Source organism: Macrotis lagotis, chromosome 7, assembly GCF_037893015.1.
Source record: "Macrotis lagotis isolate mMagLag1 chromosome 7, bilby.v1.9.chrom.fasta, whole genome shotgun sequence".
NCBI classification, from domain to species: Eukaryota; Metazoa; Chordata; class Mammalia; order Peramelemorphia; family Peramelidae; genus Macrotis; species Macrotis lagotis.
Window position 1 is genome coordinate 51,965,078 of NC_133664.1, and position 72,089 is coordinate 52,037,166.

The 72,089-nt window shown below is 35.1% G+C and overlaps 1 protein-coding gene and 1 long non-coding RNA gene across 5 annotated transcripts; one reads left to right on the forward strand and one right to left on the reverse strand.

Moving 5' to 3' along the window:
* Positions 1–12,884: 12,884 nt before the first annotated feature.
* On the reverse strand, positions 12,885–15,729 carry LOC141492522 (uncharacterized). Its single transcript, XR_012469951.1, has 2 exons — positions 15,129–15,729; positions 12,885–14,387 (listed from the first exon to the last, which is right to left on the reverse strand). It is a non-coding gene; the product is annotated as an uncharacterized LOC141492522 (long non-coding RNA).
* On the forward strand, positions 14,038–50,756 carry TEX47 (testis expressed 47). 4 transcript variants are annotated; one of them, XR_012469950.1, is made up of 3 exons: positions 14,038–14,249; positions 49,738–49,853; positions 50,327–50,756. XR_012469950.1 is itself a non-coding variant. In XM_074192859.1 (2 exons), exon 2 carries the CDS (start codon positions 24,384–24,386, stop codon positions 25,242–25,244), a length of 861 nt encoding a protein of 286 aa, XP_074048960.1. In that variant the 5' UTR covers positions 14,056–14,249; positions 24,339–24,383; the 3' UTR covers positions 25,245–25,407. The 4 variants fall into 4 exon arrangements, 3 of the variants coding, with proteins under 3 accessions (XP_074048960.1, XP_074048961.1, XP_074048962.1); XM_074192859.1 differs by lacking the exons at positions 49,738–49,853; positions 50,327–50,756 and adding an exon at positions 24,339–25,407 and having other exon boundaries at positions 14,056–14,249; XM_074192860.1 differs by lacking the exons at positions 14,038–14,249; positions 49,738–49,853; positions 50,327–50,756 and adding exons at positions 23,025–23,312; positions 24,339–25,407.
* Positions 50,757–72,089: the final 21,333 nt, after the last annotated feature.

Consider the following 72,089-nt stretch of genomic DNA (forward strand, 5'->3'; position numbering starts at 1 on the left):
TTATTAAGTGTCTGAAGTCACATTTGAACTCAGGTACTCCTGACTCCAGGGTCGGCGCTCTATCCACTGTGCCACCTAGCTGCCCCTAGGGCTACTTCTAAAGAAGCAATAACGGGTTAGAGATTTCTCAATGAGGAAAGCTTTGGTGAGACATGCACTTGGAGTTGAAATTTAACTAATGCTATATTGGTTAGGTATGAATGAAATAGACAAATCTTAACTTTATTTCAATCCAATAAGGGTTTTCATGTATAGGTAATTTGGATTTTCTTGATAAAATAATTGGAATGAATCAAAAATTAACCTTATAGTTCCTTTAATTGTCCATAATTCCCTCATACTAAGAAATGCCAAGGTCATTAATTTGATTTTAATAAAAAAGACAGTTTGGGCTTGGGAAAATTCAGCGGTTCCAAGTGTTCAGGTGAAGAAAGAGTGAGGATCTATTTCTTCACAGGTCTCTGGGCATCCTAATGATTTTCTCATCAATGATCAGAAAGGAAAATAAGGAGAATTTACTTCTATTAACTGAACAGTGATCAATTTCTCTAAAGTTCCAGTATCATGAGTTGCTTTTTTGTTATCAAAGAAGCTTTATTTTGATATAACTGATATACTTGATAAAAACTCTTTATTTTGATATAAAAAGACAGAAATGCACATACATGTATTCATCTACATAAATTTTCTTTATGCTGCAATTTCTCAAGGCAATAAGACAATATCAAAACTCAACACAGTATAAAGCCTTGGTGTTCAACTCAAATAGAAGCAAGGTCACTAAATCATATGTCAAGATCCTTGTGAGTCACTGATTGATTTAGTTTTAAAATGTAATATTATTAATATTCTACTGCATGTTATTTAGCTTACTAAGTAATTCTCAATTATATTTGAATTCTATTTGATCTACACTCAGGAATATTGGAGTTTCACATATTTGACAACTCTAAAATATACCAATTTGAAAGTCAAGAAAACCAAGTTTGGTTTTCATTACTGAAACACCCTGTCCATGTGACCATATGTACTTAAACTACTTAAATCCTTCAAGACTTCATCTCCTTATCTGTGGGGAAAAGGTTGGAATAATGAAACTCATGATGCCCATTTCAGGGAGGATAACTGTAGAGAAATGATTTTATAAATCTTAAAGTGCTATATAAATGTGAGTTCTATTAAAGATCCAGGAACCAACTTATTAAACTTATTCATTTAGAGATGTTTTTCAATGCCATAAAACAATGAGATCGTATTAATTAATTGAACTGAATTGACATATCATCTACTGTTAATATTGGGGGCTAATTCTAGAAGAAATATGGAAAATTTGAATGATATAGGGAGTTATGACTCAAAGCATAGCTAAAAGTGTCTGTGATCCTTTAGAGCACAGGTTCTTAACCTAGGGACCATGAATTTGGTTTTAAAAAATAATCTAAGACCTATATTTCAGTATAATTGGTTTCCTCTGGAATCCTATTTATTTTATTTTATGCATTAAAAAACATTATTCTTAGAAGAGGTCTGTGGGTCTCAGCCTGCTTAAAAAAATAAAAATAAAAATAAAAACTTCCATGATGCAAGAAAAGGTTATGAATCCCTGTCTTAAAAGAAAGTTGTTAATAATGATTTTTTAAAATATACCTGCCTCCCCAATTTTAAAGTTTTCTTATCTTACCCCATTCCCTATACCCCTTCCTATTTACTGCTTTATTCTCCTTTTTTACCAACATACTTCATGAATGAGTTTGGAATTTAGAAGCAAACTAAAAATTGCCTCCATTTCTTTATCTGACCTTCTTTCTTAATTCTTCTAAGTTCAACCCATGCCTCTACTGAAATTGTAATTTTAAAAATCATCAAAAATGTCACCTGCATTCAAAAATCTAAAGATCTTTTCCCCCATTCTCATTCCTTTGAATATCCTTAATGTAATTTTGAATATTCTTAGGCAAATAAGCATGACCATATATCATCTATATGTTCTTTTGGAAAAGGGAATATTAGTAATAAAACATGTTCAATGTTTTCCATTTTGTTATTTTGCTATTACCACAAACTCTTTATGTCAAAAACTTATGGCACTGTTTTGTTTTACAAAGTAAGTCTCCCTCAATCGTTTCCTATCAATTGGTCAAAGGCACTATTCTCAAAGTTGCCCAAATTCAAAGACTGATGTAACCTTTCCTTCATTTCAGTTGGTGATCTACAAAATAAGCACCATTGTCCCTTTCAGCATTATGACTTGAACCCAAAAAGCTATTTTAAACAGCTGGAGAGTAGATGATTTGTATCTTGTCCTCTCTACAATCCCAAGCTTATACTGTCTACAACTATACCATGTCTTTTCCCCACTCCTTCACTCTATCCATTGATATCGAAGATATAGCCCTATTACAATCTAGGCACCTGAATCATGTGCAGAAGTAAAATTTCTCACTCTGCCACCAGAATTCCTATTCCCTAACCCTCTTGCCCAGGTCACCAAGTGACTTCTAGAATACCAGGTGCCCTGAGAACATAGTTAGATAAGACACAGTTCTACATCTACCATTTTTCCTTTCTTGAAAGGCATTGACATCATCAGATATGGGTTAGTTGTGACATCCATCATAACTATTCTAACTTTTCCCCACAACTAATTTCATTTTAACTTCCCCATTTATGTCAAAGCATCATCAATCATTCCAATATCTCAGGTTCTCAACCTTTATCCTTGACTCCTCACTCTAGTGAAATTGGCTTCTTCAAAGTTGCCAGTGATGATTGAATTGTCAAATCTGATAGCCTTTTCTCAATGCTCACTCTTCTTCACCTAGTTCCAACAATTGCCTTCTCTTCCATGGATGCTTTATCTCTCAAATTATTTCACAAATTAATCCCTCCTCTGTTTTTACTCACCTCCAAACCCAGAACTTTATTCCTGAATTACCAAACAAACTCCATTCTCTAGTTTTTCTCCATTCTAATCTTTTCTATTCTCTTCCATCAGGATAAGTTTTCCTGGAATATCATTTTTCTTATATCACTCCATCACTCAAGGGTTCTTCATTGCCAGAAATCCCAACCCTTTCAATTGACTTTCTGGGTTCTCCATTCTCTTCTACCCTCTTCTAACTCCTCTAACTTTATTTCCTAACCCTTCACCATAAGTTTCAACTATGATCATCTCCTCCCTGTCCTTTTATAAAAACATATTCATTCTCTATCTTCTGTCTTTCTTCATTGATATTCCCCTTCCTATGATGCCAATGTCCTACACTATCTATGCAAATCTTATGTTCCCTTTATGACACTGTCAAGTAAATAGGCAAATAAATAAATAAAATCCACATTTGTATTCAGGGAACCTGAATATCAACTAAAGCTCTGCTATACATTACTTGTGTGACCTTGGGCAAATCACATAATATATCCAGACCTGAACTTCCTAATTCCCTAAATTAGAGCATTGAACTAAATAATCTCCAAGATTCCTTCTATTCTGAGATCTCCACTAAAATGTAATTACTCTAGTGCACATCAACTTTTCTTCTTTAAAAGTCCATTATTTTGGGGCAGCTAGGTGGCATAATGGATAAAGCTCTGGCCTTGGAGTCAGGAGTACCTGGGTTCAAATCCGGTCTCAGACACTTAATAATTACCTAGCTGTGTGGCCTTGGGCAAGCCACTTAACCCCATTTGCCTTACAAAAAAAAACTTAAAAAAAAAAAGTCCATTCTTTTTCTGGGGCAGCTAGGTGGCACAGTGGATAGAGTACTGGCTTTGGAGTCAGGAGGACCTGAATCCAAATATGACCTCAAACACTTAATAATTACCTACCTGTGTGGCCTAGGGCAAGTGACTTAACCCCATTGCCTTGCAAAAAACAAAAAGAAAAAGAAAAAGAAAATTCCATTATTTTTTTTATCTGAACCACTTAATAAAGAACTTAATTAGATACTTATTTGTAGGACAGTTAGGTGGTGCAATGGATAGAGCTCTGGGTTATGGAGTCAGGAAGACCTGAGTTTAAACCTGGTCTCAGACATATCCTAGCTGTGTGATCCTAAGAAAGTCATTTAACTCTGTTTGCCTCAGTTTCCTCATCTGCAAAAGGAGCTGGAGAAGGAAATGGCAAATCATTCCAGCATTTTTGTCAAGAAAACTCAGATGTAGTCACAAAGAATTAGGAATGATGAACTAAAAAATTATTTTGACCCAGATTTGTTTTATCTAAACATGAATATTTTCTTAGTTAAAATATATATTTATATACAAATGTTTGTATTATATGTGTATGCATATATACATGTTTATTTGCATATATAAATAAGTGCATACACACACAACTAGAACTTAGGATCCTCAAAATGCTGTATCTAATAATTCTATATTTCCCAGAGTACTTAATATACTATATCACCATAGTAGGCTTGAAGGTCAAACTGAATTCTGTAGAAATCCAACAGCATTCCCCAGTGAGGCCATCAATGGCCTGCCATGGTGTAAAGAGGGCTCCATGGACAACAGAGGAACAAGGGCAAAAGGAGTCTTCATCAATGAACCACAGTTCAAAACTACCATCAACCAATCAAGAGAAAAGAGAGAGCTCTCTACCTTAGCCAAGAATCTAACTAAAAGAAATAAACAACAGAAAAGACAGTAGGGCAATGGCATGCAGGAAAATCTCTCAGAGGAAAAAAAAAGATATGCCAAATTTTAAATTTAACCTGAATTATTACCATTTTCTTCCTCACTTAAATCTAGACAATCAACAAAACAATAAGTAATTCCTGGTCTGGAAATTTCCCACCTCTGAGGAAGATCAGTAACCTACCTATATACTAAAGTTTAAAGAGACTTAACTGGGGCACTTTCAGATGAGGAAGTCATTTGCCCATGGCCTCATGGCCAGTATATTTCAGAAGCAGACAGTGAACCTGATTCTAGAGCCAGTGATATATGTCTGTGTGTGTGTGTATATTCAATATGCCACCCTTCCTCTCTAGAATTATGTTCATTATGAACATAATCATCACCAAATATTAAATGAATGGGCAGTTAGATGGTACAATCGATGGGAGTGCCAGACTTGAAGCCTGCCCTCAGTAGTTATGTGACCCTGAACAAGTCACTTAATTCTGTTTGTCTCAGTTTCCTTGTCTGTAAAATGAGCTGAAGCGGGAAATGTCAAATCCTTCCAGTATCTTTGCCAAGAAAACCCCAAATGGGGTTATAAAGTTTTGGATACTACTGAAATGACTGAACAGTCAATAGTAACAATTTTAAGTTTATGAAACAAGTTAAAGAAATTAGGAACCCCTCCCAGGAAGTTTTTTTTAAATAAATATTTATTATCTGAAATATATTTATTATTATTATTCAAACTTCTCAGTTGATTTACTTTTCTCTTTCTAATGGAAAAAAGGGTTCAAGAAGAAAAACAAATGCATTTAAACACTCTGATTATTTAGAATCTCAATAACTGAAGTTTTTACTATGTAAATTTTCATGATCTGGCTTCCTTTGGAACCACTGGACTATTTAATACATTATTTAGAAACTCCCAAGCTTTCCAGGCACTGCTACTGCTGACAACAGGTGACGAATACAAGTTTCCTTCAGGGTTTGTCAAGGTGAGCTGAACATGTTTTCTTGAAGAAAAGACAAGGATCCACTGACAGGAGTGGTTACTCCTTAACCTGCAAAAACAAGTGTAGCCCCAGAAGACATTAGGAGAGGGGAGGGGTAGTTTGAAGTGAGGAAAGCATGAAGACATTCCTAAATAGTTATAATATGATGGATGGTTAGTAAATGGAGGTGAAACTCAAATTCAGGTCTAATGAGGCAAAAGCCTATTGGGATCAAAAATGACTTCTCCGAGGAGACAGAATTTGAAGGCATCTTCAAAGGTTGTATAGGTATCCAATAGAAAGAGATGGATTGAGACTGGAGGCAGGAAGTATCAAAGGTTGGAATAGCAAAAGGATTACCCAGAGGAAGCAAGGGAAGAGGCAGGACATAAAAATGTGACTACAACATAGAGGATTTGATATAACCCTATTATCCCTAAACAATCCACTGATGTATCCAAAATTTTTTCATCAAACCTTAAGCACTCCCTTAATGAACTAGACACAGAGGTACAAACAAGCTTCAATCATGGAATGGTTCCTTACTTGGAGCTTCCGTTTTAATGTGGGGGATGAGATAAAACAAAATTAAGCATAATAAACAACCTCCACTTCTCTCATTTCTTTCAAGACTCAATTCAATGCTAACTTTTGTTTGAAGCCTTACCTAACCTCCTTAACTATCTCTTCTTCTAAGTCCACTTCCCTCTTTGTATCAGTGTTGTGACTTTTTATAATCTGAGTGCATGTTGGGATAGTTAGGTAGCACACTGGTTAGAGCACTGGGTTGAGAATCAGAAAATCCTCTTCCTGAGTTCAAATCTGATCTTAGATACTCAGGAGCTAGGTGACCCTGGGCAAGTCACTTAACTGTTTACCTCAGTTCTTCCTCTATAAAATGATCCCGAGAAGGAAATTACAAATCCCTGTCAAAATAACAACTTACAAAACAAACAAAAAATGTGATCACAAAGAATCGATGTGACTGAAATGACTGAACAACCTCAACATGGATTTATGTTATCTCCCTTGTCTAGACTATAATCTCCAAGAGGATAGGGATTGTTTCACTTGAGATACTCTCCCCAGAACTTGGTATTGTAGGAATTTAATTCTGAAGGAACAAGTGAGATTCAAAATGAGGCACTTTTGTCCAAAGGGACTTAAAGAGCTATTGAGTTGGGCTTATAGGATAAGCAGGAATTCCATAGACAAAAATGGGAAGGAAGAAAGTATTTGCAGGGGAGGAAATTTATAAAAGATATTTAAAAAATGAGAAAGAACCAAGAACATTCCACTTGGACTATACAAAACATTCATGGAAAGAAATGTAGTATGGGTCAAGGTTGGAAAGAAATGGTGGAAAAATTTTGTGGGGGACCTTGAATGCCGGGCTAACAAGTTTAAACTTTATCATTTAGACAGTAGAAAACCATTGGAAGATTCTCTATGCTCTGATCTTCAGCAAGGACTCTAGCTCTTGAAGGGACTTTCTCCCTTTTATTGACAAGTTAAATCCTTATGGAATACAGAGATTTACCCAGTTTCCCCTTCAAAACAACAGGTGACTAATACAAGTGTCCTTTAGGGTTTGTCAATATGAGCAGAACATATTTTCTTGAAGAAAAGACAAAGATCCACTTGCATTCAATTCATCTACTCCTCTGAATAATAAAGTCTCTTTAAGAACTAAAGTTCTCAGGGTAGTCAAGATCTCATCCCCATTCTTCCTGTTCATTCTCTGGTGTGTTAACTTAAAGATCAAAGAACATTAGGGTTGTCTGCCCCTACCTTTATAAACTCAATAATCCATAATCTTATGATTCCAATGAGAAAATAATGAAGAAAGTACCAAACTTCTAATGATCATGATTTGTCATGTAAATATTCTTTTTCTCCCTTTCCCAGAACAGAGAAATGTTGGCATATAGTTTGTTTCCCTTTCTTCAAACTCTCCTACTGTGATTTTCTATACCCAAGAACTGAAGTTCATGATCTTTTCTATATGTCATGGACAATTTTGGCAGGTTGGTAAAGCCTAAAATGTCCTCATATTAATCATTTTGATATATAAAATAAAAATTTTAGAAACCAATTATATTGAAATATAGTGATTAAATTATTTTTTAAAATAGATTGAGAACATCTAAGGAAAATCTCATTTTAGAATCCAAGAATCAAAGATTTAGAGCTGGAAGGCACATTAGAAATCAAAGACTGGGGTGGCTAGGGTGGAGCAGTGGATAAAGCACCAGCCCTGGAGTCAGGAGTACCTGATTTCAAATTTGACCTCAGACGCTTAATAACTGCCTAGCTGTGTGATCTTGGGCAAGTCACAACTCCATTGCCTAAAATTTTCAAAAAATTAATTTAAAAAAAGAAATCAGCAACTACAATCACCTCATTTTACAGAAGAGGGAACTGAGGTTGAAAGCAGTTATATGACTTGATGTTCAAATGAGATATTATGTGAAATGCTGTACAAATCATAAAATATGTGTAAATGCTACAGTTCTTTGTATCCCCAGTGCCCAGAATATCAAAATGCTTGTTGATTTATCATCATCATCATCATCATCATTATTATTATTATTATTATTATTATTATTATTAACAAGGATCATATAGTTAATAAGTATCTGGAAAAGGATTTGAACACATGCCTTCTTTATTCCTGGTCAAATTCCCTGTCTAAATACCCGATGCTTTTTATTTCTATTGAGATAGGGCAAAATATGCATTTACCTCACATGTAAATTTCTTTTACAATTTGAGAATTTATTTTAAAGCATGAAGATTATCCTTAAGATAATTTGTATGTAAAAAAGCAGGTTAAATATTTATACTCAATATTATGAAATGTATAGACATTCTCATACAGTACATTTATAATCTGAATGTGAACAAATTAGAATAGCATTTTCAAGGACAATAATTCTGACATTATTTCTACTGTTTTTTGATGGTCCTTTAAAAGTCATCAGAGATTCTCTTACCAGTCATCATCATCATCATCATCATCATCACTTCTTGCTTGGATCATAGTAAATGACTCTTTTCTCACATTCAAAACTCCTGGTTTTCTTCTGCTCAAACACCCACAGGGACTCTTTTTTAAAAACCAATAATGAAGTCAAATGATATAACCAAAAATGGCCAATAATAAAGTCAAAATATATATGATAGCATAATCCTAGATTTAGTATTGGATGAGACCTTTAGTTTATCTGATCTGACTCCAATTCACTGATAAGGATAGGATGCCCAGAGTGACTGTAAGTTTTCCATGTCACCCAGATAATAAGATAGTGAAGATAAGAACCTAAGTTTCTAATTTGAACAGTCACCTTTACACTATTCCATTTTACCTCTAATCTTGTGCATGTTTTTCCTTCCAAATGCCTTCATTTCTACTGTTTACCTCTATTTATGTTGTTTACTATACCTGGAATGCCCTCTCCTCTTTCTTGAACCTATTCAAATTCTCTTCATCTTTCAAAGCCTGAATAAAGTCCTTCCATGAAAGATTCCCTAAGATCCATGACTTCCAGATAGTACTCTATACTGGCTACCATTTGTATCAATAAGTTGAATAAAAGCATTCAAGGAAATAGTATGGCTAAACCTAAATACTAGAAAACTTTGGGGAAAGGTATGATGAGGCTGAGAACTTGATACAATCTGTGAAGAACCCTATACAGAAGATGGTTTAAATGTGATCTTGGTCTCGATGAGGAGACATTGAAAAGGACACAAGTTTTGCCAAGTAGAAGGAAGAACACCCTAAAAATTTAGAGCTATTCAAATGAGAAATGGGCAACTTTAATAGCTAGTAGTTCATTGGAGAAGGAAGTGGCAAACCATATCTTTATCAAGAAAATCCCATAGGCACTATGATCCATGGGGTAACAGAGTCAGATACAACTAACCAACTAAACAACAGTAACATCAAAGTTCTCTTTGATTTATTGATAAATCAATAAAGATTTGAGCTTCTTTTTTTTCACTAGAAAATCTAATCTTGTGTCACTTATTGTAGAGAGAGGACATTTTTCCTAGAATAGATTAAACTAGATGATCCCTGAGATCCCTTACAATTCTGAAACGCTAAGAAATATCTGATTATCTTCCTTTATCTTTTCTGAAGCAGGCCTGCAGTTATAGTCTGACACATATAAATTAGCAAATAATAAATGTATAAGAAATAGAGATTTGGAAGGGACTTCACAAGTTACTAGTTCAACACCTTCATTTTGCATATGAGGAAACTGAGGAACTTCATTTAGATAACTTGCTAGATAGAGGTCATGTATATGATAAATCATAGATTCATAGATTTAGAGCCAGGGTGGGGAACATCCGGTCATTGGGGTAAATACAAAATCATTTGGTCTGGCACTGCCACTGCAGTTGTGGATGAGACTCTAGATTCAATAAATGTAGGAGCTTTTTAAAGGTGAATTAATGAAATCTTTGACCAAATGTACATATTACATAGTCCACAAAAGATGTCATAAATATCCAAGTGGGCCCTGGAAGAAAAAAAATATTCTCCACCCTCTACTCTAGAGCTAAAGAGGGTTCAGAAGCTATCGAGTCCAATACTCTTACAAATTAAGGAACTGAAGCTAGGGTGACTTTAAGGTCACAGAGGTAGTATCAGGAGAGGATTTGAATCCAGATCCCATGACTTCAAATTCAACACTGTTTCCATTATAGAATGCTTTTGCTGGTGTTGTTTTGTTGTTGCTTCAGTTGTGACTGACTCTTCATGACACCATTTCTTGTCAAAGATAATTGAGTGGTTTGCCATTTCCTTCTCCAACTATATCATACAACTTCTCCTATAATTACGGGAAAATATTTAAAGTTTCTAAGATGTTTTATATACTTATCTCCTTTGCTCCTCCAAGCAACCCCTTATTACTGTGTAATAGAGGTTATTCTTATCTTTCTTATGCTAACATAAGCTTCTTGAGGACAGAAAATTCATTTTTTCCAATTAACCTCCCTCAACCTCAGGAGAATGAAAAAACTATGTTTATTAACTGAATGATCATATTACATAGTATGATAGATATAATCTGGACTATTTACATGTACTAATTGGAAATTTTAGAATAGTACATAATCTCATTTACCCAGAATTTTTAGTTTTAGTATTTTACTTTTACAAAGTATTCCCACAATGACCTTGTGAAAAAGGTAGGATAAATATTTCCCTTACTTCACAGACTAGAAACTGAGGCCTAGAGTGGTAAAATAGGTAAACTATGGTCACGTGGAAGATAGATTTTTGAACCCAAGATTCAAAATTCAAGTCTTAACAAGGATTTTTTTTAATATTGTGAAGATATCATGCTAAGTTGATTTGTTACGTGTATATAGAAAACACTCTCTATATCCCAAGAAAAAAGCCATCCGAAATTAAATTAATGTGTGTGAATGTCACCTGACACAGCACTTGCCAAGCGTGTTAAGAAGTCATATCTCGTTATAGCAATGCCGTCTGTCCAAGAGGCAGAAAATAGACTTGGTAACAAAGTGAAAATAAACATAATTAGGAGCTCAGTGGTTATTTTGTATTTTTCAAAACTCCTTTTATACTTCCACTAAGGCATTTGAAGTTTGCAAGGGCTTTTCATAGAACACAATGAAGAATTCTAAAACTAGGCTTCAAACCAGCTACCCAAGGGAATCCATTCTTGGCAACAAAAGCAGTTGAGAAAACAAATAAACAGAAAAATCCAATGTATCCATATTCAGCTGGAAAAAAAAACGAGATTCCTAGCTCAGGCCCCCATCACTTCTTGCCAATAACCTTTCAAAGTGGACTTCTTGCTTCCAGGTTACCCCCCTCTCCAATCCACCCCTGCAGCACTCAGTATACAGCTACCAAATCATTATGTATTTCAAGCAAATATTTAAAAAATCTTCAGTGGCTCCCTATTGCTTCTAGTATAAAAAACATTGTGTTTTTCCTCTAAAACACTTCATAGTCGGGCTGTTACTTCTATTTACTCCTTTGGTCCTATGAGAACCAAGCAAGATGGTCAACCTCATATGAGAGTCATAATAGTGAGTATCCCCCCACAACAAGATTATCTCAAGAACCCTAAGACAATTTAAATACAAACTTTCTCTAGATACCACAACTTGCCTTTGCCAAAGTAATTGGAATGCAAGAGTTAGCCTAGAAAATGAGTACATATGTAGATACTGATGAAAAGCATGAGGCAATATAATGTGGGTATAGACACACAATATAAGTATTAAGTAAAATTTGATCATAGAACCATATACCATCCTGCCTGTAGCACAGCCCATGTTGTTCTTTCCATAAGTTTAGCAAGTTCACTTTTTCTGACAGTCTGTGCAAATCAAATAATTTCCTTATTATTTATCCTTTAGTGAATTTTGTCAAATTATAAAGAACCTTAAATACTCCTACTTTAATATGCCACTGTTTAAAATAATTTACATTTTATTTAATCTTTCAAATGTATAAAAATGATACTGATTCAACAATTGGGGGGGGGGTAAACCAATGTAAATTTTTTTCTATTTGTTTTTGACTTCTGTTCTAACCAAAATCATGAAGTAATGATTTCTTAGATTCAACTGGAATATAAAACATTCTAGACTTTTATTTTAAATCTGCATGTTCCCCCTTATATTTTAGGATTTATTTCATATAATTGGATTATGTTTTCTAATCCAAACTGTAATGCTCTTTGTTCATTACAGGAGGGCCTCAATTAACACTTGAAGTTATAGTAAGCTTGTTTTCATTGCAACATTATTTTGTTTGTATATCAAGTCTTTAGTTACCAACCCAAATCTAGTCTCACAACAAAGCGATAGAATTCTTTCTTCTACCCATACCTAAGAACTCCCAGAGATTCTCCCTTTTGCTGATATATTTTCTAAACTTTCCCACACTTGCCTCCATACCAGATAGGAACATGGCTTAGGAATCATCTCTATCCCACCCCACACCCAAGTCTTTATTTATTCTTCAACTGTAAAACCTGAATATCAAATATAATAATCTTCTCATCTCCTTTCTTCCTTCCATCTATTCCATTTGGGTGGATTCTTTTCCTGGCTAAGCTTTCTTCAATGTTCATTTTAAAAGGCAGGGGAAAAGATTTTCACTCATTGTGGCATGAAAACACTGAATTATCATTTACTCCTGGCTTTAACTTTGCTTACCCTAATATGCATCTTATTCATGGTCAGTTTATAAAACCAAAAGCACTACACTGAGCTTAGTAATTTTTTTTTAATTTTACTTTGGCAAAAAGCTGTTGAACTCTTTGATTAAATAATCCACCTTTTATCCATGGAGGGTTAATTTTCAGTTTTTCTGAATAGACAATTTTAAACTGATGATCAATTTCCCTTGACTTTTCTTGTTTTGGCATAGTATTTTCCAGATATCTTCCCTCTCATTTCTGGTCATAAACAGGCATATAAAGCTTGAATTAACCCTTTTATGATGTATAACTTTTGTCTTCATGTCTTCTACTAAAGCTTTTTCTTTTTTTCACTGAAGTTCTGGAGAATGCCAGTTACTTCTGGGGATGTTATATTTGGGGTTTTTCTCTAATGCTGCCCCTATGGGAACTACTGGTTTGAACTTTGACCTCTGAATTCAATCATCCAGGGAAATCTATTTTGTGTGATTTCTTGAAATACTGTATTTGTCACATCAACTTCTTCACATTTTGAGGGAACAGTAGTCTTCAAATAGTTCAGTTCTTGAAAGTTCTTGCTTTCATCTGTAGGGATTGTAAGCTTTTCAGATATGCTTCTTCTGTTGACTTCATTTTCTTTTGTTATTTGATCTAGTACATTCTGGTCTTCTATTTGAGAAAATCTCTTCCTTAGAGAAGTTATTGATTTATTTAGAAGCACCATTGATTGTTCCAAACCATTAAGTCTCACATTCATACTTTTCTGTTCTCCTTTCAAAGTTTTCACATCCAATTTCATTTGAGCCAGTTCTTCCTTCATTTCAACTATTGGGCTGATTATCAGCCACTCTGAAGCTGTTTGCTGTGGACTCGGATCTGATTCAAAGCATGCTTCAATAGATGATGCTGAATTCACTTTTGCTTTTGGATATTTTTCACTTTCCTTAGCCATATCATATTTATAGCATGCATCAAATCCCTTCATATTTTTTGACTCACTCATTTCTTCAGTCGCTTTTTTCATTTTTGTAAGAGGCAATTTTTATCAATTAGGATGTCTATCCTTTTCCTTCTTGTTTCATTTTTGCTCTTTGACCTCATGTGTTGCCTTGGTTGCAATTCTGAGCTGACAAAAGGAAGCTGGACTGTACATGACCACTCGCTCAGCTATTTTGTCAGACAACTTCCTTACTCTTGGTTTTGTTTCTATGGATACATCATCCTTGGGCTTGGAATTTAGGGGGCATAATAATAAGCCCCACCCCAACTATGCTTTAGTCATAACAACTGGTCTTGAGGAAAGAGGGCAACAAGAAATCCTGGATGTGGTTTGAGATAAGGACTTTCTGTCAGGATGACTGGATCTCAATGTTGGAGGTGATGTGGGAAAACTGAGCCGCTGATGGAGTTGCAAACCGATCCAGGCTTTCTGGTTAGTAATGTGGAATTATGCCAAAGGGCAATAAAAATATGCTAACCCATTAGAAATGGAGGGTTTGTCTATCAATTAAGGAATGGCTAAACAAATTGTGGCACATGTATGTGAAATCATGACTTGTATGAGTTGATGCTGAATGAAATGAAAAGAAGCAGAACAACATTTTACACATTAACAGCAACCTGGAATGATGATCAACCATGATCATCTATATCCCAAGAATGAACTGTGGGGTTTAATTGAAGACCAAAGCATAAGCTTCAAATTTTACAAGTTATCTTATATATTGTAACTTTTTCTAATCTTTTCTTCCATTTTGATCTGATTCTACTCTCACAAGATGTTCATTATAGAGCTGATATCAGATCGCTTCCTGTCGAGAGGAGGGAGGGAAGGGAGGAAGGTAGAAAAGTTGGAAAACTCAAAACCTTGCAAAAGATGATTGTTTAAAAACTACCATTGTATGTAGTTGGAAAAACAAAATATTTAATTTTTTTCTAAAAAATGACTAGAGCTCCTTGACTTGAAACTTGGTTGTCCCTTCAAAAAGGACAGTAAACCTGCAATGATCTTCAGATTTGACATATAATTCATTATTCAGAAGCAACAATTTTTCCTTTAAAGGTCAAGGATCTCAACTAAAAAACTATTTGAAATAATTAACCACTTTAACAAAGTTTCAGGATATAAAATAAATCCATAAAAATCAAGAGCATTTCTACATATTAGCAACAAAGCCCAATAGCAAGAGACAGAAAAAGAAATTTCATTTAAAGAACCTGTAAATCACTCCAGGACCTAATATAACATCCTCTGTTTGTCATGTAAAGCAAACTCTTCTCATTATACTATAATCTACCTCTAATGGTTTACCTGCTAATCCATTTACATACAACCTGAGTCTGTGCCATTTCTTCCCATCTCCCACACCTGAACTGGTCTGTCACTCTCAATTATGAACTTTGGCTTTGTTGCCTTCAAGACAGCTTAAAGCCTACAACTGTGGGTCAATTCTCAGACACTTGTGCTAAGTTTTACCTAATAATTAACACCAAGACAATACAGGTTCTCCACCAGGCAACAATACACCACCCATATATAAAACCATTGGTTACAGAAAATGCATAAATACCGAATGCTGAGATGAAGTTCACTTACCTTAACAATACATTTGCCAGAGATGTACAAATGATTGATGAGATTGACACATACATTGCCAGAGTTAGGTTAGCATTTTGGGAGACTCCAAAGGAAAGTGTGGGAGTGAAGAGATCGACTGAAGGACTATAGAGCCATTGTACTGATGTATATACCTTTGATACTTGGATGATATATTGCTGACATTGAAGGAAACTAAATATCTTCCATTTAAATTGTGTTAGGAAAAATATTGAAGATTATCTCATAAGATAAGGTCCTAGAAACTGAGGCCCATTCTTGAGCTAACTTTTCAAGCCTTCAAATTCTATTGCAAAGAGTACAACTCTGATGGGTTGACCATACTTTTTAATCCAAAAGTCTATTTGCCTGAAAGACTATTTTACAGAGAACTCACACAAGGAAAATACTCACATACAGGTCAAAAGGAGGATACAAAGACACTTTCAAAGTCTTTTTGAAGACTTTTGGAACTGATTGCTTGACATGGGAGATTCTGACAAAGGACCATACAAGATGGTGTGGTCAAAGAAAGTGCGATATTTTAACAGTGAAGCAGAATTGAAGCAGCTCAAAAGAAATGTGAGTAATCTACTTTTTGACATTACAAATCTACATTTGACATTGACAAAGACATTAGCATTGAGATAAGAACTCACTCTTTGACAAAAATGGTTGGGAAAACTGCAAAAAAGCCTAGCCATCTCACATCCTATACCAAAATAAGGTCAGAATGAGTATAGGATTTAGATGTAAAGTGGGACACCATAGACCAATTAACAGATCAAGAAATACTCATATCTATGGAAAGGAAACTTATGACCAAGTAAGAAATAGCATACATTATAAAATGAAAAATGCATGATTTTGATTACATTAAGAAGGTTTTGCATTAATAAAGCCAATGCTGCCAAAATTAGAAGGAAAACAGAAAACTGGAAAACAATTTTCAGCTAGATGTTCTGATAAAAGTCTCATTTCTAAAATATACAACAAATTTCATCAAATATATAAGGTTCAAGTCATTCTTTAATTGATAAATGGTCAAAGGATATGAACAATTTTCAAATGAAGACATTAAAGCTATATATAATCATATGAAAAATGTTCCAAATCATTACTGATTAGAGAAATGCAAATTAATTGCAAATTGGCTAAGATGAGAAAAAGAGGGGTGACTAGGTGGCGCAGTGGATAGAGCACCAGCCCTGGAGTCAGGAGTACCTGAGTTCAAATCCGGCCTCAGACACTTAATAATTACCTAGCTGTGTGGCCTTGGTCAAGCCACTTAACCCCATTGCCTTGCAAAAACCTAAAAAAAAAAAAAAAAACCAAAGATGAGAAAAAAAGAAACCGATCAATGTTGGAGAGGTTGTGGGACAATTGCCCATTGTGGGCTATTAAATTTAAATTAGATGACTTCTATGGTCTCTTCTGACTCAAAATTCTTGATTCTCTGATCTAGAAACAGGAAGCATTGGGAATTATTTCCCATGTGCCAGCAACTTCAGGATTCCTAATCTAGTCCTTGAGTATTCAGTGCAAACCAAAGACTGTTAAACTCTTGCCTTAATTCAAGTTAATGTTGAAGAATGGGGTCCAAAAAAGTTCTAGGGACGCCAACTGGTTTATGGACAATTATGAGAGAATTCATGTAGAAAGGAACCCATTTCAGCTAGCCTTTATTATGTGTAAACTTGTGGAGCCAAGTGAAAAAGAGACATTGGGACATTAACTGGAGGAGTTGTGAACTGATCCAACCATTCTGGAGAGAAATATGGAACTATGTCCAAGAGAAATCAAACTGATCATACCCTTTGACCCAGCAATACCAATACTAGGCCTATATCTAGAAAAAATTCATAAAAAATGGGAAAGTTTTCCACATGTTCCAAAATAATCATAGCAGCTCTTTTTGAAATGACAAAGAATTAGAAATTGAGGAGATGCCCATCAGTTGTGGAGTGGATGAAACAAGTTATTGTATGAATAATATTATTCTATAAGAAACCATGAATGATCAGACTCTAGCGAAGCATGTAATGAATTACAGGATCTGATGCTGAATGAAGGGAGCAGAATCAATAAAACATTGTACGTATTAACAACAACACTGTGAGTTGATCAGCTTTGATGGATGCAGCTTCTTTCAGCTTCTCAGAGAGTTAGAATGATCCTAGGAGACCAGCTATGGACAATGCTATTCCCATTCAGAGGAAGAAAAACAAAAGTAAACAAGAAAAATCCTACAGAATGTGAATGAACACTACATTCACTTTTTAAAAATTTTTCATGTATTTTTTCCAATCTCATGATTTTCTTTCTTTTCCCTGAAACACAAATGTGCATGTACAATATTTTCCTAACTGTTTGCCACTGTGGGGAAGGGAATGGGAAGGGAGGATGGAAGGAAATTATGTAATTTAAAAATATAGATATGCATATGGATGAATGCTGAAAAACTTTCATAGCATATAATTGGAAAACAAAATAAAATATCAATTAAAAAAAAAAGAAATGCGAGATGCACAAATTTAGAACATGTACATATGGACTACTTTTTCACAGGGACTATTCCAAGTTCATATTGGTCTGATCAGCCAACATCAGACACATTGTACCTTGACTCCAGCATAATGTCATTTTTAATCCTCTTTGAGAATAAATGATAAAAACTAGCCAAAAAGAGATCATTTGAATCTCACAATTCTAAATCAGTGGTTTTATCTTTATACAAATATATTTCATTCAACTTAAACTTTTTCTAGTGATAGTAAAATACCACCAAATGCCAAAGCAAAGTTATCTCTTAGAAGAGAGGTTAGACTATGGTAACCCCAGAAGGCAGAATTATGGCTGATGAGGAGTTACCTATATCAATGAAATCAAGGGAGATTGGGGAAAGAAAGGAAGAGTATAAATATAAGTTCTACTTATGATGAGGTGACCACACATCTTTATGGTGGGTTTTGTTCAGAATTGCCAACAGTATTATTTTGGAAGGTCGTGGTATTGCTAACATGGCAGACTAACAAGAAGCTTACAAAATTTGTACTTAAAAACAGTTGAGGAATAGGACAGGGCCAAGATAAGCATTTTTGAAGTTTCTAGTACTTGCTAGGACTGTATTAAGCACTTTAATAAACATTTTTGCATTTTACTCTAACAATAAATATGAGAAATAGCTTCTAATATCTTCACTTTGTCACTGAAGAAACAGGAAATCAATGGTTAAGTGATTTGCCCAAGGAGACCAGATTTCTTTGGAGGTCTTCAGATTCTGGGCTCTATCAATGGAACCACCACCTATCTCCTCTTAGCTTTAGGTGATTCAGTTAGGAATACTTTAGAAGAGCCACACACAAATGAGGAATCATATCCTCATAGGAAGTCATTGATGGGTAAAGAGTCCAAACTATAAAGAATAACAGGAGAGTCTACCCACTGGACTTACCATTGTCTAAGTGGGAAGAGATGGAAGTTCCATTAGCTGGTCAAAGAGGATGGCCAGACAGGTCCTTCTCAATCCTCATTTTGTAGGTCTCTTCACCATTAAAAAGACTACAGTTCACCCTAATGATGGGGTTAATTGAAGTACTTAACTTGGATTTTCACCTAGCTTTGTGTGGAAAGAGGTCCCAGACAAAGAAGGACTAACATAAGCATGTTTTTGTAAACTGACCTTAGTACGACTGTCCTCTCAGACAGAACATAACCTTGCACCAGTATCTATAAGGTCCCCTTGCTCTCAAACTTCATCCTTGAAAAACTTTGCAAATGGAAAATTCCCTAGTCTCTGAGGTACCTGGTGAAAGGACCAATTCTGTCATTATAAGCAATCTCTTCCCCCCACAGTCAGTCAACTATCTTTCATTTTCACTGAATACTCAAGGACTAGATTAGGAATCCTGAAGTTGCTGGCACATGGGAAATAATTCCAAATGCTTCCCATTTCAAGATCATAGGATCAAGAATTTTGAGTCAGAAAAGACCATAGAAGCCATCTAATTTAAATTTAATAGCTGAGGAAACTGAAGTCCTGATAGGTTAATGATTTATCCCAAGGTGCTGAAACCAAATCCTCCAGGAAATTTTCTAAAACCCTTGCCCTTCATTCCCTTGAAATTCCAATGCCTCCTGCTACCAGGAGCATCTCAGGATTAAGATCTCAGAAATAAAACCAAACCAAGAGGCCAGTGCATGCTCTACATACAATATTATCTTCCAAGTCTGTGTCATCTTCTACTTTGGGCTAAGGAAATGGGTATGGTGCAGAACATAAGCTCTGATAATGGTTGAGGGTCTGATCAAAGTGTATTTATAGTCTGAGATGTCAGACACAGCATCCCTTTTATTTTAATGTTTAAAAGAAAAGTTCACTATCCCAACTTGTTATCATAAGATAAAAAAGGGAAATTTTTGCTTTCATAATAAATGAAATGATATTTAGAAAATACTTAGCACAGAGCTGGCAGGTAGCAGTCACCATTTAAGTGATTATTTCCTGCCTTTCCTACCCTTTCTTCAGTCAAGTTCCAAATTTGAAATATTTCCCATTCTAAATAAAAAAAAAAATCCTTCCCTTTGTCTTCATCCACTACTGCTTTCCTCCCCCCCCCAACCTATTCTCTGCATACACCCCCCTTTCCTTGGTCCTTTTAGGATCTTGTTCTAGATTTCAAAAACTTCCATTTCATTCCTTCCTCTTTTACTTCTCAATATCCTTATATGCACAAAAACCTGGATCTCTCTAGAAGATACCATCCCTATTCAAACCTGTTTCATAATAATTCTCCCTTCTTTCATGCCTTCTACATGTTGGAGAACAAAAATAATCGGTGGAGTCTTTGAAGCTTATCAGCATTTCTAGACTTTCCAAATGTTACCACTATCATGAAACTTGGTGGGTTTTATCTTTTTATTTTTCAAATTTCATTACAATTTATCTTTTAAAAATTTTATTTATCTTTTCCTAAATCTATCTGAAACCTATACTTTAAAATTCATTATAATTATATCACTGTATTTAGATTTGAATAAGGCACCTACCAGTCCTGAGAGAGAACATTCTTATATTCTTTATCTTTTTTTACACTTTATTTTTAATTTATTTTTGCAATTATAAGTAAAGATAATTTTCAGCACTCATTTTTGTAGTTTTTTCCCTCCCATCTTTAGCTCCCCTACCACAGGATAGCAAGCAATCTCATATAGATTATTCATGTATTATTGTGTTACACATATTTCCATAAAGAATCAGAACAAAAAGAAAAAAAAACATGAGAAGGAAAACAAAATAAAAACATTTAAAAATTAACAAATTAACAAATGTTTGTTAATTTATCTAGATAACCAAGATAGCATGAATGGAGAAACCAAACTAAGGAAATCCATGGGGACTCAGCATGAATCTAACTTGTTCCTGGAGCTTTTCACTACCAAAGATAAATGAAGCCTCTCCTCTGACATTCAAACTATAGATTCCACCAAGAAAAAGAGAAGATGGGGTGGCTAGATTGCACAGTGGATAGAGCACCGGTCCTGGAGTCAGGAGGACCTGAATTCAAATCTGTCCTCAGACACTTAATAATGACCTAGCTGTGTGACCTTGGGCAAGTCACTTAACCTCACTGCCTTGAAAAAACCTGAGAGAGAGAGAAAGAGACAGAGAGAGAGAGAGAGAGAGAGAGAGAGAGATTGAGAGAGAAGATTCAAAGAAGTTCTCAGCGGTACACCTTGTAGCTAGATAGCAAGCCAGCAGGGAGGACCACAACCCCAAACAAAGTCTGAACCCTGAGAGCACCTGGGTAAAAGACAGGAAATCCATGTATGAAGGGGAAAGGTTCAGCACTAATTGGGAATTTGGTCTGAGTTTATCAAGCAGGAATATATAAGAAAACATAATCTGACAATTTTATGCCTATAAAAAATTTAAAACAAACTTATGTATAGGCATGAATAAGATGAAGTAAGAGTCTTAAAAAGCAAAAGCTATTATAATCTGGATCTCAGGTAAGGCAACAATAAAAATTGATAAAGTCAAAAGAAATAAATGTAAAAATTGCATTCCACTCAAAGACAGCATAAACAATGAAAATACTAAGTTATCTACACCAACTAGTGTAACAGTTAATTTCATAAAAGTGGATGAATTAAAAAAAACTACACATCTACTAACCCCAAAATAAATAGCAGACTTTAATAGTCCTATATCAGAGATGGGTAAATCCAAAAGAGAGAGAGAAAAGGAAAAAGATAATTTAGAATTGAACACATTGTAGAAAAAAACTGCCTACCTATGGATGGGAATCTTAAAAAATATACATTTTTCAGCATCTTATTGGTTTTTTTTATAAAAACTGATTAAATTATAAAGCATAAAAGCATCAAAAAATATAAAATGGCAATTATGATATTCTTTGTAGACAAAAAATAAACAAATGAAATAGGAGGAAAAGTCATAGATCAAAATGATAACTCAATTATTATTTCCTGAATAATGAGTAAGTTGAGGAAATAATCATAGACACAATAAAAAATTATCCTAGAGAAAATGATAACATTTAAAAAGCAGACCAAACTTTGGGGGACCTGGCTGAAGCAGATTTTAGGGGGGAAAGTCTCTAAAAAACATATTAAGATTTTAAAAAAGAGGGAATTGAAAACAATTTTCAAGAATAGAAATAAAGTAGCAACTCTACAGCATCAGATATTTTTAAAAATCTTGAATATTAGGAAATAAAAAGACTATTGAAGGAAGAAACAAAATGAATTATTTTTTAAGACTTTCAAAATTGATAAATCATTAGCTAGTCTGGTAAGGGAAATGAAACTGTAAAAAATGAAAAAATGAAAAATGAATAAAGTAAATTCACAAAAGAGAGAGGATATAAAGAGGAGAATCATCAACAATTACAATAAATTATATACCAAGATAATTAAAAGGAATTTAATCAGGATGTCTTTTAAAATTACAACTTCCAAACAGCACAATAGACCTTAGAGTATCTACTTTTAGAAGAAAAAAAATCAAACCTTAAATGAATTTCCAAAGGAAAACTAAAGTATGCTTGGATTTAGAAGTGACTCATATAAAACATTGAAAGAATAGTTTTATTTCCCATGTTATAAAAACTTTGCCAAAACACAAGAAATACTCTACACAAACTTTTTTCTGAAACAAATATGCATTTGATGCTCAAAGAAGATAAAGAGAACAATAAGCCAGTTTCAGCACTGAATAGTGCTGTAAAATATTTAAATTCTCATGAGAAAGCTAAAGAAATAAATCAAAACAAAATACCCAATAAAAAGTAATAGCCATAGAGGTTCAGAGATAGCTCACCATTAAGGGATTAGCAAAAGATCAATCAGATAAATGACAAATACAACAAGAAAATCATTTTTTTCTCCAATAGGAGCTGGGGTTTGGGGCAAAATATGTCACAATTATATTAAACCAAACAAAAACCTTTTTTTTCAGTTTAAGCATGTGAGGATCCTGTTTGATTAAGATCTAAAGCATATATCTAAAACCAAGAGCTATCATTTTCAACAATATAGAGACAAAATCTTCCCCAGCACAAACAGGGAATATGACAAACAGTATCATTATGTCTGACTCATCACCTGCTTAACCAAAAGCCACCATCTAGGAAAATCAATTCACATTTCTCTATACCAATTGAACATGAAACCATGTGTGTGTATATTAGTATGTACTGTGTACTCAACATACTACCCAACCATTCATAGAAAGATCAGCCCTGTAAATTCAGCATTGGCCCTTTAAAACTAGATAGAATTTCTGATCAATGGAATGGCTCACAGATATATGGAATGGAATATAATATTAACTCTTAACACTCTGGGATGCTGGCAGTTGGAGATTAGTGGAAGGTAAATTGAATCTAAGATTATCTAAAGGAAATGAATTGAAGAAGCCTGCCAAAAGGGTTATGAGAACAAAGTCAGAAATGAGAGTATAAACCATGGAAAGGAAGAAAGAATTAGTTCAGGAAAATAAATTAAGATTGTAACAAACACCAATAGCTATTTAGAAGAAAAATGGATAAAAAAGAATTAATTTCAGGAATTAGAGGGATGGTGACCAGTAACAAAAGTTAAGGTCTGAGTTATTCTATCATTCCATAATAAGAATTCAGCAACATAATGATTTCATGTCCTGGACCAAAGGTTAAAAATCAGAGGGGCCACTATCAACAGCAAAGATAAGTTGACTGAAAGGCAACTGGACTTGCAAAGGTGGACATTCTCTTCCTTTAGGATATAATCTATAGCTCACATAATTCCTTGTTTTATACCAAAATCCCAAAAGAGATGTTTTGCAAGTTAATCAGAAGAGATGATTAGATATGAAAAATGTAAAAGGTAAAGTTAATAATAATTGCTCTTGATTGTTGTCCTGTCTACTCCCCTTGGATTTTTTTCAATAATTATTCCCTTCAACTTAATACTAGGTTGTGACAGTTTATCAAACTATTACTCTTTGCAATTCATGATGTCCCTACATAATATGCACCAGGCATTATACTAAGCACTAAGTATACCAAAAAGGCAAAGAAAAAAGTTCCTATTCTCAAAGAGATCACAGACTAATGGGGGAAACACCTGGAGAAAAACTATGTACAAAAAAATATATAGATATAGATATAGATATAGATATAGATATAGATATAGATATAGATATAGATATAGATATATATGCAGGATAAACTGAAAGTAAGCACAGAGGGGAGGCATTAAGATTGAAGAAAACTGGGCAGGGCTTTTTGCAGAAGTCCCATCTTCTATTTTAGTTTCCTATCATTTATTGAGTAATCAATTGTCATTATAGCTAAAATTCTTACTGTGAGACAATCTTGATAAAACATCAGGAATTCTATGGTTGCTTTTTTTTGTCAGACAAGGACAAACCTGAACTCCACACCGAGAAATTAATCTCACAAAATGAACTATCAAAAGAGAAAATCACGGGTACTTGCTGAGAACCAATGGGACCATGGTGGTTCCTTTGGAATTCACTTTGAGTCCCATCGTGGGTCCCATGTGTCTCATGATACAGCCCTCCACTATGGAAAGCATGTAGTACGGCATGACCAGAAAATAATAATGCCACAAGATCCCCGAAAAAATTACCTACATTTTCTGGAAGAGAAAAGAAGGTTACAGATAAAGAAATACCTCCTTCACAGAATGTTTCTTGTGGGAAAAATATCAGCTAATGCAGATAAGAAAAAAATTACTGATTATTATGAACAACTATTTCAAAATATACTCAAGTTTCACCTGGGAGAAAATGTTAGTGGGCTCCTCCTTATGTATCCTACGACCATTCTCCACATCATTGAGAGCTCCACTGGGACCCTTTACCGAATTCTTCAAGACTATGTTTCTCATGAAAAAGACAATCCTGGTTTTATGATCCAAGATCTTAAAATTTTAGTTATGTCTCATAATATTGCAATGAGACTCTTCATGCAATGGTACCCTTCTGTGGTCACTCCTCCAGTGACATACCTGGAAGATGTCACACAATCGCAATCAAAAGATGAGGTGGTCACTGAATGTCTCACATTGGTGCTCAAATTGGGAATGTACCTTTTCAGAAATGTGAAAGTGGGTACAAAAGGACCAGGGGATAATTTGCACAGCCTTGTACCTGAACTGCTCCTCCCTGAAGAAACCATAAAGTATCTGTGTAGAGCTGAAGGCTTCTTGACCCCCGCAGAATTTTTAACAATGTACAATAGACCTATTCATGTGAGGTTGGATGAAGAAGTTGTGTGGCCTGCTCCCACTCCTCTTTAGGAAGAAGATGAATTTATTTTAGATTGAGTTTTCTTCAAGCATAGTTACATTGATAGATTTTAGCACTGTAACTAAGGCATTTTTAATGACTTGAAATGCAACAATAGCTTATAATGTCACTTGTTTGCTGATGTGGCTAAATAAATTCATATAATGTATCAAATTATATTTATTTCCTTTTTAATACCTGCATAATTCCCAGAAAAAAATGTGCAAAATATGTTAATTTGGTAATTTTTTCACTTATTCAGAAACTCAGGCTCAGACAACAAAGATGAGTTAGATTGTTGTTCACTTTTTACTTACTTTATAATCACATTTGGTGTTTCATTGGCAAACATACTGGAGTAGTTTGCCATTTCATTTTCCATTCATTTTTTACAGATGAGAAAATTAAAACAAACAGGGTTAAGTGACTTGCCCAGGGTGACACAGTAAATTACCTGAGACTAGATTTGAACTCATAAAGATGAATCTTCATCACTCCATGACTAGCACTAGTTCCACTCTACTCCCTAACTGCTCAAGAAATTGATGTCTTACTTAATATTGATTGAGACTGATGAGAAACAACTCCAATATCCATAATAGGTGGAATTGTAAACTTTTGGAATTCCTTGGTAGGGCAGTCTGGTGATAAAGAGTAGAATTACAAAGGAAATGTGCACAATTATTCAATGATTCATTTACTAAGAATATGTTCTGAAAGTATTGTCAAAATAGGTTTTATAGTTTCAATGTACATATTTTTTTTTTAAATGGCAGCAACCTAAATGTCCATTAAAGGCAGTAGAGTCAATCATGATATGGGAATAAAATGGGATATTCTAAATAAGGGTTCTTAATCTGACATCCACAGAGCCAGAAAAGGTAAATGTCAGTAAGCCTGGATGAGAAAATAATATATCTTTATTTCAAAATAATAAATTTCCTTTGTGATCTAATGACATTTAAAGTATTATTTTGAGAAAGGAATCTTAGGCTTCACCAGACTGTGATGGGGATCCATAGCAAAAAAGGATAAGAACCCCTCTTCCAAATCACTTAAAACTAACAAAGACTATTAATACAAATAAAAAGCTTAATGAAATAATACAATTTTAATAGAAAAGCCAGTAGAGAGGAATATACACTAACTTGAGGGAAGATACTCTCTTTTTACTTCCATTTTGTATTCTATATATTTCACATATGTGATTGTCACATAGTAGCAAATTTTTAAAAATTATTGATTGATTGAAGAGTGAATGATAAATGAATGAGCAAAGAAGGACTCATGATGACTTAGAATAGGTATAAAAAAACTACAGGGAGGTTTAATGAAATTGATTGAACTTTCAGGAACAACTAAAGTTTTAATGTTAAATGTTGATACAATATATAAAAATTAAAATTATTACTGTATAAAAACTGTAGATCCAGGATTTCTTAGCTTTCAAAAGCTAAATATTCTTTTGGTAATGACAAACTACCTTAGAATCATGGAATACCACAGCTTGTGAAGAATGAAAGACATAGGAAAACAATTTACACAATACTTTTTTCAAAAAAGAAACACTAAAACTCTTATCAATACATTAACCACTAATTCAAAAGACTGATAGTGAATTTTGTACTCCCACCAACCATTATACAGAGGAGTTCAATACAGATGTGGTATAAGCCATATACTTTCTAGTGTTCATTTGTGTTGTGTTTCTATTGTTCAAATGTGTTCATTTGTCTTGCCTAGTTACAATTATTTGTAATGAAGGAGGATTATTTTTGTTGTCATTGTTGAGGGAGAGGAATATCAGATGTGATATTAATATAGAAAAAACATAAAAAAACATTTTTAAACTTATAAGACATTCAGAGTTAAGGGGAGACTTCAGCACAGTCCACTACATTTCCCACAAAGAATTGCACAACATTTTAAAAATAGGAAAGATGTGTGTGTGTGTGTGTGTGTGTGTGTGTGTGTGTGTGTGTGTATCTGGAAAAGGAGATGGACTAAAATATAGCCATAATGATGATGATGATGATGTTCGTCCTTCATTCTTGAAGAAAACCATGACATCGGGGAAATGATGCCTTGATAAGGATATGAATTGGATTTGGTTGGGGCGGGGGGCGCTGTACTAAGTCACCAGCCTCACTTTCTCCTTTGGAGCCACCAAGGTCCAGTGACCAGATATGAACCAGGACACCTATAGATGGTCCTGGATGGGAGGCAATCAGGGTTAAGTGACTTGCTCAAGGTCACACAGCTAGTAAATGCCTGAGGTTGGATTAGAACTCCCATCTTCCTGACTGCACGATCAGTGTTCTATCCTCTGTACCACCTAGCTGCCCCATAAAAAACAGTCATGCAAGAAGAATAAGAAAAAGTAGAATAGCTTTCGTACTCTTTTGTTATCTACCTATTATCAAGAGCTCTAGAGAAAGGCACCTAGCACATTTTGCATCATCAACCTAAACACAAATGATTATCAGTAAATCCCCATTACCAAATTATCCATTCCTTCATGACTTTGTTTGGATAAAATACTGCAAATTTAGTACAGGAATGGTATTTTCCACTTTTATTTTATCTCTGACAGCCAATCAAGAGCATTACTTCCATCACCCACCTCCTTTCTTCCATTCACAAGATAGTGGAACAAAGTAGGAGGAAATATCTTAACCCAACTGACTCAGTACAATACAAATTCATGTTATCGAAACGTAACTGTGCTCTCAATACAGCAAGACAATGATTTTATTCTTCCCTAACTAATTTCCTATCTCTTCAATATCTTCTGTCTGTCTCCCTTTCTTTCCCTCTCTGTCTGTCTGTCTCTTTCTCTCTCATCAAATCAGCTGAGGACTTTGCCTGATAACTGTAAAAAAGGAGTGCAAATCATATGAACTAAGTCGAGCAAGGCTGAAATTCAAATCAGGAAAATCCCAGTTTAATTTGGCATTAAATGAATGAATGTTTGTCCTTCATTCTTCAAGAAGACCATGACAGCAGAGGTAATGTCATGACAAGCACTTGAATTGGATTGTTCCTCTAGAGTCATCTGGATCCAGAGGTCAGATATGAATCAGAATGACTGGAGATGGCCCTGGATGTGAGGTAATCAGGGTTAAGTGACTTGCCCAGGGTCACACAGCTAGTAAATGGCTGAGACTGGATTCAAACTCCCATCTTCCTGACTCAAGACCAGTGCTCAATCCATTGTTCCATCTAGCTGCCCTAAACTGGCATGAGATATTTAGCAGCTATATGACCCTGGGCAAGTTTGTGATAATTTCTTCCACTGTAAAAATCAGAATGATAAATAAAAAATTAAAATAATTTTAAAAAACATATCTTTTAGGGCTATTATTGTAGGGCTAGAATGTGAGAGCATTTATAAAGCCTTTAACACTGTGTCTGATTAACAATTGTTATTATAGTAATTATATTATATATTATATAATTATAATAACAATTGTTATTATTCCTCTCAAAATACCTTGATATCATCTTCCACTTTCTTTTCCTTTCCCCTAATCTCTAACAAAGATGAAGGTCTGTTCCTTCCCAAAGTCAAGTGCTCGTCATGTGGACTTGATCCCATTCCCTCTCATTTTTCTCTAATTGCATCCTTAAGCATCCCTTCTCTTTTAAATCTTCATCCTTTACCAATTAGTTTCTACCCTACTGCAATTAAACATGACCCAGTTTTCCCCATCCTTAAAATAATAGGAATATGCTTCACAAGACAGAACATGAATAATGATATCAAAAGAAGTGAAGGGTAGGAGAGAATATAGAACTCATTTTTTAAAAAACTAATGTTAAAATTATTTTTACATGTAATAGTATAAATTTAAAAAAAACCCTTTAATAGACTCTTCCCTTCCTTAAGGTCTTCTATTTTCTTTTTCTCAGCTAAAGTGCTTGAAACGTGTTTATACTCACTGTCTAGACTTCTTTTCTTCTTACTCTCAACCCTTTGAAATCTAGTTTCTGGGTTCATTGCTCAACTGAAACTATTTTCTCCAAAATTTCCAGTAGTCTCTTAAATTATAAATTTGACTCAGTCATAATCCTTTTCAACCTTTCTGCTGCATCCAACACTACTGGCCATCCTCTCCACTTAGGTATTCTTTTCTCTCTGGGTTTTTATAGCACTGTCTCATGATGCATCTTCTACCTAAAAAACTGCTCCTCAGTTGCCCTTGTTGGCTCATCACCCACATTATAGCTCTCATTGTGGGCACTTCCTACAGCAATGCCCTATACTTTTTTTTCTCATCTCTCCCTACGCTCTTATTTACTGTCACCTCTATCTTATTTACAATCTACACTTACTATGTAGACTACTCCCCAGTCTATATATCCAATCCCAAATATCTCTGCTGTTCACCAGCAGATCACCAATTGCTTATTAGACAATTCAAACCAGATGTTATAGAGATATCTTAACTCAACATTCAAAAACTTGGCTCATTGTCTTTTTCCTCAAAATTCTATCTTCTTAGATTTATAGAGAAAATACCACCATCCTAAGGCAAATAATCTTGGCATCCTCTCTAGGTCCCTCATCTCACATAGCCAATCACAATTGTCAAACCTTGATATTCTTACCTTTATGACCCCTTTCTTCAGTCTTCTCTCCAACCACACAAATATCACATCAGTTCCAGCTCTCACCATTTCTCACCTACTGGTGCATCCTACACACTACTACCAAAGTAGTGACTCTCCTACTCAACCCACTGGAATAACTTCCTATTGTTTCTAGAAAAGAATATAAAGATTGTATTTTGCTTTCAAAAATTACACAACCTGACCCCAACCATTCCTGCTACCCTCACTGGATCTACCTTTCCCTTTCTGACCTCTATGATCAAGTCAAACAGATCGTTGCTTCCTATCTCAGAAGAAATCCCATTTCTCATCTCTATGTCTTTATCCTGACCATCCACAATTGCCACTTTACTCTCTCCTTCCCCCTATCTCATAGTCTGTCTCTCTTCCTTAAGGTGAAACTCAGGTACCACCCTCCCCATTGAATTGATCCACTTGTGCCTTTCTTTCCAATATACTTGATATTTAACTACATTGCATTTATCTATCCAATTTTGTGGGTGTGCATATAATGTATGTTTTGTATGTAATGTTTGTCTCCCCTATTAGAATGTAAGCTCATTGTCAGTATGTATCACATCATTCTTTGTATTGGTATCTCCATCACCTAGCAAACTATTTGGCACATTAGAGGTTTTTAAAAATTACTGAGTTATTACACATACAAGATACTTGATGTTTAGTAGTCATGATGATAACATGAAAAACATAATAAGCACTACTAGTTAAGATGAGATAAACCAGTAAGACTGCGATTGGACAATTTCTCTGAAAGTGAGATTCTCTTGTCAAAAACTTATTTGAAGTAGAGGTGAGACGCTCTAGGGAACCATTATATTCACCAGTCTTTCTAAGCCATTTGTTCTCTATTTCTAATGAAATGAAGAGATTATTTGGATTTAATTATCATGCACAAAGTACATTGTAATCCATCCTAAATAAATGGACAGTTATCAATACCATAATTATATGACTTCTTGTATAAAGAAAACTGCATAGTTGGGGCAAGACTGGAATGACATGGTTATTTGGTCTCATCTCTAAGAAAAACATTAAGTAGGAAAGAGAAAACAGGAAGTCAGGAGTAAAGCAAAAGAAAAAGCAGACATGAATGCAAAAGTAAAAGTCTTTTGAAGGACTATCATTAAAGATTATGGATCAAGAAGTGAAATAGATAAAACAATCAGTACAACTTTGAGTGAAGATAGAGTTATGTTTAGAAATTTATTTGCTTTGGTTAGCTTATTAATGAAATCTTTCTCCTTCCCAGACATAAAGAGCATAATCAAGGAAAAAATTCTGAGTTTTATAGGCTTAGAAATGACTATCTTTTCTCTATCCTGGTCAAAATATTTCAGTACATTACTTCTATTCTCCAGGAAATGAGGAAAGAAGAGGAAGTTTATCATTTTTAACTTGCTGTTTTATTAATTGTTAAATTAGAAAGAGAAAATTTTAGTGAGTTTTGTTGCCTTCTTTACATCCCCAAAATTGATTTACATGAGTATACTTTGCATTCATCAATCAAAGAGGGGAAAAAAGATTACTTTCATGTACTCATTTCATTTCTATCACAATTCAGCACCAATTTCCATGGAGATTTGAATGTGAAAAATCCATACTAAGATTCCTGCATACAGATCACAACTAGAGAATCTTTGCAAATAAGTTTCAAAAACCACTTTCCTGAGACTGTATAATCAAGAATCATTTGGGAATGTTTATCTGGAAACGTGATGAGGTAAATGGTCTATTGCAAAGCCAAGGAGCACAATAGCTCATTGAAAGCTTCCAGAAGATAGGTGTCAGCTGGTTACTTGGCATCTTACACAAGTTATTTCTAACTGGCCATAGTCAAATGATATGGAAATTAGTCATTGTCTAGCAGCTTCTATTAACTACCTTTTGAAGCAATTTATCAAATATTGGTTCTGCCCGACTACCTTTCAAACTTGAACTTTCCTTTAACAAAGGTCAACATTTATTTGCAAATTTTATCATATTTCTCACATCTGTTTATATAATTTTAATGAAAGCAGCACTTTGTCAACTTCAATAATTATCTCTAAAAGCCCCTGAATTACTTATTGAATAAAATTGGTCTTTAACAGAAATATATTATTTTTCCTTTGACATTCATTTCTTTAGACAGGTATCATTGAGGTAGCAGATTGAGCATTACTCTTGGTGTCAGGATACCTATATTCAAGTCTCTACCCTGATACTCACATTAAGGTAAATAATCATGGAGAACAAAAATTTACTCTCTCTGATCTGATTTTTTCCATCCTTAAAATTGGGCTAATAATAGTTCACTCCATATAAATGAAAATGATTTCATAAACACAGGTACATCAGTTAAAATTATTATTTCTTTGTCCTTTGGTTGCTTAATTTACTTCCAAAATTGAGGGAAAATTGATCAATTTGCATCTAAATTTCTTCACCTGTTCTTAGTTATGTGTTATTCTGTGCTGAAATGAGTTCTCCTTTTAATAAAACCCTCTTTTTTTTCTTATGTGATACTGCAGGCTGATGTCTTGCAAGCACGTGGGGACCATGCAGAAATTTCTTTCCATTTCTTTTCTCTGTGAACATATGAACAGGATAGAGACAGGGTCTTTTGAGTCATAGAGGTTCCTTCCACAAGTCACATGACCTAAAATCAAAATGCACAGTACAGACAACATGTGAATTAAGAGGGAGGCAATCAATGAGAGAGGAGAAAGACACAAAGGATTAAAAAATTATATACCGTAGAAGATTATATACTGAGAAGTCATCTCAACCTTGTGGCCCCCCAGAATCCTGGGATCAAAACAAGATTAAAATATTTTTTAAATAAAAATATAATAAAACATAGTTATATAGTTTTCTCCATAGTTATGTGGTATTCACAAGAATTCTTATGTACAGTTTAGTGGTCCTGTTTCTAGTTGAGTTTGGCACTACTCATCTAAGTCAAAAACTCTTATTCAAAAGGATGGGGACTATGTGAACAGGTGGAGAAGAAGAAAGGAGGATCTTCCAGTTGAAGAAACATTATGAATAAAGATAGGGAAGGAGGTCAAATTGGGTGCAACATAGTTATGGGACAGTGAGGAAATCCACTTGGTACAAATAATTAGGTTGTGTACTAGGAAGTAGTGTTCAATGAGTTTGGCTAATTAGGAAGGGAGAAGGCTATAATTAAAGAAACCTTTAATAATAGATATTTGCTATGTCAAGAGTACTATAGTTGGTACTAGAATCCAAAGATAAAAGAAAGTATGAAACATTCAAAGGAGGAGATGGATAATGTCTCATTTTTCTTATCATTGTCTCCATCTTATTCATTGGAGCTCAGAAAGAATACTGGGTCAAATCACCATGCTGATATTATATATTTAGTATTCTGAAAACCATTGTTCAGGTAGATATACTCATTTTGCAATTAAAAAATTCCAGGATTCAAGCTCATTTTGTTGAAATATATATTCAAAGGATCTTTGAGACAAATCCAGTAATAGATTAAACAGTTGGGATCAGTATGAAAGTTATTACTTATATAATGTTTGAAATAGAAGAGGGAGGAAAAGAAAAAAAAGAGGGAAATGATGAGAGGAGGTCTGGATTTGGGTCTTCACCTGGATAGGGATCTCCTTGTGAAGAAATTCCACTGTCACAGAGAAAAATTTCCTCAGAAACTCAGAGATTTGGGAATTTCTGTGGGTCATTAATAATTTTAGTAATTTATTCAGTCACATTGCTAGTATTTGTGAGAGGTAAAGTTTGAACCCAGTTTCTCTTGACTCTTAAGGCTTGACTTCATCAACTTCATTCAAGTCTAATTCTTACACTATTATGTAATTCATAGAACATATAAGGCCCAAAATGAGTTGTAGGTATCAAGCTGATCAGAAAAATGATGTCATCAAGGAAAGGGAAGTGGCTTGGTCACGAAGCCAGAACAAGGGATTACAGTCTAACGATAAATACTGATCCTCACAGAAAGTAAAGACAGAAAAGTGGATCTAGACAACTGAATGGACTTTTTATACAGAATTTATTACTCAGTGGGGAAAACACCATATACAATAATCACACAGGATAAGAACAAGTAACATAATAGTAATAATAATTAGCATGTACAGAAAAATGTTTAGATTTACAAAGTACTTTTACAGATATCTCATGGTTTCCTCATAGCATCCCTGGGAAGTTGTTACTCTTATTATGTTCTCATTTTACAGATGAAGAAATTGAGGCAGAAAGAGATTAAATGATTGACCTAAAGAACATACAGTTAATAAAAAAAAATATGAAGCTGGATTTGAATTCAGGTCTTTCTGATTCCAGGTTCAGTGCTCGACCCACTGCACTAATAGGCAGATCTGTAGGGTATCATCATTCATTGTAATGTTGAAATTTATTAGTAAGGAAATTTTGCAGGTGAGGGTTGGTGTAAAAGATATGAGCAGGAAAACAGTAGGTCATTCATTTAGCCAGCACCAGAAGTAAAATGCAGCCCTGACATAGGGTGAATGCAAAGAAAGTCTCTCACATCGGGTCAATTTTCTTTTGAGTAAGCAAAGACTGACATGATAATTTCATAGAATGAGCGAGCATGGGAGTGTTAAGATAATATTATGAAGAGAGTAAACATCTGAATGAATCATGAAATCAGATATTGAAAGTGAGAAGAGCCCACAAAGACACAGCCATAAAAATGGTGTCAAATGAGGTTCATTTATAATGGAATGAACATCTTTATTTTTTTAAACAAACAGATAATGAACTTAGCAATCAAGTGAGAGGGCAGAGACAATTGCATTTTGGTCTTTGTATCCCTTACCTAGTACAATTCCTGACATACAATACACATTTAAATTGGAGGGACTGAATGTGTCTTTCAAATAGAATATCATTACTCTCACCAATCACCACATTCTGGGGCAAAACTAGTTTATTGATTACCTAAGAATTAGGCTTTGTAAAGATGTCACTTTGACACTAACAATCTTCCACTTTATTCATTGACTGATTTAAAATAACTTTTGACCATATCAAAAATTAGATGCATCCTCAAAGGATGAAGATTTACCCCCACCCTTAGGATATTTAAAAGAACAAGTCATGGACATCAGATTGAGGGGAAAAAAATTTAGATTATCATCCACTCCAACACCTTCATTTTGCCAATGGAATAGAATTCAAATTTGTAATTCCCTAATTCCAAAGCTATTGTCCTACTAAACCTGATATAAAGGAAAGCCTGAAAAAGAAATTCCCAAAAGGCTTTCAATTAGAAAAACACGGTTGGGACAACTGCTTTGTTCTCAATATGAGGACTATACTTGAAGGCAGCAATACTCATTTGGAAGCTTGAAGTAATTTTTTTAATTAGTCATATAATTTAATATAATAGAGTAGAATACATGATACTTATATCAAAATATATGTTATATAATCTGCTGGAACAAAATCCAAGAGCAATAATGGGTAGTTGTTGCAAAGAGGCAATTCCTTAGGACTGATATCAGGAAACATGTCTTGGCAATTAAAACTGTCCAAACCTGAGCTGATCCACTTCAGAAGACAGTGACTTAACCTTCCTTAGAGGTCTTCTTTAAGCAGAAACTATACAACCACCAATTGGTTATGTTCTAATGAGGATTCCTTTCATGTATGGATTGATGGTCAGCTTTACAATTCTGTGATTCTGAGACCTTTCTCTACTTGTAGGATCCTTAAAAGTCTCAACTTCTTTCCATTTCTTCATTAACAAATTTTAAGACTATTGGTAGGGGCCAAATGAGGAAGTCTTTAAAAACTATAAAAATACACAGTATTGTTGATATTAATAATACAGCATAATAGACAGCTTGTCCCCAAGGCAGGAAGATTGGGGGTTCAAGTCCTTTAACTGTATCATATGAAGGCAAATCATTTAATCACTCAGTGTCTCAGGTAATTCCTTAAAATCATGCATTGCAGAAAAGAATCTGAAATGGGTAGAGAAAATGTTATATACCTTTAAGGGTACAGGTTGAATTCCTGTCAATATCCCATAATTATATCACAGTTGAATAGAAGCCAGCTCTGGAGTAAGAACAACCTGGGTTCAAACCTCATCACTGATATACTATACTCTGTGTCCATGCACAAGTGACTTTTCTTCTATTTGCCTCAGTTTATTTGTAAAACATAAATATTGGACTAGATGACCTTTCAGTTGTCTTTTCATTCTATTATCATGACTCATATATAATTTCATACAATGTTAAGTATGAAATGCTTTGAATTAGCATTCAGAAGACCTCATAGTCAATCAAAGGCATATTATCCATGTCAAGAAGGGCTATAAGTCAAACCCAAATACTTGAAAAGATAATGGCCAAGCAAAAAGTGAACCTTTAAACATTATAAATATGTAACATTAACTTTCAACTTAATTATTAAAATTAGAATTAAACCCAATAACATCATGGAACTTTTTAATAGAATTGATTTTGCTATTTAAAAATATTTTTATTTGATTCAAGGAAGATCTAATTAATATATTTTCAACTAGGGGCAGCTAGATGGTGCAGTGGATAGAGCACCAATCCTGGAGTCAGGAGGACCTGAGTTCAAATCCGGCATCAGACACCTAATGATTACCTAGCTGTGCAGCCTTGGGCAAGCCACTTAATCCCACTGCCTTGCAAAAAAAAAAAAAACCCATACATATACATATACGTATACGTATATGTATATGTATGTATTTTCAACTTACATATTCAAGAAAATAGAAGTGACTTTTTTCTGTAAGTGACATATGAATTTTGTTAGCTAAAGGAAAAGTACCTTGTTGAATTAGAAAACAGATATCAATACCCTTCCATAAATACTATAATATAAAAACAGGTAATTTTTGCTTCCTTGGTGCCACAATAGTTTCACCATAATTCTACCCAAAATGTTAAGCCTGTTGTCACCAGACAGGTAAATCTTACTTGTCTTCCATCAGGAAAGAGAAATAAGGCAGAATATTAGAAAATTCAAACATTCATTTCCTTCAGGTTTTATACATATTAAAAGTGTGCCTGGAGAATTAGAGTTCTCCCCCTTGTGGTCAATTATTTAAAAATTACAATTCCCACCTTTAGCTTTCTAAAGATAGAAAATTCACTTATTATGAAAATTTTCAACCTCCTCCATTTGGACAATTTTGGGACAATTGCACCATTAAGTTACTGCCTCCCTTATTCGTGAATTATGGACTTGTAGTCCATAATGTATTTTTGAAACACATATAGAAACAGCCCAGGGAAATCTGAGATTGGTCTTTTTCTTTTCTCTGTTGATACAATTTGCTTTGCTCACTAAGATGCCAAGTCGAATGACTTTGGCTATTTAGGTAATACCACTCCTAATAGGAAAACAAGACAAGCCAAAATTCAGTTCAGTATGAATGCCTGTGTGAATACTACACCAAGATAACTATACAGTTAATATAAAACCAAAAAATAGCTCCTGTTTATAAATATCCAGACAATTTAGACAAAAGCCTTGATTGGACTTGAGCTTCCTGTTAAATATCCTTATTTTCTCTTACTTAAATTAAGCCTAGAAACTTCCTGGAGGATCTTTTTAGGAGGAGATGAAAGGAAAAAAAAGAAGGAAAGAAAGAATGGAGGAGGGGAGGAAAGGAGAAGGGAAGTAATAAGGAAGGAAAGGAGGAAGGAAAAATGGGGGAGGGAGGGAAGGGAGGAAAGTAGGAAGAAGAGAGAGATTTACATTCATAACAAGACACATGCCAAGTATTACCATGAATGTGAAGCCTTTCTTGATCAACTTAGATACCAGACCATTCCTTTCTAAGAACACCTTGCATTCATTTTTAATAAGTATAATATGCATAATTATATGTACAGATTATCTCCAACACTAGAATATAAGTTCCCAGAGCAAAGGGATTGTTTCACTGTCATATATTTTTTTAAATCTCCAGTGCTTATCACAGTGGTAGGTGCATTATAAGTGTTCAATAAAAGTTTATGATTGATGGCATAGTTGTTAAAAGGTCAGGAAGATCTGATTTCAATTCCTGGGCTGGGCACAGACCAGTTACATGACAATAGACCAAGCAATTAATTTCTGAGAGTCTTTAATTACTTAAAAATTTTTACAGATTAAGAAGGAGTTTACATCCCAGAAACTCCACATACCAATGGAATCATAGGCCCAAAGAAAAGTTCATCTCTGACTGAGTATGGGATTTCCCTTTTGGTACAGAAGCCCCCTCCACTGATGCAGGTTTAAAACCTGGGTTAGAGATAGGAGTGATTTGTACTAATTTCATGATCCTAGACCAATGTATACGAATCTAACTGGGTGGTGATATGCATGGAGTGTGGGAATTGAAATCAAAAAAACAAGTTTGAAATTTGCCTGAGATACTCTTACTCTCTGTGTGACCTTGGAAAAGTCACTTCTAGTCTTAGTATAATAACAATAGTCTTTAACTCACAGAGTTTTTATGAAGATCAAGTGAAATAGTGCATATGCATGCATGCTTGCATGCATTCATACCTGTGCATGTGTATATTGTGTGTCTGCATTATATGGACATGAAAAGGTGTGTATGGATATGCATGTGTGAGTATATAAGCATTATAAATATGCGTGTGTGTATATGTATTGACCAACTGCCAAAAATTGCCCAAATGCAGCTAGTTTGTCACTAGAGATGCTGATGACAGGATCAGACCAATTTTTTTCATTTGTATTTTATGTCTGTATGTATTTGTATTTATATGCATCTTATATTATGTTAATGTCTATATGTATGTATTTTGCATATAAAAACAAAAGTTGTTTTGCAAGCTTTAATTTACTATATAAATATTAGCAGTTATATATATGTATGTATAAATATAATAATATACATACACATTCATATATATATATATATAAATCCAGATTATTTTCTTAATTATGCCCTCTGTATCTCCTTATCTTCAACTCTATTTGCACAAACATAATTTTCCCTCATTTTTATAGTAAGTATAGACACATATGAGTACAGGTAGCATTTACATTCCAGTAGTCTGGGAGCATTCCTCTAGAAAGCACATTTTACTTTACAGTGCCTTAAAGTAGGTGTTATTCTATAGGTTCAGCTATTTGAGGGCATGATGCAGAGTGCTGGAGGCTAGAAGACTCATCTTCAAGAATTCAAATCTAGCCTCAGACACTTAGCAGTTGTGTGACCTTGGATAAGTCACTTCACCCTATTTGCCTCATCTGTAAAATGAGCTAGAGAAGGAAATGGCAAACTACTTCAGTACATTTGCCAAGAAAAGCCCAAATAGGGTCACAAAGTGTCAGACCCAACTGAAAAACAAATGAAAGTGTGACAAAAACTGGTCTGTTCCTACCTCAATATTTCAGGTGATGAACTAGATGCTCAAAGATGAAATTGGAATACTGGACACTTCAATGATATTGAACAAATAAATTTACTTCTCTGGAATTCAGTTCCCTCATCTTTAAAAGGAGGGGTTTGGACAAGAACCTTTGGACAAGCACCTGGGACAAGAACCTTGGATAAGAACCAAAGACCTTAAGAAACCAAGGTCCTTTCCAGATCTAAATCTGTCATCATAAAATTAAAGAGCTCAATCACCATCAAAGCAAGGGGAAAAGAAAAACAAAAACACCTTGCTTTGATGTTGATTGGCCAAAAGAAAAATCAGTTATCTGCCTCCCATGACCTCCTTGTCCATGAGCAGAAGAATAGATGGGATCATGCTTCATTCCCAAATGGGGGATATAGGCTGGCTGCCAATAGGAGTGGGCATAAGTGATGGCAGATTTGGATGATAGAGTCTTTGAATGCCCAAACTGTATATTCCGAAATTCCTTGTTTGAGGCCATGCCTACAGACACTGATTAAGGGCTGCCTCCATTTCCTGGAGAGGAGCCAGGAGGAGGCAATCCATGTAGCAACTGTTTTCCTATGTCGGATTTATTCCTTTTGTTTCTTTGTTCACAAATAAAAACCGTATACGCAACCCACATTCGTGTGACTATCCTATACTACATATACTATACATACTATAATATACTTCATGATTAGTGCCAATTAAAATATAGTGATTCCTATGGATAAAGACCTTGGCCAGAAGAGACTAATCAGACAGATTCTCACAGATCACATTCTCAGTATAACGAAGTAGTATTATCATCAGGGAAAGAGTAGAGCTACAAGGGTTGGGGATATCAACTCTATGGGAATCCCAGAAAGATGAGGATTTCCTGAGTGTTCTCTGATATTACGTTAAATGCCTGTCATGGTCAGCATGAGAATCCCAGTATTAATTCTTATTGTTGACGCATATGAGCAGGACAGTGATCAACAGCAACCCCTGGAAGGTTTTGTTCAGATGGATTCACTTCATTTGAATGTGGCCATATAAAAAGTCGATTTATTTTATTTTCAGATAGAATTTTTGAATATGAAATTTTTAATCACCTGTATCCTACAATCCCTCTCTCCTTCACAAAAAAACATCCTTAATTTTTTTATATTAAGATAATCAATCAATAAAGATTTATTAAGAGCCTACTATGGACCAAACACTGTTATACTCTGGAAATAAAAGAAAAGGCAAAAGTCAGACTCTAATCTCAAGGAATTTACTGTTTAATGGGGGAGATCACATACAAATAAATACAAAACACACTACCTACAGGGTAAATAGAAAATAATAGAGAAGGTTCTAGAATTAAGAGGAGTTGGGAAACACTTCATGAGCAAGATGGCAGAGCTGAGAAGCAAGAGTGTTCCTACTATGGGGGACAGCCATAGTAATGTCAAACACATAGCCCAAAGCAAGAAACACTCTCGATTGCATCCTTCATTTTAAAAAATAAAGAAAAAAGAAGAAAATAGCAAAACTAATTGATACCTCAAAAATGAAACTTTAAAAAGAATACGAAACCAAAACTTTTTCCTAGGTAATTAAAATCCTAAAGTTAAACTATTTGGAAATATTTTAAAATATTTGTTGTATGATCATTTTAAAACAAATTTCACACAAAATTTCTGATAAAAAAATCTTCTTAACTTGGATAAAAGTGTATGGAAGATCTTTTGTTTGTTTCTTACTGAATCCCACATTCTGGAGCATTCCAATAGACAATCAATACTAAAATATTTCATTGAGTATGTGAATCTTGTTTGTGTCCTCTGATAAGTTAGAAAGGGGTCCACCCATCAACATTCTTCCTTACTTTGTCTTAAGATAAGAGAGGACCTATCTCAGAAAAAAATTGAAAAAGCCATCAGTGAATTCCCTAAGAAAAAAATCTCCAGGATCAGGTGGATTCACAAGTGAATTCTATCAAACATTTAAGGAAAAATTGGTTCCAATTCTATATAAACTATCTGGAAAAATAGGTGAACATGGAACTCTGCCTAACTCTCTCTGTGATATCAATATGGTACTGATACCTAAACCAGGAAGGGCCAACACAGAGGAAAGAAAATTATAGACCAATTTCCCAATAAATGAATTATTAACAAAGTGATTACAGCAAATTATTACTAGGATAATATACTATGACTAAGCAGGATTTATTCTAGGAATGCAGGGTTGGTTCAATATAAGGAAAACTGTCGGCATAATTGACTAAATCAGCAACAAACCTAAGAGAAATCATATGATTATCTTAATAATGGAAAAAGCCTTTGACAAAATACAGCACCCATTCCTATGAAAATCACTTAGAGGGTGTAGGAATAAATGGATTGTTCCTTAAAATGATGAGCAGAATCTATCTGAAACCACCAATAAGCATTATAAGGAATGGGGATAGTCTAGAAGCATTCCTAACAAGATCAAGGGGTGAAAAAAAGATACTCATTATCACCACTAATATTCAATATTGTATTAGAAATGTTAGCCTCAGCAATAAGAGAAGGAAAAAGAAATTGAAGGAATTAGAATTAAGAAGAAAGAAACAAAATCCTTGCTCTTTGCAGATGATATGATGGAATCCCTAGAGAACCCTAAAAATCATTTTAAAAACTATTGGAAACAATTAGCAACTTTAGCAAAGTCACAGGATATAAAATAAACCATCATAAATCCTCAGTATTAGCCAAAAAGATACAGCAGCCAGAGTTAGAAAGAGAAATCTCTTTTCAAATAACATCAGACAAGATAAAATACTTGGGAGTCTACCTGCCAAGGCAGACTCAGAAACTCTATAAAAATAATTATAAAACACTTCTCACACAAATAAAATCAGATCTAAATAACTGGACAAATAACAGCTGCTCATGGATAGACCAAGATAACATAATAAAAATGAAAATTCTACCTAAATTAAACTACTTACTTAGTGCCATACCAATAAAACTTCCAAAAAATTACTTCAGTGTTAGAAAAAAATATAACTAAATTCATGAGGAGAAACAAAATCCAAGTATATCAAGGAATTTAAGGAAAAAATTTCAAAAGAATGCAGCTTAGCCCTACCAGATCTAAAATTATATTATAAAGCATCAGTCATCAAAACTGTCTGGTATTGGCTAAGAAATAGAGTGGTGGATCAATGGAATAGACTAGGTGCAACAGCAGGAAATGATAATAGTAATATGCTGTTTGATAAACCCAAAGAGTTCAGCTTCTGGAATAAGAACTCACGCTGAAAAAACCTGCTGGGAAAACTGGAAGACAGTATAGCAGAAACTTGGTTTAGGCCAATATCTCACATCCTATGTCAAGATAAGTTCAAAATAGGTACAGGATTTATACATAAAAGACAATATTATAAGCAAATTAGGAGAGATAGAGAACATTACAAAAAACAAACTTGATAATTTTGATTACATTAAACTAAAAAACTTTTCTACAAACAAAACCACTCTAACCAAGATCAAAAGAAATGTAGTAAATTGGGAAACAATTTTTACAACTAGCATTTCTGACAAAGAACTCATTTCTAAAATATATAGAGAACTGAGTCAAATTTATAAAACAAAGTCATTCCCCAAATGGTCAAAGGATATGCAGAGGCAATTTGCAGATGAGGAAATCAAAGCTATCTACAATCATATGAAAAATTGCTCTAAATAATTACTGATTAGAGAAATGCAAATTAAAGCATCTCTGAGGCACCATCTCACACCTCTCAGACTGGCCAATATAACCAGAAAGGACAATGATCAATGTTGGAAGGGACGTGAGAAATCTGGGATGCTAATACATTGTTAGTGGAACTCATCCAACCTTTCTGGAGAGCAATTTGGAATTACACCCAAAGGGCAACAAAAATGTCCACACCCTTTGATCTAGCAATACCACTACTGGGTCTATACCCTGAAGAGATCATGAAAAAGGTTAAAACATCACTTGAACAAATATATTCATAGTAGTTCTGTTTGTGGTGGCAAATAATTGGAAATTAAGGGGTTGTCCATCAATTGGGGAATGGCTGAGCAAATTGTGGCATAGGTACATTATAGAACACTATTATTCTATTAGAAATCAGGAGGGATGGAATTTCAGAGAAGCCTGGAAAGATTTACATGAATTGATGCCAAGTGAGATAAAAAGAACCAAAAGAACATCGTATACCTTAACAATTTGGGGGTGATAATCAACCTTAATTGTCCTCACTAGACAATTTTAGGGGATCTGTGATGGTGAATACAATCTGAATCCAGAATAAGAGCTGTGGAGTTTAAACAAAAAACAAAGATTTTAATTTATCTTTAATTTTTAAAAAGTCATCTTATGTGTTACATAATTTGTCTATCTCTAATATTTTCTTTCTTCCTTAAGGATATATTTTTTTCCTCTCAACACATTCAATTTGGATATTTGCATATCATGGAAACAAATGTAAATACTATCAGACTGCCTTTTTTTGATGGAAGTGGGGGAAGGAAGGGAGAGGGAATATTGTAAAATTCAAAACCTTGCAAAAATGATTGGCAGATACTGCTATTGTATATAATTGGAAAATAAATAAAATGTTTATATAAAAAAGATAAGAGATGAGTACATGGTCTGTCCATTGAACATACCTTGATCATGATCAACCATCTTTTGGGGTTTTTTCCCTGGTTTTTTTTGCATTCTTTATTATGATTCCTCTTCATAGTTCCTTATCTGTTTTCTATTGCAACCTCCTAATTCCCTCATTTTTTTCCAAATGATACTTATTTTAATTTTTTTGGAGTCACATAACTAATAATCAAATATATCAAAATGCTGGTATTCAAAATATAGGCTTTTGCTTCAGGGAAAATTCGAGGTCACTAAAGGAGATATTTATGAAAAAAAGATATATTTTCTGATCTGAAATTATATTTTTATCAGAAAGAAAGTACATAAATTAAAACAAAATAAAATAAACCAAAACCTAAGGTGAGTGAAATAAATGAATAAAATGATACAGAAGTGTCTTTGATTCTATATCCATTATCCTTATCTACATTTGCCCCTTCTGCAGGAGCTAAACCTCAAGGCAACAGCATCTGGTTATCAAAATAACTGCAAGTATTTAAGCCAAATTCTCCTTGGCTATAAATTTTTTAATTCCCTCATTATGTCAGCTGACTAGCTAATGAGCCAAAATAACCATTCGTCAGCATACTGTAACATGCCCTAGAAGTTTAAATGAAAAAGTATCAATCTCCTTAGAACCAAAACATTCTTGCTTATCCAATACTTCTCCCAAACAATAATGGGGAAGATTTCTAATGAAAGTTATCTTATCAGTCCCTTAATATGGGTAATTAGAGGTGATATAAGAAATGATGAGGAAGTGGGAAGACTTTGAGATGAATTTTTTATAATCATTTATTTAAATGTTATCTATTCGTGTGCTTCATTCAGCATTCAGCACATTCATTTATTGAGCTCTTTCTGAACGTAGATCACACACTGGAACACATACAAAACTTAACGAGATGAAGATGCAGTCCTAAAGATATGAATTAACTTACCAAGTCACAAACTAAAGCACTGATTGAGTGAAAAATAAACCTTAAGATGATGGGGTTTGTTTTACTCCTACTATAATATTCTGTCCATTACACTATTCCCCCATGCATATGGTTTCCTCCATTAGATAAATAAGGCCTCTGAAGGCAATTTTGTTCACTTTTCTTTTTGTATTCCCAATGCCCAGCCCTGGGAGTATTTGGTACATAGTAAGAGATCCATAAATGCTTTTCCATCCATCCATTCACAACACCAAAAATGACTGCCAGTCTGACTTAGCAGATGGAAGGTCCATCTCAGCATCAGATAAAACTGAGTTCTAAGTCTTACCATTAACACATATTGACTGTGTGACCCTAGACCAGTCATGGAAATTGTCAAAGCTCCAGGAAATATAACTTTCAATTTTTGAGAGACAAGTAGATATGCATGGAAGTAATTTTCTCAATAGGAGTTCCCTATACAAGTGAAATCACAGGGATAACCCTATCCTATAACCACAGTGCTCCCTCCCCAAGATCTTTTAGGACAAGAATTCTATCTTCTATTTGTTTCCATCCTTTGTCCTGTCTACTATATTGCTACAGTTAAGCATTCAGTAATTGTCCGTTGTATTTAGAATTTAAAAGATCTCTTTATTCAATCAAAGGAAAGAGACATCATTTGAAGTTTTTCTTGAATGTTCCTTCTCTGTCAGAGTATGGAGGTGACACTAGATTCTCAAAGGTTATTTCAAGGGAGTGCCAACTTTTAAGGTTCAAGCATGTTGAAAAACCTTCATATATATGCTGAAGGATGAACAGCTAGATGGCACAGTGGGATAGAGCTCTGGACCTGGGTTTTGGAAAACCTGCCTCAGATATTTCCTAGCTATGTGACCCTAGGCAAGTCACTTAACTTTTGTTTGCCTCAGTTTTATCATTTGTAAAATAAGGATAATAATAGCATCTAACTCTTGTGGTTGTTGTGAGAATAAAATAATGCATTTTGCAAACCCTAAAAGCACTTTGTAAATCCCTGTCATTTGCTGTTGTAGTGGATGGCAGTGGCTGGTTGTTGGTTGTTGATTGTTGGTTATGGTTGGGGTTGTGGTTGTGGTCAAGTTGATGGTTATGCTTGTGGTTGAGTTGGTGGTTGTGGTAGAGTTTGTGCTTGTGCTTGTGGTTGAGTTTGTGTTTGTGCTTGTGGTTGAGGTTGTGATGTTGTCAAGGTTGTAGTTGTGGTCAAGGTTGTGGTCATGTTTGTAGTCGAGCTTGTAATTGAGTTTGTGGTCGTGCTTGTGGTCAAAGTTGTGGTCATGCTTGTAGTCAAGGTTGTGGTCGGGTTTGTAGTTGTGCTTGTGAGAGGTTGTGGCTTATGGATTGTTTGTTCTCCACATTATATAATTCTAATCTAAGCAGCAGTCTAGCTAAAGTCAATCTTGTTCTAGAATGTTGTTCCCCAGTTTGTTTTTTGACTGAATTAACTGATGAAGAGCATGTACTAAGACAGAGAAATGCCAATCTATCAGTAGAGTGAGGACCCATACATGATGAAATAAAGGATTATTTTTATTACATTCAAAATAACCCTAAAAAAACAAAAGGAGTATCAAGTAAATTAGTAATAATTCATCAATAAGCATTTCTTAAGCACCTACTTTAAGCCAGGTACTTTGTGTTACGTGCCAGGACTACAAAGAATGGGGGGAAATGGTCCCTGACACTGAATGTGCAACTAACTACCCACAAGATAGACAGACAGGATAAATAGGTTATCTCAGAAGAAAGGGACTAGGAGTGGTTGTGCACTTTGAACCCAACTCTGCCTTATAAAAAGGAGCAGGGAAAAACACCCAAAAATGGGGAAACACAAAAGATCTAGCATAGTAACTGGCACTTAAACTGAGTTCCCAGTGAAAGGAGACAAGGATACCAAAGGGAGCCTGAAATCTCAATTCAGATAATCTTGCTAAAGGTAGTCAAGAATTAACCATTACTCTAACTTAAGCAAAACCAAGCATGATTAGAAAAATCATAACTCAACCAAATACATCCCATCCTCAAACACAAGTCACATCTCACATAAATAACCTTGCAATCATGCACAACATCATTTTGTCCTGTCATCATATCGAATGGTTCATATTTGACATGATGGATATTTGCGAAAAGTGGAGGTTTACCAAACAGTTCATTTAGAAGACCAGAAAATGACAGATATGATGGTTTTTGGTTGTTTATTTTCACGATTTATACTTTGCACCATTTCAATAAAGAAATAGTACAGGAGAAAATTCCCATTCAATCAGTGGAGGCAGCTTGGCACAGTATAAATCACAGAGACCCTAGAGTTGGAGGAGCTATGTTCAGATCTTACCTCTTACTTAGTGCTTATAACCTCCATGGGTGTCAAATTCTTCACCTGTAAAACAAAGGTGTTGTGCTAGATGGACTTCTGAGCTCCCTTCCAATTCTAACTCTGTGATTCTATGAATTAATTAACATTTTGTCATGAATAGCACTCTATAATTTTCAATGCTTTTACATGCATATCTGATTTGATCGTTACAATAATCTTGTGAAATAGGATGGTTATTATCTTCCACACTTTGCAGACGAGAAAATTAAGAAACTTTTCATCAAGGTCATATAGCAAATCAATGCTGGAGCTATTATTTTAACCTACATCACCTTACCCCTACTCTAATGTGCTTTGCACTAGTTACTTTGGACATAAAAAAGGGGACATCAGTAAAAGAAATGTTAAGCTGGCAGAAATTCACAAAATCCTGGAAAGTTTTACATGAACTGATGCTGAATGAAGTGAGAAAAATCAGGAAAAGAATGTATGTACCAACAACATTGTGCCATGATCGACTTTGAACGACTTAGCTCTCCTGAGCAATGCAATGATCCAAGACAATTCCAAAAGACTCATGATTGAAAAGGTTATCCATGTCCAAAGGAAAAAAAACAGAGTCTGAATGCAAATCAAAGCTTACTATTCTCATGTTTTGTTTTGTGTGGGGGTGTAGGTGTGTGACTTTTCCCTTTTGTTCTGTTTCTCCTTTCAAAACATGACTAATATGGAAATAGCTTGCATGATTGTATATGCATAATTTATATCAGATTGGTTGCCATCTTGGGGAGAGGAGATGGGAAGGGAACAAGGGACAGGAAGAATAAAAATGAAATTCAAAATCATATTGAAAATTTTTTTTAAAAATTCCATGTTGAAAATTATCTTTACATGAAATTGGAAAAAAATATTCTATTTACCTTAAAAAGAAGGGAAGAGATAGTTCCCTAAGATTACAAATTGCAAAATTATTATTATTCTGTAATGATAGGTAAAAGGATATTTGGCACTTGGCATTTCCTTGCCAGTGAAGTCACACCTGCCCTCCTCCCCAGAAAACAGTTCCTAGGCATAGTCAACATATATGATTTCAGTAGCACCTAACAGGATTTCAATGAATACCTTATTAGCACCAATAAAATGACCAAATTTATTTTTTTAGGGTTTTTTTTTGCAAGGCAAATGGGGTTAAGTGGCTTACTCAAGGCCACACAGCTAGGTAATTCTCCAGTGTCTGAGACCGGATTTGAACCCAGGTACTCCTGTTTCCAGGGCCGGTGCTTTATCCACTGCGCCACCTAGCCGCCCCGGGGAAAGTGTTCTCAAATACTAAGGAAGCACTAATTCATCTATTTAATCACTGATTCATTCATTTATCAACCATTTTTTTAGGTTTTTTTTTAATAAGGCAAATGGGGTTAAATGGCTTGCCCAAAGGCCACACAGCTAGGTAATTATTAAGTGTCTGAGACCGGATTTGAACCCAGGTACTCCTGACTCCAAGGCCGGTGCTTTATCCACTATGCCACCTAGCCACTGAAAATGAACAAATTTAATTGCTGGAACAAAGAGGAACTCTTAGGGAATAATAAGGACCAAGTCTTTCTTACTCACCAAATATGGAACCATGTTCACACTACCAATCATATTACATAGTGAAACAAGCCCAGTACATTGATAGTATTTTCCAATTTTCCCTTGCAAGGCCAATTTGTATTGTTTAGCATCACACAACTCTGTACAAATATGCAAAAAAAAATCTTTGCAACTAAATAAGTTTTGGAAGCTATCATCAAAATTCAGTGTCTAAGAAAATATGGCTTTTGCTTTGTTATTTCCTTCCAATCACAAAATTCCATATGGGGCTTGTAGGAAGGTCATTCACCCCACCTTTGCTCCTCTCAAATATTTGCCAAATGACAACTTAGTTCTCATTAAGCCTGCTAATATTAAAGCTTTTTAATTTTACACATTGGAATAGTCTATGGCAGCAGCTAACTATTCCTTTCCTCCATTATTAGCTTGATGCTGGCAGTTTAGGCAAAAGGAGATGAGTTTACATGCAATGCAGTCAATAAAGGCACTTCTTCCCACTTTTGCATGACCTGAGAAGCATAGGACTATTTCTTTGATTGCTTGGGGCTGGTTCCCAGTAGATTAACACGTTTAAAATGTCCACATATATAGAATTGCAGTTGCTTAAGTAGTGAACACTCAACTCACTGCTAGAGAAACCAATTAGAATTCCAATGAGTGCCTCAGTCAAGAGGAAGGACAAGGGTTTTTAGCTGTCAAGAACATTAAAAAAAAAAAAGAAAGAACCACAGCCCTATCTTAACACTCACCTACTAAGCTCCTTAATCAAAGCTGATTAGACTACTTTGAAAGTGAAATATTCAGATTAAAGAGACGTTTTTTTAATGTATCCTATTCAGAATATCAAAATAGGGCAAGTCCAGTGACTAACTTAATTTTTTTCTTCACCCTAAAACTAGTAACAACTGACTATATACTATGAACTTTCCTTCATACCAGAAATACAACTAAAGATTCTTTCACTTAGGTCAAAAATTGCTGGATTAGAGAAGACAATCCAACTGCAGATGCTGAAGAACCCCAAGAAAGCCTGGACAGTGCCTCCAAAGCCTTGGAGAAGAATCGCTAATGAGTAAACTTTTAGTAAGCACCTTCTAAAGGAGGCAAAAGATAATCCCTACCCTCAAAAGAGTTTATAATTTAATGGGAAAAGGAACAACCAGGTGACAGGATCCTCAGAGCGATGACCCCTGGATGGGCACATCACTCTGTGATGCAAGAAGATGGTTGTAATATTAAAGGCCAGTGGTCACCACAGGGAAGAAGCTTATCCCTTTGGATACTGACACTCTATGACCAAAGCCTTATTCTTACCATACTAGTTCTGGTTAGTACACAAGTAACGGAATTAAATACAAACAAATTAGTCAAAATATAGGCAAACTTGGGTACAATTTTACCTGAGTCATATAAATTATATCTAATAGTATTAACTTTCCAGCCCATTGTATCTAAATTATTATCTGGGTATTACCTTCTACCACAGTAGTTAATCTTTTATTGTCAGAAACTTATTATTCACTAAAAATGTGAATATAATAATTTATGTATTTCAGATAAGAAAAGATAATCACTTAGCTTCTCTTTTTCTTCTGGTCTTCCACTAATGTCCAACCTGCATGACTCAGCAAAACCCGGCTCTCATTTCTACCTTGTATTCCCAATCACCAAAAACAATGTCAGTAAGAGCTTAAAAAATGCCTGCCAGTTATTTCAAAGATTAGCTTCCTAAAGAAGATAACCTTCTATTCTAAAAGGCCAATACAACACAAATAAGGTCTCTCCAAAGTCAGAAATCTTTCAAGTATGGTCCAAGGACAGTACGTCTGCTGTCTAAGGCACGGTCCAGCAATAACGAAAGAAGTCAACATTCAGAGAATCCACTGAGGAATAAATTTTTGAGGCACAAAAAAATTTTTAAAGTATCTGTTAAAGTAGAATTTGGTCTATGTAAATGATTAAGTCACCCAGATTAACAAAATTACAAATCCTCAAAACCTTGTGCTGTTCAGTCATTTCTGACTCTTTGCAACCCCATAGACCAGATTATCTATGAGTTCTTGCTTGACAAAGATGGTGAAGTTGTTTACCATTTCCTTTTCCAGAGGATTAAGGCAAATGGAGATTAAGTAATTTGTCCAGGGTCACACAAAAAGTGTCTGAGTTTGGATTTGAACTTCAAGCCAAGCATTCTGTCCACTGTGCCACCATTTTAGCAGTGTATTTCTCTTCAGGTATATATATATATTTAAGCTATACTTTTCTTACCAGAAGGAAACAGTAGAACAAAAAATCTACTATTATACTTTTAGAATTTAAACATCTTGAATTTTTTTAACTCATACTTTTTTTGAGATTTTTCAAGGCAATGGGGTTAAGTGGCTTGCCCAAGGCCACACAGCTAGGTAATTATCAAATGTCTGAGGTCGAATTTGAACTCAGGTACTCCTGACTCCAAGGCCGTTGCTCTATCCACTCCTGACTCCAAGGCCATTGCTCTATCCACTGAACCACCTAGTAGCCGCCCCTTTTTTAAATCATATTAAAAGCTTGATTGTCTTCCAAGTAGATGAAGTAAAATAAATACAATGGTGATGTCAACCTCTTAAACAACTGCATCATTAAAGACTGTATAGGGGCGGCTAGGTGGCTCAGTGGATAGAGCACTGGTCCTGGAGTCAGGAGTACCTGAGTTCAAATCCAGCCTCAGACACTTAAAAATTACCTAGCTGTGTGACTTTGGGCAAGCCACCATTGCCTAGAAACCCCATTGCCTAGAAAAAAATCTAAAAAAAAAAAAAAAAAAAGAAAGAATGTATAAATGGGAAATTTAGTAGAGATGTTTAAAAACAAAAACATTAAAACAAATTTTAAGTGTACCAACTTAGGGTCAAATGATCTGAACTAGCATTTTATTACAAATGACATAGTTAGCAGGTGATACACAAAAGCTTACCAAGACTCCAACGGGGGAGAAGCAGCAACATTGGCCAATTGACAACTATGAGGGCTTTCTTCAAAGAATGGCACTCATCTGTTTGAAGTCTTGGGAAGTTCTGTCTCACCCAAATTCTATTTAGTAGCCTGGCATAATTGAAATGTGTCTAGATCATTGGACAGAGCAATGAAGTTTTGTATGCCATTTCACAAAATATGGTCATCTCTTTACTTTGAGAAAAAGTCATATTTAGTAGAAAAGACACTGGATGACCAGAAAGCTCCTCTTGACTCTTACCCTTACCAGTCATATGAGTTTGAATAAATTATTTAACACCTCTGAACCTCTGCTCCTTTATAAGAAGAAACCACTTGATGTGGAAGATATAGAGCACTGGATTTCAAATCCTACTATAAACACTAATGGCATAGCTAAGTTGCACAGTGCCAAGTCTGCATGACCCAGGGCAAGTTATTTAACCCTGTTTGCCTCAGTTTCCTCATCTGTAAAAATGAGCTAGAGAAGTAGCTTTTACCAAGAAATTCCCAAATGGATTTTCTTTTCAGACACACCTGGAAAAAAAATGACTGAACAACGAAATAAATATTAACTAGTCATGTTATTCCAGTATAAATCTGGGGCTCAGCTTTTTCATTTATAAAGTGAGGTGGTTTGACCTGATCACCTTTAAGGTATGGTCCAGTTCTAAAATCAGGATTCTCTCATTAATGTCTGAAGTTACTTCTAACTTTGAAATTCAATTAACAAGAAGAAAAAGTACCAGGTTTATATACCTACTACATAAACTATGAGTCTCAGTTATATTCTTTTAATGTCTGACCAGGGATAAGAAGCATATGGCATATGGCAAATCAACTAAAAAGAGGGAAATTGAACAACACTTTAAATCAGACAGATAATCTGCAGTTTTAAATCTGTAGTTCCTGATATCCACTACCCAAGGGCATGAAAGAACTCTCCCATATCATGGGATCCCAAAGCATCATTTTTTTTATGGAAGAAGGGTATGAAGGGAATTAAGAATAGAAAAGTACCAGGATGCCTATCTTTTATAAAGGGAAGAAGAGTGACACTGGAAATAGTTATTGGTTTAACTTTTTTATATTTAAAAACAACTTTTAACTGAATTTGTAAAGCTGTTGAAGAAGATAGGGACCTAGGTCCCGTTTAGTGGGAACCAATGCCGTTAATCACCCTCAAGGACAGAGCAAGTTTTTGGATTGGCAAGAGTGATAGATGTTATCCATCTTGACTTCTTTCCAAGGTTTTTGATTGCCTCCCTTGACATACGACTCAATAAACAAAGAAAATGGAGTCGAAAGGACACAACTTCAGGGTGATACGACTGCTAAACTAAAATGTTTATCAGTGTTATTTGTTGATCTGACAAGTCTAAAACAGAGGGAATAGTTTTCAAAAACCTTAGAATTCCTCCTCTATCTCACTGGGTAGCAACACATGCCTAAAGAACAGTGAGACCTTGCCATACTAGGACCTTCCACCCAGGAGTCTGTGGCCATCATCGTTCCTCAAGGCCATGCTATAGAAGAGAATTTTTGCCCTTAAACAATAATCTTAAAAAGGAAGCTGATGCCATCTTACCTTAATGGTCATTTGCAGCCTTGTCATTCATAAATCTGAATGAAGTTTTTAAATTTGTTTTTACATGACAAATATCTATAGGTTATTTCCACTTTGTAAGAGTTCTTGCATAACACAGTGACTAATTAAGTAAGACTAATAATATGCAGGGAAAATGCATTCCATAATATTTCACGTTTCTGGCATCCCCCATCTCTTCTTTTAAAATTAAGATAACATAGGGGCAGCTAGGTGACACAGTGGATAGAGCATCGGCCCTGGAGTCAAGAATACCTGAGTTCAAATCCGGCCTCAGACACTTAATAATTACCTAGCTGTGTGGTCTTGGGCAAGCCACTTAAGCCCATTGCCTTGCAAAAAACCTAAAATGACCAAAAAAATTAAATTAAATTAAATTAAGATAAATCCCTGTTTCTCTTTCTCGTCCCATTCCTTGGAAAATAAAAGAAAAACAAATTCATTGGAAACAACATGCATAGTCAAGCAAAACAAATTCCTCCAACATCTTTATATGACTCTGTATATACATATATATATACATAGAGAGAGAGATATACATATACATATACATATACATATATTCTGCATGTATACACATGCTTACAAACATACATGCTCTGAATTCTTTTCATCTCTCTGAAGTGGGATTTTTTTCAAACAACTTGTTAACATTTATATAAAGTAAGAATCATAAAATGTATGCTACAACATCAATTTTATAAAAGGAAACCATTTTAATGACTTATGTCAACTGGATGAAAATGAGTGAGCAGAAATAGGAAAACTGTTTTGCATGCATAAGTATATGCACAATGTGCATGCAGACACATGTGTATATACAAAGATTGAGGAATGCGCTATACATGACACAAATGTGATTGTGAGCATGAGCACAAATATAGACAGACATATAGACATAGCCGTAAACAACATAGACAGGCCACATAGAGACAGACATATATAGACATAGACTTAGACATATAGACATCGTTGTAGATGACAAACATAGGTGACAGACTGAGAAAGACTTATAGACATAGATGCTGACATAGACAGTCATAGATGACATAGACAGATGACACAGATATAAGTGATAGACAGCTGTAGACAACATAGAAAGGCAATACAGAGACAGACATATAGACAGAGACACTGTCAGACATATAGACATAAACACAGGCAGACATATAGACAGACAGAGGCAGACATATAGACATAGACAGGCAGACATAAGTCATAGAGGCAGACATAAGGACATAGATGACACATATATTTGTGAATACATCTATGTGTATACTTGTATGTGTATGTTTGTGTACAGGTGTTTGTGTGGGTGTCTGTGCTGCCCTCTCTGAACTTCATCATGCTCCAGGAGCTTGTCTGTCCTGGAACATCACTTCTGTCCCAGACCTTAGACCTTCTCAGTAGCCACTCTGACCTGAGGCCCTCCCAGAACCTCCATTTAAGCAACACACCTCGGTCAATCTTCATTTCTCTTCAGACTCACTCCCTGGATTTCCCTTTTATATGTTGTCTTCTCCAATGTAATGTAAGCTCCTTGAAAGCAGGAACTGTATTACTTTTTGTTTATAATCATGTTTCTAACATTCAGCATATCGCCTGGCACACAGGAAATGTTTCATAAATCCTTTTGACTAAGTGAGAATGCCACCTCTATAAAACCCAACAAGTGTAAAAAGCAATGATTTTAATCAATACAGTGACCATTTGTGCTTCCAGAGGACTGAAGATGCATGAAGTTTTTGTGAATTGATCTTCATTTCCTACCAGTATTACCTTTGGAGTATTTAATAATTTTCCCACGTTTATTAGCCAGCTGTAAGAAGCAATACTTCCTCTGATTTATTTAAAATTAATTTCAATTTGCAAAAATGTCTCTTGTCTTAAATATCAGGTAAGGCTCCATTCACCTCATCCACAGTATTTGAGATTTAATTCAACTTCAGTCTTTTCCCTGCCAAGCCTTCATCTTTTCAGGAGAAAGAACTCTTTCTTCTTTTTGTTTTTAGCCCATTCACAACAGTCATAGAGAAACCCGATTTTATTCAGATCTTGATGAAACTATTTCCCTCCCCTTTTTCCTCTTCTCCCCATCTATTTCTACCCTCTCCTCCCCATCCTCTCTCTCTCTCTCTCTCTCTCTCTCTCTCTCTCTCTCTCTCTCTCTCTCTCTCTCTCTCTCTCTCCTCTTTTTATATGATGCACTACCAAATGTAGGGACCGGAAAAACAAGTAGAATCATAGTAGGTGCCCATCAATTGGGAAATGCCAGAGCAAGCTATGGGAGATGTGAGCCTAATGGCCTATTATCGTACTAAAATAATGAATAAGAAGAATCCAGATAGACTTGGAGAACTTTACATGAACTGAAACAGAGTAAAGTAAGCAAAAACATGGGAAGTTAATACAATAGCATAAAAAGGAATCCGATCACAGATCAAAGCAGCAACTGTCTGGATCAGACAACTGATGGTAAAGGATGTCTCCCACTTCTTGATGGACGTGTGATGTGAACAAGGCAAAGGCAAAGAAGTGGTCAGTGAGTTAATCTGTTTGCGTAAGCATACTCTGTTTCAAATGAGACTTCTAAGATGGGATTTGGGAGAGACGGGGACAGTCACTACAAAGTGAGGAAGGACCATGTTGAAAAAAAATTATTTTAAAAAATTAGAGTTTGAAGAAATTGGCCTCTGCTCCATTCCATTTGAAGAGCCAAATAGCTTAAGGTATTAAGTGGAAAATTCAGAATTAAAATATAGATTTTGATTCCTAGTGTCTAGAATAGCATCCCTACTATAGCAAGAGTTCAATGAATGTCTACTGATGGATTTTTATATACAGTCCTTTCAACTACATTATGCTAACCCTCCAAGCAGCTAGCTCTTTTAAGAGAAAAAAGGAAAAATAGTATTTATTAAATATCTTACTTTTCTCTCTAATCAAAACTGCAAGTTTAAATATTATGGGTATTTTCTTTAACAACAGATTTTTAAAAAAAAATAAAATAAGGCCCACTTATAAGACATTTAATAAATATCTATTTGAAATCAAGCATTTGAAATTCCATTTGAAATACAGACTTTTATTTCATTCAAATTGGTCAAAACTTAGAATACTAGGTTATGAAGGAAGCTATAATTCCTTTCTCTTTCTGCTTATAAATGTTTGTTTCCAAAAAAAAACAAGCTCTCATCTGGGAGGACATACCATCAAAAACTGCAAGTTTAAATATTATGGGTATTTTCTTTAACAACAGATTTAAAAAAATAAAATAAAATAAGGCCCACTTATAAGACATTTAATAAATATCTATTTGAAATCAAGTATTTGAAATTCCATTTGAACTACAGACTTTTATTTCATTCAAATTGGTCAAAACTTAGAATACTAGGTTATGAAGGAAGCTATAATTCCTTTCTCTTTCGGCTTATAAATGTTTGTTTCCAAAAAAAAAAAAAAAAACAAGCTCTCATCTGGGAGGGCATACCATCAGTAAAGAAGATAACAACCCATCAAGCAAACTCTCCTCTTTTGTCCACGTTCTCCCAAAAACCCTCTAGAAAAGATCTATTCAATATGTTGGTGAGCTATCTCCAAGTCATTAATTACCTCTGCAGTACTTTCCATCTCTGTGCTCCTGTCTCAATACATTACCACCTTTGCTGATCAGACAATTCCCAGATAAAATATTTCATGCTACTTTTTGCACATCATGGGCAGTAATATGCAAAGGACTATTTATACCAAATGTATGTATCTCTCATCATTTGAGTAACCTATAGTTTTGATTCTAAAGAAATTGTGTTTCCCATGGTTTTCATACACAGAGAATTTTCAAGATCCATTGTGTTAAAAAATTCATGCATAGTTTAAGAGGAGCAGTTTGAGATACTTTCCCAAATATAATCCTACCTACTCTTTTCCCCTGTTGAGGTCTACATATGATTTATTGCCCATCTACAGTGTCCAATCACAGTCTATATCCTTTAAAAATGGTTTCAATGGTTGGTCAGTCCATCCGACTACACACATACACACACACACACACACACACACACACACACACACCCCAACACAGAGTTGTGATCCCATTAACACAACTCAGTATTGTTCTGAGATTTCAATCAACACATTCAATCATCCACAAAAGGAGAAACTGGAGTTTCTGAACAACCTCCATTACAAGGCCAAACACCAGTGTCATGGACCGCATCTCCCTTGCTTATGCCTCACTTGATTTTCATAATGAGAGGATCATTGAACAAAGTTCTGTTGTCTCTGTTGAAGAATATCATCTAATCTTAAAATGAGTACAGGAGACCCTAGAGGAGAAAAACCCTCAAGGCTATGTTTTGCTCTAGCAAGTAAAATTAACTTTATAATCAAACAATAAACCCAGTGGGAACTTGTATTCTCTTCATCTTCCAATCAACTGTGAATGATGTGAAAATATGGTTTCTACTATAGAAAATAATATTTTAAAGACCTTAAAAAATTGGAATTGTTGGCATCTTCTTCCTCCTTTTGTAGTATTCTAGCACCATGACTTCAGAACCAGAAAGAATTCATGAGTTGAAAGCCAACTCTCAACTCAGAAAACTGAGGATATTCAGGATTCAAAGTGGAAGGAATGATTAAGAGTTTTAAAAGAGGATGATTGAAAGAACAACAGCAGGGAAGTGCAGTTAAAAAAAATGCCAGATAATTGTATGGGGCAAATGGTAAGTCCCTTGAACTGATGTGAAAAATAGGAATGACCTTAATTTAACACTCAGTATTGGACCCCAGCATTTGCCATTAGTAACAAGCTTCTTTCAATACTTCATCCCTCTACACAATTTATTTGCTGAAATCCTAAACAAATTAATTTCATAAAATGAAGTAGCAAATATAAACCCTCTTTGCTGTTGCTACTGTTTAGTTGATTAGTTGTACCCAATTCTTCATGACCCCATTTGGAGCTTTCTTGGCAAAGATACTAGGGTGGTTTACCATTTCCTTTTCCAGTCCATCTTACAGAAGAAAAAACTGAGGCAAGCAGAGCTAGGTGACTTGCTTAGGTCACACAGCTAATAAGTGTTTGAGGACAGATTTGAATTCTTAACTTCCTGACTGCAGCTCCTGTACTCTATCTACTATCTGTCCCATAATTGTCTAGCTAATTAGCTGCATTTAACTAATTAACTGCCTTTGGATTCCAATGGATGTATCTTAAAAAAAATGTATCCATATATAAACTTTGCTCATATAATCTCCCCTTTCTTCCCCACCTCTTCACAGGTATAGTATTTATTTTAAAAAGCATTTGTTTTACTGCATGGGAAGGAAAGATAGGGAAATGTTAAAGCTAAACTGTGGCAAAGCTGGGAGAGGACACATTGAGATCAACAGTTGCTCCAGTACCAGCCCTGTAGTCAGGAAGACCTGAGTTCAAATGCTGTCTCAGATATTTAATAATAACCCAGATGTATGAACTTGGACAAGTCACTTAACCCCCCATTGACTAGCAAAAAGCAAAAAAAAAAGTAGTTTCTACAGGTCTTCCAGAAAAGGGAAAGGTCAAACAGATGAACAACTGCATTTCAGAATTTTCAAAGATAGTAAAGACCAGGTATAGGTAGTAAACTATTGTGTGTAAAGTATTTTAGACTTTTTATCCTTATAATATTAGGGAAAGAGACACTTGTGATTTCACTGGTACAGGAAATTCCCAGGTAAGAAAAATCCCTCACCCAATACAAGTTAGCACTTTCTTCTGTAAGTCACGGAACTTCCTAGAACAGTGTGAAGCTGGATTGAACTTCTCAGAGCCGTATGAGTCTGGGGAAAATCTGAACCCAGGCCTTCCAGCTCTTTTTTTTTTCAGAGTGACACAGTATTTCTCTTATAATTATCTCAATCTTATATCAAAGACATACAATATTTTTAAGTTTAATTCTGAGGAAGAGAGGTGGATGGCAAGGAGAATAGAGAGACAGGGAGGAAAGAAGGAAGTAGAAAATGTATTCCTTCTAGATTGAATTAGGATCACAAAGGAATATTTTGTCTGTTTGCCCCAACTGCCTAAAATGAAACTAAAGAAGGAAACTGTGCAAGAGGGGGGAGATATAAGTAAATTTTCATTAAAAGGGCACATATTATACAGATCTTGTTTGAAGTAAAAAGCTTGTCTCCAACAGGTCAGTGCTTAGACTTTTGGGGTTTTGTCTAGGTTGCATTAAGAAAGGCTCATTCATTAGTACTAAAAAGGTACATATTATCTCTGAGAGTTTAAGCTGCTTCTATTAACTGATTTACCCTTGCCCTAGGTGTTGCTATTGATCTGATAATGTACCTGTCTTCACTTTTCAGAAATTAGATAATTATTCCCCAGAACCAGAATCATTTATCGTAATGAATTTTGTGATCTTTTTTCAGTAAATGATGGTTTGTAATTTCTCCTACAGTCTATTTTATTCACTCTTCTTGTCTGAAGGATTTCAGAAATAAAAAACAAAAAAATGATTTAAAAAAAATAATTCTCCTTAAATTTTTTAGGATAGAAGGTGGCCAGGTGGTGCAGTGGATAGATCACTGGTCTTGGAGTCAGGAGTACCTGGGTTCAAATCCGGCCTCAGACACTTAATAATTACATAGCTGTATGGCCTTGGGCAAGCCACTTAACCCCATTGCCTTGCAAAAACCTAAAAAAAAATTTTTTTTTTTTAGGATAGAAAGGCTATCTATTCAGAAGGTCAATTAAATGCTATATGGATGGTTTCCCTAGATTTTAAGACCCTTGAGGGCAGAGACTTTTTTGGAATCCGATACCCACCTTTTTATCTCAAGTCCAAAAACCAAACAACTGGTACTTGACGACTGTGACTATATGACTTTTTGATGCCCAAGAGCTAGGAGATGAGTTCAGTGTATTATTTATTTAGAGATTTACAGTTGGCTTTTTTTCTTGCAGGGGGAAAAAAAGCACATATGAATACTGTAGCCTATTGCTCAGATAATTGAGATTAATGATAATCTGACTACAGTACTTGTTTAGCCTTGACATGCTTATGAATAATTTTCTGGCTTTGGTTTGTACCAGAAAAGTAAAAGTAATGGCTTCATGATTTTTCAACATGATTAACGGAAATTGACTAGGTGAACTTTCATTCTAAGCAAAGAAAAATAAACTGGAGCAGAACAAAAATCAAATGTCGAAATATGGAACATTTAAAGAGAAAAGGTTTTTGTTTTGTTTGTTTTACTGGACCTGTGGCTGTCAGTAGAAAGAGCTCCTGGTGAACAATTATTTCTTCCCATTCAGACTGGCTCCTCTTCAACCATTTTTAGTCTTACAGAGTTGACTAAGAGACCTAGAGGGTAAATGTCTGGGGGGTCAGTATCTGAAGTGGAGTTAAATAGATAAAGTTCTCTATATGTAGCTCCGTACTCCATCTATCAATAGAACAATGCCAACATAAAAGACTTATTTTGATGGCTCATTGTCTCATGGAGATGACCCTTGTTCCCAAAGCAGCCCATTGTTCTATTTTGCCTATAGACCTGGGCCCTGGTCATGATATTGACCGAGGACCAGTCTATTTAAGTAGGAAAAAGACAACACTAAGAAAATGATCCCTAAGTAATTAATTTTTTGTCCATGGCATCCCATGGAACAGAAAAAAAAATAAACTATCCTCATTCCTATGTCATCCTTTTCTATTTCTGTAGAGCTATTGGAAGAATGATTAAAAGAATTGTAGGTGATTAGAATAATAATTATTAGATATTAAATAAACAATCATCCATCTCTTGGTACCCTCACTAATCTTGAATATGTCTGCATCTGCTGGCTGTCTGTCAACTACCTAAAAATGGATTCATGTCTCCTCTATTTAAAAAAGAAAAAAAATTTTCATTTACCCTACTACCCCCAATGACCACTGTCCTATATCTTGCCTCCATTTCAAGGCTAAATTCTTTGAGATCTCCTCTAGGTATCTCCACTCCCTTTCTTTTCATTAGCTTTAAAACCTTTTTTGCAGTTTATCAAATCTTCCAAACTGAATCAACATAACCCTTAATATACCTCAATCAGATCCACCAAATTACATCAACATTCATCTTAATATGAGATGACTTTGGTGCAAATGGGGGGAAATGGGTGACAGTGAATAATATGGACCCTAACCAAGAAAATGAAAAAGGTTAATGTTTTATAGACTACTCATAAGCCTCACATCTACATATTATACTTCCTGAATTAGAGAATCGAGATGAATTTTCCAAATCCTGAGTACACCATAAAAATGAAAATAACTGTCCCTTTACAAGCAAATAGTCACCCATTTTGAAATCATTTCCATGTCAGTTGTTTCAGTTAAGGCAGACCATTGACCCATAGAATCAATAACAAAATTAACACCAAAATATAAGAACAAATATGAAAAGATAGGGAGTGAAACTGAAATAAAATACTACTTTTTTTTAAAACTAGTTGCACTAAAAATTGTGAACTATCAAAAGGAATCCAAATGACCAGATCATCAATCCCTATAGAATTCTAAATGATGCATTGCAATTGCTACAACAATGAAGGCAAAAGAACCAAGAAATGTCTTCAGCCAATAAATACTTGATCTTGCCAAAGACAGGAAAGCAGCAGACAAGAGCAATACCATTAAACTAAAAACTATTTTGAAATGACAGAAAATGACAGAAAATTATATACAGTGCTGCCTCATTAAAAAAATAAAATTAGAAGTGATGCTAGCCTTTAGTAGAATACCTCTAGAGAGAGCAAAGCTACAAATTCCCAAGTTAGGACAGTCTACTTTTCCCAAACCTAAATTGTTTTGTTTTTGTTTTTGTTTTTGTTTTTTAGGTTTTTGCTAGGCAAATGGGGTTAAGTGGCTTGCCCAAGGCCACACAGCTTAGGTACTCCTGACTCCAGGGCCCATGCTTTATCCACTGCGTCACCAAACCCTAATAGTTAAGAAATTTTGCATTATATTAAATCTAAATTTGCCCTTCCTCCCTCTCCCAACAGCTTTTACCACAGTTCCTAGCTGCGCACTCTGAGGGTCAAACATGATGATTTCTCTTTCCCATTATAGCCTTCCAAGTTCATGACCAAAAACAATCAGGTTCTTAAATCTCCTCTTTAGGGTAAACTTCCCAATTCCTTCATCTGATATTCTTTGAAAAACTTGAAATCCTTAATTAACTAGTATGCCCTTATCTGGATGTTCTCCAAACTCACAAATCACTTTCTTTAAAAGTAGAGCTCAAATTTTAAATATGGTTCTACTAAGAGTACAGGACTACTATCTCCTTACGTGATATCACCTGCACTCTACTTATTGTAGCCTTTATTTTATTATTATTTATTATATATTATATATAATTATTATAATATATAATAATTATATATAATATGTATTCATATATAATATATTATTATTAGTATTTTAACTTCTCTGATTGCCCTGCCTCCCAATATATAAACATTTATTCTATCTGAATTTTTTCTGACTAGATTCATGTTTTTTTTGTTGTTCTGGCTGTTGTTTTAAATGAAGGAAGGAATAATGACTTTGCAGAGAGACCTGATGAAGGTGGATCATCCTGAAAGCATTTAGAGATAAAACTTGAAAGACAATGAATGCAAAATAATCAGAATATTTGTAACTATTTCTCCCCCATCAGTGGCAGGGGAGGCCCTGCATTTGGACTCTAACCTCCCAGTCCCACTGTAAATGCCATCAATAAGAACAAAGAAATTAAGAAAAGATGAACCAGAACAATTATATACAGAGGAGGTTTGTTCAGGAGATGACAGGATATCAAGGGCATTAAGGGATCAATTCTCAAAATGGATGAAAGAAGCAAAGGTAATGAATAATGGGATAAAATAATTGATGACATTACTATGAAAAAATACACCATTGAGACATCAAAAATTATCATCTCATATGTCCCTTTTCTCACCTCTGCAGGATCCTTAACATCTACACATGGGAGTCCATGATAAAAAGTAAGGAAATAGACATGCTTTCACAATTGACATAATATTCTAAAACGGACTGCATATTTAGAGATACACTCTAACTGGAAAAGGCAGAGAATTCAAAATCCCATTGTGATTGCTTGTTTGTTAAAAAAACAAAATAACAGCTGGTTTAGTCAAACAAAATACAGCCTTAAAGTCTCTTTTTAAACAGGTTCTGTCTCACACATATATGAAAATTATATAAAATTTCTTAATGCAACAGAATTAACTTTATTCAGTAATGTTCTAATTACCAATATTAAAGAAAGCCTAAAACAGGAAAAATGTATCCTTGCCAGATGTTCACCACCTCCATGAGTTTACCCAGTGCAGAGTCCAAATAGGGGGAACATTCCCTGGAGAAGATGAGGGCTTCTACATGATCCTCCTTGCAGATAATATTGTGCTAAATGCATCGAGCTCTGGAATATTAATTAAAAAGACTCCTAAAGGAGATTCACAAGGACTCAAGATTTCAATCTAACATTTCACACAGGAAAAATCAAGCTGAAAAAATATCTGTAGGCCAGGTTGATTTGTAGGGCAGTGGAAGTCACCCACATAGATATGTTGAACAGAAATAGAAGATGGACAATGAATTGGGCCCAGAATTCAAAAGGAAGAACCATACTTGAGTCACATTTCAGAGATTACAGAGTAATAATCCTAAACTTTTCCCGCAAAATGAACTCCCTATTTTCTCATTCCAGTATCCTATCAATTATGCCATATGACTAAAAATGATATAAATCAGAATAGTGGATCACCTGAGGGGAATCGGTAGAAGTGGTGGTAAAAACAGTGTATCAACAATATTATCAAAGAGAAGGAGAGGGAAAGGGATGGGGAGAGAGAGAGAGAGAGAGTTGACAGAGATGTCTCAAGAACAAGGGATAATAGATGGAAAGAGTGCGTGCTACACTGGTACCCATGCAATGAAGGGATCAAATGCTAGATCAAATCCTCTAACATATTAGACAGACAGCCTGGGGGATTTAGAGGACAGAAAGGGGAACCACCTAGCTTTACAGAGAAAAGAGTGTATTATTATCTCCACCACTAGAGGGAGAGCTCAAGCTGATGAGATCAGAGAAAGATCCTTTTAAGCATATAAACATTCAATTCAAATTTCAACTGACTTTCACATGGGGTTTTGTATCTTAAAGTTAGCATGGTGTAGTATGGAGTTATCAAAATCTCAGCTAGAGCGGGCCTTGCTGGACTAAAACTGGGAAATGTTTACCAAAATAAATAAAAATGAAGCCCGGAGGATCAGATATACCGATATACAGAGGTATGCACTATTCTGGACAAGTCACTTAACCTCTGTGTGCAAAAGCAGAAGTGTCAAACATGGGGCGGCTAGGTGGTGCAGTGGATGGAGCACCGGTCCTGGAGTCAGGAGTACCTGAGTTCAAATCTGACCTCAGATACCTAATAATTACCTAGCTGTGTGGCCTTGGGCAAGCCACTTGACCCCATTGCCTTGCAAAAACTAAAAAAAGAAAAAAACAACTAAAGATGTGTCAAACATGCACATAAACCACAATGCTCCCAGCTTTCCATGGCTTGAAAATGAAAAAAATATCATTCCAGCCTGATTTTCCTCTGTTGCTATAAATGTATATAAATTAACACACACACAAAGATATATTTGAATATGATATATAGCCTATACATATAAATTTTTAAAAGACTTAGAAAAACATATGCAATTTTCCAAGACAATATATGGCCTGAAGGATCCTTCTGTGCAGGTTAGTGGCTCCTGTTTATTTGACACCCTGCTCTAGGACCTGCTCCTCTGGGGTTCCCTATGCCAATGAAATGACACATCTAATCCCAATGCATAGATCTCTCAGTCTCTCCCATATTTAAAAATATAAGTACATATATATATATATATATATATATGTGTGTGTGTGTGTGTGTGTACAACTAAATATAGACATATACACATACATACACATAAATGCACATCCATTCAATGCAAGGCCATCCCTAGGCAATTTGACAATGTTACATCTCACCTTTAGCAACTTTCCCTTCCTTTTCTTTCTCCCTTTTCCCCTTTAATGTCCTTCCCTCTTGATTAATCACCCCAAATCGCCCACTAACCTGAGCCTATCCTCCAGAAGAACATATAAATATAATGGTAAAACAGACAAAATTTTTCTTGGGAGCCCTAATATTCCCATTCTTCACCCTTTCCCCATGACTACCACCTCCATACTCTCCAGACATGAACTACCCCCACATTCACTCTCCTTCCCTCCTTCATTTCTCAAGTCCTTCATTTCCAGTTATTGGCAGTTTCCTCCAAGATCATCAACCTCTTGGGGGCAGGAAAAAGGACTGACTTATCTTTGTATTGTTGCCCTAAATCTTGACAGTTAGCTACATTATTGATTCCCACAGACCTCTGAAATCAGAATCCCTCAATGTTTGTTTGATGTTCAGTAGATAAAATAAACAATGGACAAAAAAATTCTTCTGCTCCTTCTATAGATTCCCATCAGTTGATGAATGACTAAACAGAAAATAAAGGTAATATAAACATCAAGGAATTTGATAAATGGGAAGATATATGAACTAATGCAAAGTGAAGTATCCTATAATTACAAAAATGTAGAATGGCAAAAACAAAGCTACCAAAATTGAATGCTATAATATCATAAATAACCAAGTTTAATCTAATAGAAAGATGTATGAGAAGGACCTCTCTCGAGTGTCTGCAAAAGCAGGGAATTATGGGTGTGGAATATTGCAAAATAAAATCAAGCCTTTTTGACAGGTTGGAAAATTTTGCAAACTTTCCTATAGGAAATTAAGAAATTCTTTGTTTTACAGCAACCTTGATTGCAGTAACAGGGAAAGAATATGTTGGGAAATTGAAAAAATAAAAAATATATTACAGGTTGCCATGTAGTTGGGAAACTAGAATTGGAAGGGAAGGAGCAATTGTCCAAACTCCATTTTACAAATGAGGAAACTGAAGCCCAGGGACCATTCCCCAAAAAACAATTGTTAGCAATGTGAAGACCAGTGACCAGCACATGCTCCCCTTCAAGTTTTTCTTCTCTAAACATCATTAGTCCCTTCAAGGGGCCCACTTGAACATGAGCTTGAGTCATTCTGCCATCTTGATTAGCTAACTCAATAAGTTCACCAAGACTTTCCTAAAATGTGGTTTTTCAGATGGGAACAAAATACTCCAGATGGCATCTGACCAGAGCAGAAGATAGCAGAACTACTACCTCCTTAATCTAGTAAGCCATAGGTACTCAATAATTACAACCAAGATTTGACCCAGTCACATTTTTTTTATGGTTTAGTCATTTTTCAATTGTGTCTGACTCTTTGTGAAACCCTTTTGAAGTTTTCGTGACATGGCTTGACATTTCCTTCTTTAGATCATCTTATTGATGAGAAAACTGAATCAAACAAAATTAAGTGATTTTCCTGGAGTCAGGAGACATGGCACTCTATACACTGCAGCATCTAACTTCCCAAAGCATCATTTAAACCTCTTTATTCAGGCAATAAGGGCTTTATATGATACTTCACATTTTTTTCAAACATCTAAATCCCAATTAATATGAATTAGGATTAATACAAACATTATTTTGATTTTATCTAAAACAACCTTAGCATTACTTCCACTGACTTACTTAATAGGGACAATGGAAGGAAACAAGTATTATTGAGAATTACTATTCACCAAGTACTTTGCAAAGGACTTTATTCTCTCGTATTTTTCTCACACTAACTATTAAAAATGCAATAATTATCCCTATTTTACAACTGAGAAAACTGAGGTAGACACAGATTAAATGACTTGCCCAGGGTCACACAATTAGTAGGTCTCTGAGGCCAGATTATTGCTCTGTATTTCCTGACCCAGGCTATGGCTGTACTATGCTTCTTTATAAATCCTTCTCACTGAGCATCAATGTCAACTTTTATTGTCAAGTTTATATTTTGTTCACACAAAGCACACCTTTTTGCAAGCTTTACTTTGAAATCAGCACACCCTAGTCTGCCCCTGAGTATGGAACTTACTTTTCTCATCAAATAATGAAGATTCAATAGAATCATTCATTGCTACTGGGTTACCTGACTTCCTAAGATATGTGGTTGTTGGAACCTTGAATTTCAATTGAAAAGAAGATAATGAAATCCTCCACAGATAGACCTCTTGATATAATCCATGTGTCTTATTAACATATATCTACTCATTATCAACCTACTTGGTATTTTATTTTACATTTGTTTCAAATGGTTAATAGCATGACTCAGGCCAACCAAAGTGTGAAAGAAAGTTGAATAATTATCTCTTATAGTCAATTTAGATAGCATCCAGTCCAAAAAAAAGACCTTAATTCAGTAGATCTCCAGTTAAGAGGCAGATATATGTCTTTGATTCAAAAAGCACTGTTAAACCTGAATGGGCAAAGGTGATTTCAATATAAATTTGTCACAGAACCGAATTAAAAAATTACTGATTGGTCCTATTGCTATCACACCTTTAAAAATACTTAATGTAGAGTGAGTCACCTGTGGAAACTAAAGGGCCTAAATAAAAGATGAGATAGCTTTGAGTCTACATCACATATCTTTAAAAAATATCGGGGGGGGGGGGGGTTTCTACCTCTTTAGACATTTGTCTGTACTTCCCACAATTGAAGGAGCATTTCTGAAAAATGCATGTAATATTAAAGGTAACTGACCTCTCATTGGAATAGACAGAAATAATGATACAAATCTCTCTTTTCTGAACAAAGGAGTATACAAATTCAGGGGCAATTTCATGCTGTCAAACTTGGCCACTGGATTGGTTCCCTTTTTTATTTAACCATTTCATATTTAATATATTTAATATATATTTAAATATATAATATATTAATTTTTAAGTATTCAGATTGGACTAAAGAATAGCACAGGTTAGAACACCGGGGGATCCTGAGACCTGACAACCTGGACAGTGTCCTGTATCTACCCATTACTTTTTCCATCTCCATTGCAACCATTCAGAAAGAGTTTATGGGACTTTTCCTTGGGAAAGCCACTGAGGCAGGGAGACATTCCTTTCTATATGTTGGAAAAGGCCACGAGTGGCGGATAGCCAAAGGATGGTTTTCTTCCTTCCATGCCAGCTGAGACAAAAAGGGGAAGAGCAGACTCAGTAATTCCTAATTTTCATTTCCTGTCTTTGACAGTTATGAAATATGAGCCAGTGGGCAATACAATGGAACTAATCTGTGTAGGGACTTCATCAGCTTATGCACAACACATTTTCATTCTCTTCTAGTGTTTTCCACAAGATGTTCTGAAACAGTGAAATGCAATAAAATACATTGTGGTTTCGATTAGTAAGAAGCATTAAATTATACTCGAAGCAATTCACTAAATGAATCTGTGTAGGTATTAAAGTGAAAAACATAATCAGAATGAAAGGGCTGCCTTCTCCCCCCCCCCCCGCCCCCCCCATTCCTACCCCAGCTCCCACTCCAAGTGGCGGAACCAAATTACCCAGGAAAAGTGTTTCCTTCACACACCACAGGAATGGAGCTGCCACAGGGCCAGAGTAGAACATATTTATAACAATCAACATGTAGAGGAGAAATAGTTCTATTGAAACTATAGAGTTAATTTCATTAGACATAATGAAATTATCCAAAGAAGAATTGAACCAAAATGTTAAAACTCCTCCACACCCCCCACATTCCATTAGGTACAGAAATACAGAGACAGACAGACAGACAGACAATAGGCTTGTAGATTTAGAATCAAAGAAGACAAGAGGGGCAATCTATACCCCCCCCCCGGTTTATAGATGAGAAAGTTGAGACCCAAAGAGATTTGAGCAAGGTGAGAGAGAGAGAGAGAGAGAGAGAGAGAAACACAAAACCCAAATAAAATTACTATTCTACTATTCTTTACCCTATCATTCATTCTGGAACAAAAATAGTCAAGTCAAGTTTTAATTCTGGAACCACAAATAAAATATCCACAGTGGTTCTTCTTTTGAAATTTGAATGTCTCATCTCTCAAGTGTGGGGGGGGGGGGGCAGAAGGAGGTGGGGGGAGAAAGGGAGAGAAGGGGAGGTTGAGGAGAGGGGGGGAAGATAGAGATAGAGATAGGGAGGAGGGAGAGGGAGGGAGAGATAGAAAAAAAGAGATAATTGGAGATAGATAAAGAGAGATAAAGAAAAAATAGAAATAGAGAGATGCAAGATAGATAAAAAGATATATAGATATATGTAGCTATATATGTTTATATATAATACCTTGTTAACCATATATAAATGCTATTATTTTTATATTTATTATAGGGTTGCTAAGTAGTACAGTGGCTAGAGAGCTGGGTCCCAAAACAACCAAGACTAGGTTTCGAATCCAGCCTCAGACATTTGTTACCCATGTGATCGTTGGTAAGTGACTTATACTCTGTTTGCCTCGGTTTCCTCAAATGTGAAAAGAGAAAAAGAATAGTATCTCTCTCTCTCCAGGATTGTTTTGAGGATCTGCAGAAAAGATACTATAACTGTGAAATGCTTAGCACAGTATTTGGTGCATTTTAGATACTATAAAAAGTATTAGCAATTAGTATTGCTATTGTTCTCTTTAGTCTTAGAATTTGGACTTTAAGATCACTCTTTACAAATGAGTAAAACTGGGGCGGCTAGGTGGCGCAGTGGATAAAGCACCAGCCTTGGAGTCAGGAGGACCTGGCTTCAAATCCAGTCTCAGACACTTAATAAAAATTACCTAGCTGTGTGGCCTTGGGCAAGCCACTTAACCCCGTTTGCCTTGCAAAAAACAACAAAAAAAAAGGAGTAAAACTAGGCTGAGAAGATTTGAGTGACTTACCCGTGGTCACACAGGTAATAAGTGGGAGGACTTGGCTGGTCACCCAGGTTCTCTGACCCCAAACACTCATTTTGCAGGGCAGCACCACATGCACACATCTGATAGCGCCTCCAAAGCAACCTTCTTTGAAGACACATTATCTTAAACATAAAATTGGTCAAAATTTTGATTTGTGGGGAGTCACTCAGTGGGTTTCTCTTTGGGTCCAAAGGAAAGGATAAAGGAACTAACTGAGCAAATATGGATCCTTCCTATTAACAGAAGCTATGCTTTTTCATTCTTACTTATTCCAAGTACAGGACAACAAAGTCTGAAACAAAGAGTATCTTAGAAGGGAAAGTGTGAGCAGGGCTCTCATCTCACTCCATGATTTAGGGATTTTATGGCTATTTCCTTCTTCATGTGGTTATATTGATTTACCAGAGTTTAGGGGAAAGGAAATCAACTTTTGATTGCTGACAAAGAGAAGCTAACAATTATTCACAAGACAGTAAAAAACAATAGCAGGAGTGTGTGTATGTGGTTCTTAGGGGGGCAATTTGAGAGATCCTGAATAATAGCTTTGGGGGAAGAGGTTAGTGTACCTGTGAAAGGCACTTTCTATGAATTTGGAGGAAGCTTTGTGGTTTTGGAGAAAATTCGGAGAGCATAGATGTCATATACATCTATGTATAGGGGTAGGTAGGTGTTTTTGAAGAGGTTCTTTGGAAGGGGCCATGGAGGTAAATGTTAGCATTTGCCCTACAAATCCATTTGCCTTAAGTGAAATAGGGATGAAAGTACAGGAGAACAAGAGTGGAGAGATGGAACTACTTAAAAAAAAAAAAACCTGGCAATTGCCATGTATAACTAAAGTATCTTTGGATTTCTTCACCCACACAGAAATGAAGTGGAATTGGCCCAAAAGAATTTGCCAATCTTCAAATAAAAAAAATTGGCAGCCCTAATTATAACTGAACACAATGAATGTGCAGCATAAATCATCTCAGTGAAGCCCAGTATACCATTGTAGGGCAATGGCCCCATAGCTGGAATCTGAATATAGACATCCAAGCATTTAAAGAATTAGAAGGAGACCAGAGAGGTCATCTGGTCTAATTATTTGAAGAAGTCCCCTTTAAAACATCTCTAACAGAAGATCACCTATTCTCTGCTTCAATGTGTCCAGTGACATGACAGGAAATTCATTATTGCTATCCCTTCCATATCGCCAGAATTAGGGGCATGTTGTCCCCTTGAACTAGAAAATTCATGTAAAGTTTTTTGATCCTTCCTTTGCATCAGAGAAGAAGTCTGAATTCTTTTGCTCTTAGGGGATGTTTACAGTTCCGTTTTGTAGAATTTGAGTTGATATTATACAATACTAGAAATTTATTTTGTGCATTTCTAACTCTTCTGTCTTCTGTGTTGTCTACAACTTCTGAAAAACTCAAAAATTCCCATTTAATTTCATATGCCTACCCCTGTTATATTGAAATCATGATGGGGAAGAATAGTAATGTGCAAGGGAGAACTGTACTTCTTAAAGGCTCTCATTCCATTTCTGAACTGTGCTCTAATTGTTTAAAGGTTCTTCTTCATGTGGAGTTAAAATCTATATCTGTTATTCCACCACAACCATTTGTCCTAGGTACGTTCCCTGAACTATAGAAAATAAGCTTAGGGTTTCTTACAGATGCTATCCCTTCAGATTCTGAAGATAATGACAAAACTCTCCCACCCACTCACCCTGAGCATCCTTTTTTTTACCGGATAAGCATTCAAAGTTTCTTCAGACATTGCTCATATGACTTGATTTCCAGTGCCATCTCTATCCTGGCAACTTTCTTTTGGA

Bases quoted from the DNA above. Each gene is read 5' to 3' on its own strand.
- TEX47 (XM_074192859.1), top strand. From the start codon at position 24,384: ATGAACTATCAAAAGAGAAAATCACGGGTACTTGCTGAGAACCAATGG.